A 68,494-nucleotide genomic window follows, 5' to 3' on the forward strand; every position below is an offset into this window, starting at 1 on the left:
TTTCTTGGAAGAACCATAATATTTTCTTGTGCCCGGACTTTGCGAGTTCGACAAGAGAGAAACGCGATCGGTTCAAGGAATGCAAGAAACTTACATCAGAAAAAGATCTCGTTTGCTCTAATGTTTCCTGCCAAACTGAGAATAGAAAAGAAGGTCGGTCGCTAAGTATTCACATGTCCAAATCTGGCAATGTCTTTTATAGAATCAATGTCTGAGTAAACCACTGGATGTTTCTCATGTGAGTGGGCCTGACTCGCTGTACTTACTCTGAGGAAGCTGGGTGACAAATTAGGTTTTCTGCGTTGGCTCCGCCGTGCGGCTGGAGCTTGTTTTGTGAATAACTTTCCTTAAAGAAACTTTTGCATTGAAGTTCCCTGACAGATTGAGAGTGGACACTATGGATGACCGCAAAATATCTACATGCTCACACAAAGGATGTCTTTTATAAAGCTGACGGATTGTGCAAGTCATGGTATATAAGCCGACAAGACACGATTCCTTGCTGCCCCCATTTCCCAGGCAGGCCTATTCGGCGACACCGTCGAGGACTTTGCCCAGTAGTTTTCGATGGTAGAGCAGTAGATCGATGCTAGCCGGCATATCCTGCCCTGGTGCAGCTCAAGATCCCGCACCCCATCTACTCATCGCCAATCTTGGACCTGTGAGTTCTGAACTAGGCTTTACACAGTTCGCGGCGGTAGACCTGGAGGATGCGTACTTCCACGTCTCGATCCTTCCTCGACACAGACCCTTGCTGCGGTTTGCGTCCGAGAGTCAGGCGTATCAGTACAAGTCCTCCCTTTTGGTCTGTCCCTGTCTTCTCGTGTCTTTACGAAGGTCGCAGAGGCTGCCCTTGTCCTGTTAAGGGAGGTGCGCATTCACGTTCTCTACTATCTTGACGACTGGCTAATCCTAGCTCATTCTCGAGACATGTTGTGCGCACACAGGGACCTGATGCTCTCACACCTCAGCCGACTAGGGCTTCGGGTCAACTAGGAAAAGAGCAAGCTCCTCCTGGTTCAGAGCATATCTTTTCTTGGTTTGGAGTTGGACTCAGTCTCCTTGACGGCACGCCTTACGAACGAGTGTGCCCAGTCGGTGCTGGCCTGTTTGAAGGCGTTCAAACAGAAAACGGCGATTCCACTGTAACTTTTTCAGAGGCACCTGGGGCATATGGCATCCTCGGCAGTGGCCACCCCGCTCGGGTTGATGCATATGAGGCTGCTTCAGCACTGGCTCCAGACTCGAGTCCCGAGATGGGCATGGCACCACAGGACACATCGCGTGGTCATCACGCTGGTCTGTCACCATCTTTTCAGCCCTTGGACCGACCTCTCGTTTCTACGGGCAGAACTGGTCTCCAGGCGCGTCGTGGTCATGACAGATGCCTCCAAAACGGGCTGGGGCGCTGTTTGCAACAGGCACGCAGCCGCCGGCCTCTGGACGGGTCTGCGACTGCATTGGCACATCAACTGCCTCGAGTTGTTGGCAATTCTACTCGCCCTGCAGAGGTTTCGGCTGTTGATCCAGGGCAAGCACGTGTTAGTTCAGACAGACAACACGACAATGGTAGCATATGTCAACCGCCAAGGCGGTTGACATATGCGGACACAACGTCTCGTTCCCTCCATCAGGGAATGGAGGTTACACCAGTAACCATGACGTTTTGCTTAGCTCACTGAATTTTTGAGGTAGAGTTCTCAAAATTTTATACAAAGTACTTACATTTGTTTACTAGAAATGTCACCAATTCAAACCTTTGTAAGAACATCACAGACCTCATGAGTTGATGTCAAATACATGGTGTTCTTTTGTTTCAACCTACCCCACTACCGGGGTAGGTTGTAACACATGCTGTGGTATGCAGGTATTTATCACTTTGTGGGGACCAAATGTCCCCGTAAGGATAGTGAAACACCAAAATGTTGACGTTGTGGGGACATTTTGTCGGTCCCCATGAAGGAAACAGCTTATAAATCCTACTAAACAATGTTTTTTTAAAAATGTAAAAATGCAGAATGTTTTCTGTGAGGGTTAGGTTTAGGGGTAGGGTTAAGGTTAAGGTTAGGGGATAGAATCTATAGTTTGTACAGTATAAATTATGTCTATGGAAAGTCCCCATAAAACATGGAAACCAGTGTGTGTAAGTTGTAACAATTAGACAAAAGAAGCAAAAACAGAGGCCACACCATGCAATGTTTCAAAACAGGTTTAATGAAATAAAATAACATTTCAGAACAATGTCTCTCTCTCTCTCTCTCTCTCTCTGTGACAGACCATAACTCAAATACACTTTTTGTTTGACTCAGGAATGTGTGTGTGTGTGTGTGTGTGTGTGTGTGTGTGTGTGTGTGTGTGTGTGTAAATTAGTCTATTAGAACAAACTTTCTTAATGGTGTGTATGCTTAATGAACCCTCTACTACAATGTACCTGTGTAAAGGTCTAATAAAAAAACAATGTCAATGTATGTGTGTGTCTATGTGTATATATTCTTAATTAGAGTCACAACAGATCTGAGTGACTTGCCCTTTTTTATGACCTCATCAGATGCTTTTTTTAAAACATTGGCAGGCACACTTCTCTCTGTCTTTCTTTTCCACTGCCTAGGTATTCTGTAAAATTATTAAAATCAAGAAAATGTTCTTAGTTGAAAGTATGGGGATGGTTGTAACACTTTGTAAAGGTGTGTTACATCCCACCCCACCCCTGTCAACCATTGTTTAGCTAACTGTATTAGCACAGTGGTTTAAAATTAGTAGGGGAAATGTATCACAATTTGCCAGAGAAACTACAATTTAATCTAATATAATCGTATGATTTTATCTGTAATAGTATTTGTTGTAAACAAAATATAGTCTTGGTCAAAAAAAAAATTTACTTTCTTACCTCAAAATCCGTTTAATAAAATCAGCATGCGCCTGTTTCCAGCCTTGAGCACCACTGCGTGGGATCAGAGAGGAAGTGGAAAAACACTGAAATGGTCATGTGACTCCTATCTTATCCCTGATTGGTGGAACTGGTGGTGTTACAACTCTCCCCATGTTACAACCATATCTGGTCTCTATGTCCAGACAAGCTTAAACATGCACGCTCCTCCGAAACTGGACCACGGATAGCTTGATGAGCGCCGATGCTGTTGCATGTGTTGAGTTGTTAAACTTACCGCTGAGTTTTGCTCAGAGAGCATTCAAATGCTTACTGTGATTTTATCAAAATCATTTGGAAGGTCAGATAAAAGTGATTGGCGGGCTGCATCAAATCAATGACTTACATTAAATAAAGACATTGCATCGTACCGAGAGACTCTGAGAAGTGGTGGTAAATCGTAGAGTAAATTATAGAAGTGCAAGTACCGCTGCGTACCGCCCCACTTCAAGCACTGACTAAAACTTGTAATCCACAAGATCACAAATTCCTTTTTTATTAGAGGGGCGAGCAGAACGGTGACTGTGACTCACCATCCCACTGACTAACAGCACTGTTACAACCCATCTAAAACCACCACCTCCTAGTTGCCCACAATAAAGCAGTGCTATTTTTAGAACGATACTGAACATACACAGTTATAAGCCTAATGTTAAACAGAACAGAATCTTGATTAAACAAATATTGGATTTTTACCTGATGCCTTGAATAAAACGTTGATAGACTAAAGGCTGAATACACACAGACTGACATAAAACACTGTATGAAAATTAAAGTTATCTAATAGGCTAACAGACACCTTATTAGCAAAACAGTTTTCCCAGGAGTTAATTTTAAAACATCAAATAAATTAGTAGTATGTCTACAGTGCATGCAAGTTAAGGGAATAATTTAAAACAGCTACATGCAAATATAAGGTAAATAGCCTAGTAATGTCTCATACTTTTTTATATGTAGGCCTAATTCCCAGTCTCATACATTCACCACTTTTTTATTTCAAATATTGGTATAGTTAACTATATAAATGTTGTATATATTTCCTCCAATGCAATAAAGGAACAATAAACGTTTAGGAATGGGAACGAAAAAGCCCTCCTCACAAATGCTAGTGAAGGGTGCCCCCTATTGCTGAATCTACAATTAAAATAGGCTTACCAGTATGTGAGCCCTAGGCAAACGGGCTCCAAAATGTCTATAACATTATTATGAGACCCTAAATGAGCGGTATCATAATTTTAGATGAAATTAAAATCCATTGAGCAGAACAACTATGCTTGAATACATAAAGTACAAATCAGTCTCAAAATGTCACTTTGCAAAATGTAATAAATAAATAAAACACGTCTGGTTGTGCGTAGACTAACTGTTTTCGATGGTGATGTTTTTCAATATGCTGTCGCCCGGAGCTGGAACTATCACAGTGGGCGTAAAAGCTGCCCAGATGATAATTCAATGCTGTGTCCATCCTCGTGCGCGTTGTGACGCTTAAAAGCGCATCATCACTCCGCCAGTCGCCAGTTCTCTCTCACACACTCTCTCTCTCATGCCAGCGCATTTCACTGACAGTGTCAGCTGAAGAGAGTGGAACTGGGACTGGACAGCTTCCGATCGCTTGAAAAACTTGTTGAAACTTAAATGGCATGTAAGACGTCGAAACTTGCTTTAATTTATTTGTCAATAAGAGTTTGGTGATTACTAGGCTTTTTAAATACTCCTTATGTCTCTCTGTGGAGATACCAGAGAACAAGGAGGTGTGCGCGTTCGTTTTTACCTGGGAACAGGTAGTACAGTAAGGAAACTGGGTACACTAAAGGTAAGAATAAAGTATGATATTGTATAAGGGGTTGCAAGGGCCACTCCGTTTGTTTTTTATTCGTTTATTTATTTAATAGTGTTAATGACATGGTTAGTGTTGGAAGCTGTTGTACCTTTTGACTTGAATGGAAATGAGCATCAAATGGACATTTAGCGCAATTTTACATTACGGAATGTGTGAGTGGACAGTGATAGTAACATGGATCTTCAGTAATCTGCCACAAAGCTGTACTTTAGGGAAATATTGTGTCTTTTCTTATGGCAAATTAGCAAATGTTTCTTCCCCATCTTCCCCTATAAATGTATGTTCACCTGCCCTTGTATTAAAGTAATGAATATGAGAGATTAATGATGATTTCCTTATTAATGGAAAAGGAAACTTAACTTCAGTCGCACACACCATATCAAACTAAGAGTACATGATGTGTTCTGTGAGTGCCAGTCAAGATCCAGGCTTTATCTCATAACTACGATCAGTTAACTGTTTGCATCACAAATGAACTCAGTAGCCAATATTATGATACAAACTACATTCAACCTCATCCAAAACATAGATTTAGTTGATGTGTTTGCATTCTTATCATTTTGAGTGATTGCACTTTATGATAAGAGGGCTAATAGTTAGCTGTAATGTGTCATTAATCAATCGTTAAAAATATGCACAATTAATTACACAACTGAAAGTCAGAGAGATAAGTACATAAAAGTAGATATTTGATTTGTGTCTGAGAGATTGGAAGAAAAAAGGGAAAGAAAAGGGGATGATATTGATTGAGGGGGGTGATAAAAGAGAACACTGAGATTAAAGCCCATCTCTCAACTCTATTCTCTTCTCCTCAGATCTAAAATGAATGAAACACTGGACGCAAACATTACCTTTGTGGATGATAATAACTGGACTTTTCCCAACGGCTCCAGTGAATTCTTCTTACCTCACAACATCACCTATGTTGGATATTATCTGCATCAGCCATCAGTAGCAGCAATCTTCATCATGTCATATCTGCTCATATTCTTGGTCTGCATGGTTGGAAATGGAGTGGTGTGCTTCATAGTCTTGCGGAGCAAAAACATGCGCACCGTCACCAACCTTTTCATTCTGAACCTTGCCATCAGTGACCTTCTTGTTGGAATTTTTTGCATGCCAACAACTCTTCTTGACAACATTATTACAGGTCAGTGCAATGCCAGGGACTGTATGTATAATTCTTGGCATTATCTGTGTCTTAATCACAGTTTGAATATGCACGCAGTTTTTTTGTTTTTTTTCTTCTTCACAGTTTGTATGCAAATTTCTTGCATGCTTGAACTGTAACATTTTGGGATCTCTTTAGGGCTATTGTGACCAGAAAATACATCTTATCTAGTAGCCTAAAGGCTTCATAATTCATTGAGTAAATATTCTGGTGTCAGTAGAGGTTGCTTTATCAGATTTTCAGATCTTAAAAAAAAAAAAAAAAGGTTTCTGGACCTGAATAGAATGAAACATACTGTGTTAAAAGCCAGTCCAGAGTTAACGTAAAAAGTTACTTAAAGGGTTAGTTGCCCAGAAATGAAAATTCTGTCATTATTTAGTCATTCTCATTTCATTCCAAACCCATATGACTTTCTTTCTTCTGTGGAACACAAAAGGAGACTGTAGGCAGAATGTTCATGACTGACAGTCTTAGTCGTCATTCACTTTCATTGCATCTTTTTTCATTCAGTGAAAGTAAATGGTGAATTAGGCTGTATGAACAACATTATGATGAGTAAATTATGACAAAATTTAAATTTTGGGGTGAACTGTCCCTTTAGGGAGAGCTGCTAGACTAGAAAGAAATCAAATAAAATGTTTTTGTGTGACATCAGTTATATGATAGGCTCTATATGTCCTAATGGTCTTATATTTTACTTGACTCATATTTAATGATATCCACAGGACAGAAACAATACACATGCTTTTGAGATAAATGAGAGATATAAAAGTGTGGCCTTCATATAGTTTGTTTATTCCAAACAAAGCATGGTATTGCTTTATTTTACATGTATATGAGCTATGATGAAACAGCCTAAAGAAAAAACTGGCATAGTGAGAAGTTTGAGTGGAAATCTAAAACAAAATGAGATGGCAGCTTGATGATGAGAATGCTGCGAGTAATGCAAGATATTTTTGTTTCCTGCATATGACTCAGTTTTCTGGTATGAAAGTGGTACACAGTGGTCCAGAAATGTTTGTGGATGCAACGCTAAAGTGGAATATTTTGACAGATGTATCATTAAGAAGCTATTTCAATGATTATTTCTAAAATGAGAAACTTTTGTCAGCTAAAATAAGTTGATTTTTGTTTATCTATTTGACTAAGACTTATATCAAATTATAAAATGGTCAAATGAAAAGGTATTTCCTGTAGGAATAAAAACAACAAAAGGTAAGGGTAATAAAAAGTGTAAAAGTAACTTTGACAAGTAATTATAAGGTTATTAGGTAAATAGAACCTCTTGAATAACACCACTTTATAACTGATAACCTACTGTATACTCCCCTCCTGTGATTAACTGTCAGTATAATTGTATTTGTGATATACTGTGTTTATAGACTCCAGATAATATAATAATGTTACGAAAAGGCTGATATCTATTAAGATGTGACCCCCAAATATATCATATTTTAATAAACAAAAATATTTTTTTTAGCAGAGATATTAGAGGAATGGTATCATAATACAAAAATCACTTCTTCTGGGTTTCTATACATTGTTTCATTACCACACAAATAGTTTTATTTACTGTGGGTTTTTTAGTCTGGAATCCTATTTGTCAACCATCTAAGTAACAGTCTTATTATGTCACACACTGACATAGAGTGTCACTTTGAAGAACTATAAACATCTATACATCTTTCTTATACATGTTTATTGAATATATCATTATAGGCCCAGCAATTTATGATAAACTGTCTGTACTTGTTCAGTCATGGTTGGAAAACAGAAATCAAATAACAACAGTTAGAAACCTTGGTAAACTCTCTTTTAAATTGTTCTAAATTACTCAGTTATGGAAGATGAAAGCTATTTATTTGTTACATATAAATGGCCATATATCATAACTGATATACTTATTCATACAAATTCAAGGAAGTACATTTTTATGTATTTTTTTATGTATTTATTTTTTATGTTACTGACTGAACCAGAAACTGGTAGAGAAGCAAATGGGTTTCTAAGAAAGCGTAGGCTTTCTAAGATTCACTTCTTGAGTGTTATAGAACATGTGTTTCCATAGAGACAAAAGCTGCTTTTTCACCATCAGGCTGAATGGTTCTGAGCCCATTTCAGAACGGTTCCAGTAGCATTTCCACTTGAGCACAGTTCGAAACTGCACGATTACAAACATTCTCGGCCCGGATTTCTTGGCATGGAGCTAACCGTGCTGGTGGAATGGCTTTAGTATGTGGCGATTCATGATTGTCATTTTTCCAATGCCAAGCTAACCATTTGTTTCTAGGTAGCTGGCAAAGTTCGCTATGGTGGGGTTAATACAATTTAATAAAAAATTGTGTATGTTTCGTGAATCTTTATGATTTTACAGTGATGGTTTAACTAGTAGGCTATAGTACATTATTGCACATTATTTATCCTACACGTCTTTTTTGTCATGGATGCAGATTATGCTAGCAAACCGATCAGCATGGAATGGCACGAAAGAACGGTTTCACAATGAGAACTGTTCGGTTTTAATGACCTGTAACAAGAAAGAACAATGGTTGCACTCAGTTGGGCATAGTGTAAATGTATGGCTGCCATCAGTGTCAGGTCTGAGTCTAGAATAAACCAGTCTATGCTGTGTAAAAATGGCACAATTGCAAAGAACTGTATGTAGAAATCTACTTCACTTTACTTTAGAGCTGTCTTCCCTGTCTTCATGCAACCCATTAGCAACATGCTCTATTGAGGTGAAAAACTAATTATAATCAGTCTTGTCATCTGTGAGGATAAGCAAATCAATAAAAGTTCAGCATTGTTTTCTTTAAAATATCTGCTCTGATGAGACAAATGATTTAAAAGCTCTGATTGATATATTGAAAAACTCAAGAAGCAGTCTGGTGTCTAAACATTGATGGCGTCTTCGTCTTTCTAAATATTGTCAAGAACATTTCTTCTTGAAAAGTCTTATCACATGGATACATTGTGGGTTGTGTTTTGCTGCTGTGCTAAAAATTGACATCAACTATCATTCAGTCAAGTTCAGAAATTTTCCAAACCTTTTGTACAATTTGCATAATGAAAAAAAATAAAAATAATTAATAATACTCCATTAATCAGAATGAATGACAGTGTACGAAAATAAAATTATTAAAAGCAGTGTATTGAATAGTATTTTAAATATAAAATATTATTAGCTTCTCCGTGCTGTATTGCAACTTTAGGAAATAATTACAGATTTATCTGTATCATTTGCATAAGGTGGTTATTTACATTGTACCTCTCTTTGATCATTAGATTAAACTTAGGTTGTTTTTATGATAAATATTTTAAAATATTTTATCTTAAAAACATATTTTGTAACATCTAGATCGATGCGACGTAAGGCAGCAAACGTAGTGCCTTCCTATTTTAAATCAGTATCACAAGGCTTTCATGAACATTTAAAAAATGAATTAGTATTTGTGGGGTGTAATTAATTAATTCCTGACTGTCCAACATGCTGTATTATTAATAAATGTTGATTTATTCAGAAGAAAAATAAAATATGTAGCAAGCACTGCACTTAACAACCAGCCAAAAAAGTGTGTTTGCATTACTGTAATTTAATTAACACCATTGTTATGCAGAATACTTTTTAAGAAATCTTTTAAGAAAACACTTGTTTTTGAAGTTCAAGGGTAAAAATCAGCATCTTGTTTTTAGTAAATCTGTGAGAAAGCACTCATTACAGAAGGTCAGTATACAAGCTCAGTTTCATATTAGTCATCCAAGGCCTGGAGGAGCACAAGCGTGTCTCTTGTTTCGCTAGTTCCTAAGAATCACTAAGACATAACACAAATGAATTCTGTTCATTCAGAATTCAGAAATTCTGTTCTGAACATAGTTCCCACCCCCACAGTAAAATACACAGAGAAATTGTTAAGCTGTCCCCTAAGCCAGTTCACCTCCTCCAGCCACACACAAAATACTGTAGGTGAGATCCCACCAAATGGTAACTGTGATAGAATCTGACCTACATGGTATATTCCCAAGGTGAATTGGATGGCATCCTGTTGCTCTGGCCCACATATACAGTATGTGTGTGGATTGCTTTTTAGACAGAGGTGGAAAGTAACGAATTACAACTACTCTAATTATAGTACTTTAGTACATTTTTCTACTTCATTAGTATAAACGAATCATAGTACATTTACTTGAGTTAATTAAAAATGAAGGATTCAACTTCACTATAGGCTATTTATTTTCCACAAGTTAAAAAAAAAAAAAAAAAAGACAACATCCCTGAATGTTCAGCAAGTTATAAGCACTAAATATGTTTCCTGAAACATGCTTCTGCCTGGTACAATGGAAGTAGCAGGACACAGCAGTGTGCTCCAGAGATAGGTTATTGCAAATCTCTTGCTTGAGTCCTCCAGGCTTCACTCATGTGGCTAAAGCGTTATGGAGGAAGTCACTGTCAAACATCTGAAATGGCTAGACAACCTCGACATTTTAAACAGCCCTGAAGAATTAAAGAGGAGACAACGCTGTACCATGCATCAACATGAAATACAAGGCTTTTCAAACTATGCATCATCACCGTTACTAAAATGTATCGTGTTTTTACTGTGGTAACCAGTTTTTGAAGTGGGCCGGTGCTCAGCTGGAACACCAGACCGACAATTATGCGCAATGCTTTTTTTGCAGTACCATGAATTATTCTTGCATAGGCTACCGACAGCTCTCAAAAACTACCGCAGGTACTCAAACTTATCACACTTCACAAGCCCTGTCAACTAGACAAGAACTGTAATCTTCTGCATATCTGACTGAACGGTTCATTTCCAGAGTAAGATTATGAAATATGATGGGACCGACTGACTGACTAATGGTATTAAACATGTTAAAACAGTGCAGTCTGACAAATGTGCGTATCTTGTCTACTTACAGCAATCAGTCTCAAATAAAGTTTTTAAATACCTTTAAAAAAATACGATATCATATGCCACAAACCTTTCAGGTTCTTTATCAAAGTCATGTTTTTTGGAGTTAAAATCAATTTCTGAATTTGCCAAAATGTGCTTCTTTTCATAGTCTGTATGTATTTTCTTTAAAAAATATAATGCATTCAATCTTAATCCATCTAGTCCCTCTCTTGAAATCACAACAGAAAAACAGTTTTAGTGTCAAACTAAGTAAATGCATTTACTACATAAAAAAACTTGTTTTTGATAATCTAATACATTTACATTGAATAATGTTAAATAATCTAACCCATTTTCTTTAGCAGTCCTAAATAGATGCAAAACTGAAATCTGCATATGATAAATACTTTAAATATCTTAACTGTCAAAAAAAAAAAAAAAATAAAAAAAAAAAAATAAAAAAAAATTTGACAGTAGGGTCTGCCCACCATGGTAATAAATACTGCAGCTTTTACAGCTCTTAAAAGTAAAACTCCACAAAACTATGCATGTTAGATGATGCTTTTTTCTTAAAGAGAAAGAAACCATATTAACAGTGTCCATAAAAGTTATCCAAAGAGTTTTAAGAGACACTGAATTTATCAAAAATACTTTTAAATCCAATATCATATTTACATATATAGGCTGCTAAACACCAGCGTTTAACGTTTTAGAACACAAAGGCATTTCTGTTTTTAAAAGAAATTGATGGTTCTGTTCACCAAGGATGCTGAAATTGATCAAGAATTACAGGAAAGACAATTATAATGTTATAAATGACTATTTCTGTTTAAATAAATGCTGTATTCTTCAAACCTTCTGTTTATCCAAGAATCCTTTACTTGCAGCAATGCAAGTGTTTTTTTTTATTCAAAACAGTAGTGCATGGAATAGCCTTCATAAATCATCTTCTTAAAGAACAATAGACTCATGAAATTCAGGAAAAATAAATGTCTTTTTGGCCATTTTTAACACCAGAGCGACTTGTAAGAAATGCAAGCGTGCAAAATCACCTGTCACTGCATGCCAATTTAGCACATTATATTGATTCCTTTAGGTTTAGGTGACAGTAGGCTATATTCTGAGTAGACTGGAGTAATGCATGCTGAAAATAGGCTTTGCCATCATGGGTAACAATGCAATTTTAAAAATAAATACAAATATAAAACATTTTTAACATTAATAATAGTTGGCAAAATTACTCATGTTTTTTGGCAGTATTTTTTAATGAATTGAATGCATCCTTGGTGAACAGCAGCATACATTTATTTCTAAAACAAAAATGTCTTTGTGTTCTAAAACTTGAATGGTAAAAAAATTATTATATATTTTTAATAAAAGTAATTTGTAAAGTAATTACTTGAGTGGTTTTTCAACAAACTTATTTACTCTTACTTGAGTACCGAGGTGAAGGCAGTTTCAGGTTGGATATTTGACAGATATTCGTGCTGTCAAACCTCAATAGCTTTCAAACCAGTTGAGACACAGACTCCAAATAAGTGTCACGATGTTGGAAAAATTGCACACAACATTGCATAGGTCTTATTTTCACGATTCGGACATTAATTCGCTTTCCAAAGCTAATAAACAGGTGAAAATGTGAGCAACATTCTGTATTCCTAGTTGAATTAGTTAGGGAACATAAACAAAGTACAAACTTTTTTACATTCGAATTTCAATAGCTCCTTGGTCATGTGACTTACTGACCTCAAACAAGGGTCAGAATGTTCATTGACTACCCTTCTATTTTTCACACCCTTTAGGTTTTCCATTTTCTTCTCAAATAATTATTTTTTTTTTTTTTAACATTCTAATTTCAATAGCTCCTTGGTAATGTGACCTACTGATGTCAACCAAGGTTCAAAATGTCCATTGTCTACCCTATATTGCATCCTCTTTAGCTTGTCCATTTTCATCTCACATGATTTTACATAAAAACATTTTTTAATTTAGAATTTCAATAGCTCTTTGGTCATGTGACCTACTGACCTCAAACAATGGTCACAATGTCCACTAACTACCATTCTATATTGCATATGCTTTAGTATGTCCATTTGTATTTCACATGATTTTTTATGAATGTTTTAAACTTTCTAATTTCAATACCTCCTTGGTCATGTGACCTACTGATGTCAACCAAGGTCCAAAATGTCCACTGACTACCCTTCTATACTGTACACCTTTTAGTTTGTCCATTTTCATCTCATATGATTTTTCATAAAATAAAATTATATTCAAATTTCAATAGCTCCTTTGTCATGTGATCTACAACCCTCAAACAAGGGTCAGAATATCCACTGACTACCCTTCTATATTGCACACACTTTAGTTTGTCCTTTTTCATCTCATATGATTTTACATAATTGTTTTAACATTTTAATTTCAATAGTTCCTTGGTCATGTGACCTATTGACCTCAAACAATGGTCACAATATCCACTGACTACCCTTCTATATTGTACACACTTTAGTTTGTCCATTTTCATCTCACATGATTTTACATATAAAAAATTAAAAAAAACTCTAATTTCTATAGCTCCTTGGACATGTGACCCACTGACTTCAAACAATGATCACAATGATCTATATTGCACATACTTTAATTTGTCAATTTTTATCTCACATTATTTGTTATGAATATTTTAAACTTTCTAATTTCAATACCTCCTTGGTCATGTGACCTACTGACCTCAAACGAGGGTCAGATTGTTCATTGGCTACACTTCTATATTGTACACCCCTTAGTTTGTCCATTTTCATCTCACATGATTTTATATGAATTTTTGTAACATTCTAAATTCAATAGCTCATTGGTCATGTGACCTACTGACCTCAAACAATGGTCACAATGTTCATTGACTACCCTTCTGTATTGCACATGCTTTAATTAGTCTCACATGATTTTTTATGAATATTTTAAAATTTCTAATTTCAATATCTCCTTGGTCATGTGACCTACTGATGTCAACTAAGGTTCAAAATGTCCACTGACTACCCTTCTATATTGCACACCCTTTAGTTTGTCCATTTTTATCTCACACAATTTTACATGATTTTTTATTTATTTAGAATTTTAATAGCTCCTTGGTCATGTGACCTACTGACCTCAAACAAGGGTCAGAATGTTCATTGACTACCCTTCTATATTGCACACCCTTTAGTTTGTCCAATTTCATCTAACACTATTTTACATGACATTTCGATGTTGGTCTTTGATTTGAATTTCAACAACTCTCTGGTCAAGTGAACTACAACCCTAAAACTGCTGTCAGAATATCCACTGACAGCTCCTCTGTATTGCACACCCTTTAGCTTTTCCATTTTCATCTCACTTGATTTCACATGAATTTTTTTTATTTAGAATTTCAATGGCTCCTTGGTCATGTGACCTACTAACCTCAAACAAGGGTCAGAATGTCCACTGTCAGTCTTTGGGCCACTTCCATGTTCTTTATCAGAGAGCAGTTTTGGCTTTGTTGAACTCTAAAATCATAGGTATGATCTGAACATATGGTTGTCCCACACAACTACATAAAAAACAAATAATGGTAACACTAAAGGGTGTGCAATATATAAGCGTAGTCAGTGGACAGTTGGAACCTTGATTGATGTCAGTAGGTCACATGACCAAGGAGCTATTGAAATTAGAATGTTTATAAATTTTATGTAAAATCACGTGAGATGAAAATGGACAAACTAAAGGGTGTGAGATATAGAAGGGTAGTCAGTGGACTTTTTGAACCTTGGTTGACATCAGTAGGTCACATGACCAAGGAGCTATTGAAATTAGAATGTTTATAAATTTCATGTAAAATCATGTGAGATGAAAATGGACAAACTAAAGGGTGTGAGATATAGAAGGGTAGTCAGTGGACTTTTTGAACCTTGGTTGACATCAGTAGGTCACATGACCAAGGAGCTATTGAAATTAGAATGTTTATAAATTTCATGTAAAATTACATGAGATAAAAATTGATCATCTAAAGCATGTGAAATATATAAGGGTAGTCAATGGACATTTTGAATCTTGGTTGACATCAGTTGGTCACATGACCAAGAAGCTATTGAAATTAGAATGTTTATAAATTTCATGTAAAATCATGTGAGATGAAAATGGACAAACTAAAGGGGTGCAATATAGAAGGGTAGTCAATGCGTGTTCTGACCCTCGTTTGAGGTCAGTAGGTCACATAACTAAGGAGCTACTGAAATGAGAAAGTTTATAAAATTCATGTAAACTCACGTGAGATGAAAATGGACAAACTAAAGGGTGTGAGATATAGAAGGGTAGTCAGTAGACTTTTTGAACCTTGGTTGACATCAGTAGGTCACATGACCAAGGAGCTATTGAAATTAGAATGTTTATAAATTTCATGTAAAATTACATGAGATAAAAATTGATCATCTAAAGCATGTGAAATATATAAGGGTAGTCAATGGACATTTTGAATCTTGGTTGACATCAGTTGGTCACATGACCAAGAAGCTATTGAAATTAGAATGTTTATAAATTTCATGTAAAATCATGTGAGATGAAAATGGACAGACTAAAGGGGTGCAATATAGAAGGGTAGTCAATGCGTGTTCTGACCCTTGTTTTAGGTCAGTAGGTCACATAACCAAGGAGCTATTGAAATTAGAAAGTTAAAAAATTCATATAAAATCATGTGAGATGAAAATTAACTTAACCTTACATTAGAAAAAATAACCTTGGTTTTACAGCAGTTAGCGCTTTGAGTGTAGTGTCTAGTGTGTAGTGCTATATAAATGTAACATTCATTCATTCATTCATTCAGTGGTTTCACACAGGAACAAGTGCGGTCGTCAGACCCCACCTCCGGATCAAACCCTTCTCTGCACTCATGACCAAATTACTGTGATGAAATCAACATTTATATTAATTTGTATCTATTATTTTAAGTAGTAATAAAGGAAATATTAAGAGTGGAAACAGGAAATCGGATGGGAAAAAGAGTGGGAGAAAATGTGTATTTGAACCACGGTCGCTATATTACTTAGTTTGTTGTATATTTCTATGGTTCCACCAGGCTATTAGGGTGCAAACAGCTGCCCTGTGTGGAGATGCTATTTACACCAAGCTGCAAATAGACACTCCGTTTATGGTTTCAAATACTCTTAGTTCACAAGTTCATTATTTCATACAGTGCTCTAGTGATATCTTTATCTTTATGGTGAAAAACAAAGAGAAATGCAGAAATGCCCAATTCAAAATAAACTGTATTGTCATAGTATAAGGTGGCATATTGTCAGCCTACAAAATTAAATTCACTGAACATGAACCAAAAGTATTACACCAACTGGCTCACCGAATGTGTGAAGTGTGTATGATGCATGCAGTGATTCATCATTTTGGGTGTCGTTTGTAAATGCTATGAAAGTTCAACAGTGCATACATAATGTGACACCCTTTCACAATCATTTTCTCAAGCGCCATTAATGTCATTTCATTAATGTGTACATGATCCCATCTGTCTGTATTGTTTATCCAAGATTATTCTTAGTGTGTGATCTGTGTCTTCTCCACAGGCTGGCCATTTGGAAGCATGGTGTGCAAAATGAGCGGTATGGTCCAGGGTATATCAGTCTCAGCCTCTGTTTTCACCTTGGTTGCCATAGCAGTTGACAGGTAATGCAATGGTAATATCACCTTGTCCCACGGCTCAAGGCATATAGTGATGAACTGTCAAAAGATTACACTACTTAGAATGACACTTGCTATTTCAATAATAAAGCATTTGGGCATTAATATTTTAAAGGCTATGGAAGAGGATTAGGGCCAAGTAAAAATAAAAGTTATAATATTTTGAGAATAAAGTCAAAATTACAAGATTAAAGTCATAATATTTTGAGAATAAAGTCAAAATTACGAGAATAAAATCATAGCATTATGAGATTAAAGTTGGAATATTTTGAGAATAAAGTAAAAATTACAAGAATAAATTATGAGATTAAAGTCTGAATATTTTGAGAATAAATCCAAAATTCACCGGTGCAAGAAATGGATGTGGATGATTTAGTTAAATCATACTTTAGTTTAGGATTTAGCAACAAAATAAATTTGTCATCTTTTGGCAAATCAGCACAAAGTTATCATTGGTATCAGGACACTGCAGTGTTTATAGCAAATTTAATTTATTCAGGAGAAAGAACAAGACAGGCGTTTGCGCAGTCTCACTTGCCATGGGTGAAGCTTGGGCTGGGTTTCCTGAAGCTCTAAGTTGAACGTTAGTAACACTTAAATTGTACTTACTACAGCACGTTTCCCAAAAGCATCATTATTTAAGTAGCACATAAAATGTTCGTAAATTAACTAGAGATATGAACCGCTCTTAAATCCATTAAGTGCAACTACATGTATTGTTCTCGCATCTTTCACAGTTTATCAAATACAAAGGGACATTTAATAAATTATATTAATATATTTTGATCATTGGAAAGCCATTGTACACGGGGGATAAAAAAGTGGATATCCTTTCAGAGGATAAAAAAGTGGTGAAAAAATTACATTAAAATCAATAGGCAGTTTCCGCAGTCTATGCATGCAACGTGATAGGTCTAAATTAGGTCTACTTTACATGACACATAATACAGTATAATGTTTAATTGGCCTTCTTTGATAAGCATAATTGTAATGGCAACAGAAAGATGTGTTTTTATTGAACAGATTTGCTTCGAAGACATATGTGAGTAATGTGACCCTGCAGTTTCAAACTTAAATTGGCCAAAATAAATAATTAAAATACAGTATGATTAACAAAGGAGATTAGAGTGAGAGTGTGCAATGAGTGATTCATTCTCTCTTTTGCTTCTCATCTTCTTCCTCCCTTCAATGGATGATTCAAATAGTCCTAGTCTTTTTACATGGCAGTCACAAATTGAATGCTGCATAATGGCAATAAGGCTACAAGTGCACAGTAGGGCTGGGCAATATGCAAGAAATATATTCATGATATTTAAAAAAATAATAATAATATTGCGATATCCGATTACATAAGTGTGTTTCTTCAAGCACGTGTCTTTGTGTCTATAGTTCAGCCTACTGATGTCCATCATTTTAACCCTGTTCTTTGTGCATCTGTTCAGGTCCCAGCCTAAGAAACAAAACTTTAGGCTACGTGAGAGCCCCTTATTATGCACATCGTGCACATTCATGTTACATGCATTTTTGCGTCACTTTCATTAATCTCTAAAATGAAGTTGAGAAATTAATTTGAAACCTCATCTTACTAAAGCCATCATTATTTCTGTAATTAAATCCTGTAATAGTTAATATATTTCAGCACCTCGACAAGGTTACAGACAACTTCCATGTTTGTCAGTATTTCCACGTTATTTTCATGGACATATTTTGTCCATCTCGCCTCCTCCTATCCCTGTTACCCCGTTACATTGCTCCCGGGTTTCGGCACCAATGTAACAGGGTAAAAGGGAAAGGAGGAGGCGAGAACCAGACGAAGCATCAAAGTAATATTTAATTAAACAAAAGCACACAAACATAAACACATACAGGGCAGCTGCCTGTAGCTCTCTTTCTCTAGAACTGCCACCTCCGGTGGCCTTTATCCCTCTCGTCGGCTTGATTAGCCTGATTATGGGCCAGGCGTGCGTCATCACGGCCCGGCCCCGCCCTCCTCCTTGCCACAGTAGCCTAAAGTTTTGTTTCTTTGGCTGGGACCTGAGATGCACAAAGAACAGGATTAAAATGATGTATATCAGTAGGCCACTGAACTATAGTCCTATCTAAATATTAACAGATAACTTAACCAGATGCAGATACAGTTCTAGGCACTGTCCACTTGTTGCCTTATTGCCATTATGCAGCATGCAATTTGTGACTGCCATATAAACAGACTAGGACTGAAGAAGAGAAGGAGGAAAAGAGAGAGAGTAAATCACTTATTGTACACTCTCACTCTAATCTCATTTGTTAACCATGTTTTAATTATTTATGTTGGCCTATTATTTAAGTTTTAAACTGCAGGATCACATTACTCACTAATATGTCTTCTAATCAAATCTGCATTAAACTGCATTATGTGTCATGTAAATTTAGATCTATCTTTAGACCTAATTTAGACCTATCACGTCGCATGCACAGACTGCGGAGACTGTCTATTTTTTCAACATTTTTAATACTGTGAAATGGCTTTCCAATGATCAAAATATGTTAATATAATTTATTAAATGTCCCTTTGTATCTGATAAACTGTGAAAGATGCGAGAAAAATACGTGTAGTTGCACTTAATGGATTTAAGAGTGGTTTATAGCTATTGTTAATTTACAAGTGTTTTTATGTGCTACTTAGATAAAGATGCTTTTGGGAAGCACACTGTAGAGATTTGAAGTACAATTTGAGTGCTACTAATTTTCAACTTAGAGCTTCGGAAAACCCAGCCCAAGTATCACCCACGCCCAGGGTTGGGGAGTAACAGAATACATGTAACGGGATTACGTATTTAAAATACAAAATATAAGTAACTGTATTCCAATACAGTTACAATTTTAATCATTGGTAATTAGAATACAGTTACATTCAAAAAGTATTTTGATTACTGAAGAGATTACTTTGCATTTTATTGTCATTTGTTTCATTTAATGTTTAGTCCTTTCAGATGGAAAACATTTATACATATAAATAATGCGATCAAAGTGCATTTGAACAGCGGTGAAACATCATGGTTACTTGCGTAACCTCCGTTATCTGATGGAGGGAATGAGACGTTGTGTCGATGTAGTGACACTAGGGGTCACTCTTGGGAGCCCGAGACACCTCTGGTCTTTGATAAAAGGTGGTATTTGCATGCCACTCCCCCGGACATACGGGTATAAAAGGAGCTGGTATGCAACCACTCATTCAGGTTTTATGCTGAGGAGCCGAGACAAGGTCCGCTTGCAGGTCTCCTGCTCTCTTGATGGAAGTGAGCGCAGTCAGGAGGGCAGTCTTCAAGGAGAGTGCCTTAAGCTCAGCTGACTGCAAAGGCTCAAAGGGGATCTCTGTAGACCCTGAAGAATTACAGAGAGTTCACATTAGGAAACGAGGCGTGGTCTGGAGGGGTTCAGCCTCTTGGCGCCTCTCAGGAACCTCATGATCAGGTCGTGCTTCCCTAAGGACTTACCGTCCACTGTGTTGTGGTGTGCTGCTATAGCAGCAACTTACACCTTCAAGGTGGAAGGGGACAGCCACCCTTCCAACCTCTCCTGCAGGAAAGAAAGCACCGATCTGACTGCACATCTCTGGGGGTCTTCCCGTCGGGAAGAACACCACTTAGCAAACAGATGCCACTTAAAGGCATACATGCACCTTGTAGAGGGGGCCTAGACTGAGTGATCATGTCTACCACCACGTCCCATCCAGGGGCTAGACATGGAGATTACAGAGGTATGGTTGTGGGTGCTAGATGGTGCCCCGTCCCTGAGAAAGAAGGTCCTTCCTCAGGGGAATTCGCCAGGGGGGGGCTGTCGCGAGGAGCGTGAGGTCCGAGAACCACGTCTGAGTGGGCCAGTAGAGTGCTACCAGGAAGACCTGCTCCTCATCCTCCCTGACCTTGCACAGAGTCTGTACAAGTAGGCTCACTGGGGGAAACGCATATTTGCGCAGGTCAGGGGGCCAGCTGTGTGCCAGCACGTCTATGCAGAGAGGTGCCTCAGTCAGGGCGTACCAGAGCGGGCAGTGGGAGGATTCTTGGGAGGCGAACAGGTCTACCTGTGCCGGTCCGAATCGACTCCAGATCAGCTGGACCACCTGAGGGTGGAGTCTCCACTCTCCCCTGAGGGTAACCTGCCGTGGCAGCACATCCGCTGCAGTGTTGAGGTCGCCCGGGATGTGAGTGGCTCACAGCGACTTGAGGTGCTGCTGACTCCAGAGGAGGAGATGGCAGGTGAGTTGTGACATACAACGAGAGCACAGACTACCTTGGTGGTTGACATATGCTATCGTTGCCATGTTGTCTGTCCGAACTAACACGTGCTTGCCCTAGATCAACAGCCGGAACCTCCGCAGGGCAAGCAGAATTGCCAGCTGTTGTGACCACGACGCGCCTGGAGACCTGCTCTAGGGGAACACCTGCCTTTAGAAACGTGAGGTCGGTCCAAGGGCTGAAGAGGCAGTGACAGACCGGCGTGATGACCACGCGATGTGTCCTGCGGCGCCATGCCCATCTCGGGACTTGAGTCTGAAGCTGGTGCTGAAGCGGCCTCATATGCATCAACCCGAGCGGGGTGGCCACCGCTGAGGATGCCATATGCCCCAGGAGCCTCTGAAAAAATTACAGCGGAACTGCTGTTTTCTGTTTGAACACCTTCAAACAGGTCAGCACCGACTGTGCGTGCTCGTTCCTGAGGCGCGTCATCAATGAGACTGAGTCCAACTCCAAACCGAGAAAAGAGATGCTCTGAACTGGGAGGAGCTTGCTCTTTTCCCAGTTGACCCGAAGCCCTAATCGGCTGAGTTGTGAGAACACCAAGTCCCTGTGTGCACACAACATGTCCCGAGAGTGAGCTAGGATTAGCCAATCATCGAGATAGTTGAGAATGCGAATGCCCACCTCCCTTAACAGGGCAAGAGCTGCCTCTGTGACCTTCGTGAAGACACGAGGAGACAAGGACAGGCCAAAAGGGAGGACCTTGTACTGATATGCCTGACCCTCGAATGCAAACCGGAGGATGGGTCTGTGTCGAGGTAGAATTGAGACGTGAAAGTACGCGTCCTTCAGGTCTACCACCGCGAACCAACCAGTCTGTGCAAAGCCCGGTTCAGTACTCGCAGGTCCAAGATTGGCCGCAACCCACCACCTTTTTTCGGTACGATGAAGTAGGGGCTGTTAAACCCCTTCTTCATCTCAGCCGGAGGGACAGGTTCTATCGCACCCTTCCGTAGGAGGGTGGCGATATCTGCGTGCAAGGTAGCAGCATTTTCATCCTTCACCAAGGTGAAGTGGATACCGCTGAACCTGGGCGGGCACCTGGCAAACTGAATCACGTAGCCGAGTCGAATGGTCCGGACCAGCCATCGCGATGGATTGGAAAGCGCAAGCCACGCATCCAAGTTCCGCGCGAGGGGGACCAAAGGGACCAAAGGGACAACCTCGTCGGACGTACCGGCAGGTGGGGCCGTGCTGAGTCTAGGGACATCGAAGCACTTACCTGGCTCCTTGTGACCACCCAGGAACAGCCTGTGACAGGGGAGGAAGAGGCCTGTCCTCGCAACCCGTGGAGACTGTCATATCGGGGGCAGATGTGTGCCACAGCTGGGCGTGCAGGGGCGGGGAGACTGCCGTTGGAGCGCCAATCCTGCAAAGGTAAAAAATTGGACGGTGGTCATGATGACGGCCATGCACACCGGATACGTGACCCAGGGAACAAGGAACAAGGGTTCCACTCTAGCCCGATGCTCGCGGCTGCCTGGGAAAGCATATCGCCATCTCCGCGTCAGCCTGTGACTGGGCGACCACACCCGAAGGGAGGAGCCCAGCTGAGGCTTCCGCATCTGACTGGACGAGCCCGCTCTCCGATGCTGCGCTTGAGAGCTCATCACTTTCGTGGGCTCCGAATAAGAGGTTGAACTCGCCATGACACGAGCCGGTGGACTCATCCAGAAGCCCGATCAGGGCAGACGAGCATGCTGGGGAATGGGAGGTCCGAGGGGGGATACCCGGCAGAGGTGGTCCCATTGAGGTCCCCAAATCGCCCCCAGTGCTAGTCGCGCTGGCCTCATACCCGTGGGTAGAAGGACCGAGGCGGGGAGCCTCTGGGGTGGCTTGCTTTCTTATGAAGGTAAGCCGCGACCGCATCGTTGCCATGGACATGTTCTCGCAATGAGTACATGACCCATCCACGAATGCTGTCTCCGCGTGAGCAGTGCCCAGATACGAAAGACAGTGATCGTGACCGTCAGAAGGCGAGAGATAACGAGCGCAACCAGGAATAACACACAAAGGAAAGGCATCTTTAAAAAGACGTTCCATGTGTGCCGCTCTTTTAGAGAAATATACTCTTTTAGAGAAATATACTCTTTAATTTCTGCCGAAGCGCCCAGGGGCTTTCTCTGCAGTGCACCAGTGCAGAGGAGGGAGAAGCCGCTGAAATGCGCAGTTAGATCCAGCAGAGGTGAATGAACAGTCGTGGGAATTCAGCTCAGTGAGCATGACCGTTCGGCTCCGAAGAGAAAATCTGAATGAGTGGTTGCATACCAACTCCTTTTATACCCGTATGTTGGGGGGAGTGGCATGCAAATACCACTCGCCAATTTTCATTGGCCGTTTATCAAAGACCAGAGGTGTCTCGGGCTCCCAAGAGTGACCCCTAGTGTCACTACATCGACACAACGTTGAGTGAGTGACAGATAGGGAACACTTTCTTATGATGTGTTACATTCATACGAGCAGACAGAGAAGTAAGTTTGAAGTAAGTTTGGAGCAGAAGAAATAGAAATAAACCTTGTGTAAATTGTCAGCTTTACGCTAAGCTAAAATGCTATTTCTAGCCATTTTACATGCACGTTACCAGGCACGATTATATTTTTTTATCAAGAAAATTCACGTTGGATCATAATTTCTTTTTTTCTAGTAAGACTTTTGATATCAGGGCAAAAATCATATTCTTGATAATCATTTTTGTATTGTTTTCCTGTAAAAATATCTAAAAATCCTCAAAACAAGATCAAATTGATTGATCTTGTTTTAGAAACAACAATGCATAAGATATTTAGGTTTTTCAGAGAATGTATTTTTAACATGTGTATTTTGTCTTACTGTACTGGCAGAGTTTTTATAGTCAAAACAATTGAAAAAATCTACCAGTGCTGAAGAAGTAATCCAAAATATTTAGAATACGTTACTGACCTTGAGTAATCTAATGGATATACATTACAAATTACATTTTACAGCATGTATTCTGTAATCTGTAGTGGAATACATTTCAAAAGTAACCCTCCCAACCCTGCCCATGCCAATCGGGACTGCGCGAACGTCTTTCTGGTTCTTACTCCTGAATAAATTCAATCCCTACATAACCACTGCAGTGTCAGAATACTAATAATAACTTCAAGCTGATATGCCAAAAGATGACAAAGGATTTCTTTGTTGCTAAATCCTAAACTAAAGTATGATTTAACTAAATCAACCACATCCATTTCTTGCATTGATGAAGCTGCTGGCTCAGCGCTATACTGTTGTGATAATGACGCTCTGTTCAGAGACGTAGCTAATGGGGTGAAAGGTGGTAACGATTCTAGGGGCCCACAGGTCCAGGGGGCCCCACAACAAATTTTAAACTGTATATTTTCATATGAAAGTGGCCCAGAGCAATATACATTCAGGGGTCCCAGAATTGCGTGCTACGGCCCTGGCTCTGTTTCACTTATTTTGGCTTTATTCTCAAAATTTTATGACTTTAATCTCGTAATTTTGACTTTATTTTCAAAATATTCTGACTTTAGTCTCGTAATGCTACGACTTAATTTTGACTTTATTCTCAAAATATGATGACTTTAATCTCGCAATTTTAACTTTATTCTCAAAATATTATTACCTTATTCTCAAAATCTTAGATTTGATTTATTTTTCCCGTGGCACTAAAACATTGTAAAAGGCATCTGTAATGTTTAAAACTAAAAATATTTGGCCTCATTTATGACACACAAGCAAGACAAATTTCTGTGCAAATCATTTTTAAATTCATTTTTGCCAAATTGCTGCATTCAGTTCAATGCAACAATTTATGCAAGAAAGGTTTTTTTTTTTTGGTCTGCTGGTGTTTCATGCATGAGTCCCATTAATTAAAAAATTCACTGACATGGAAGAAAGATTATTTATTAGTGATTATTAGTGAAAGACTGATGTACAGGTACCCGATATTTGGCCATTTTGAGATTATCAGCATTGGCTTGGCCAATTAACAGAAGTGTTAGCTTCCTCTAGTGTCAATTCCAAAATCTACTGACAGCCTTGTCAATAGATAATATACGATTTCTGTTTTAATTTTATTTTCTGTGAATTTTGAATAGATATTGTATAAAAAAATACAAATAAATACATAAAAAGGTGTTAATTTTAGTTATTTGGTCTCAGTTGCTATCATTGAATTGTTTTATGTATACAGTGTTATTTGTAATCTGTAAGTCACCCTGATCTCTAGATATCGGTCATTGAAAAACTCAAAACCACTATAGTTTCAGGAGATCGCCTGCCCATATAATCTTTCAGTTTAAAGGCTAAAAATAATTGGCTTGCTGTCCGCAAAAGAGGTGCTCGAGGATGAGACTCGACTCGAGCTCTAATTAACCCCCCAAGGGACTACTTAATATTTGTAGGAAACTATATATTGCAGGAACTCTTAAAAGATTGAGGAAGGAGATGGAGAGGTGGAGGCAGGGGCGTAGCAGTCATTTTAAAAGTGGGGGGACACAGCAGTCAGTAGGTGGCTTGCACAGACCCAACACTAACAGTGCAGTATTTATATATTACAGTATATATTAATATACAAGTATGATATGCTGTAAGTATTATATTAATATATAAGTATTATATTCTTGTAGTATTTTAAAGATTCAAGTATTGCAAATTATGTGCAAAGTTTTGCAAACTTAGCTGCAGAAATAAAGGGCATCTTGTGGCGCACTTGCTTCTGGTTCACACATGACAATAAAAGACTGAGCACAAGCTGGTCCTTGAATTAATAATTGAATCAAATATAATAATGCCAATTATGCATGTGCACAATTAAATTTTTTACTCTGTGCTTGTGCGTTGTGGGATTTAAATTTATTAAAGTGGCTTGAGTATTTTGACTACATTCACCAAACTTTTTTCAGATCCATTTAATGATTCGTTCAGTGGCCATTTCTGGTGATGCCACTTGGTGATGTCTGAATCAACGATTAAAAGACCTATAAAGAGACTTTAGTAGAGGTTTTATGCATTATAAGAACAAAGCAAATCTATAATTTCCCTACAGTTTGTGAGCTTTTCAATAACGTCCATACATTTTCATGTATAAAAAAGCATGTCTACATATCTACTGACTTCAGTAAAATGCATAACTGTTCTAAGAACACAGCAGGTCTATCTTTTTTCCTACAGTGTGCGGAATGCACACCAACATAGAGGTAAAAAAAACAGGAGCTGATATTAAAAATAGCTTTACATATTTAACATAGATCTAGAAATCTGCTTAAATTGGCAAAAAGAACCGATCAAACTATTACATCACAAACATAATGTAAAAATAATTACTTAATGAAGACTCAGGCACTGATACAAACTCCACTTATAATGTGTGCTTAAAAGAAGGATTGTCCTTTGTTTTTTGTTTTTCTGCAGTGCATTTCACGTAATGCTGCGAATCAAGTACGATATGCTGATAAGTAACTCTCGTTTGTGTGTTCCTCATCTCTAGATTATTTATTTAGATCAATGTCGATGCTGATAAAAAAATTTGATAAATGAGCATTGTTGAAAGCAACTGCGTTGAAAGAGCTGCATTGATTAGACCAGTGTTTCCCAACCTATTTTCTGCATGACACACTTTTTACAATTAAACAAATCCCATGGCACACCTCTATCCCAGTGTCCCACATAACCATCGTTGATAGTTTTCCTTTTCAAGAACTTCCATGTTTTCTGTCCACATTAGTTGCATATTTACTCGTAATGTTTGAAATTTGGCTATGCAAAAAATGCAAGTCACGTAGGTACGGTGTATAATGAGATCACAAGAGGCAAGAGTTCTAATTGGGTAATGAATAAAGCAACAAATTTGCATCTTTTCTTATTTTTAGATTTGTTCTTGCAAATTAATTCTTGCAATGCCACAGAAAATAATTTTTTTTATTTATCTATTTATTTACATGGCTCCAGACTAACATTTAAGAGTGGTAGCACCAGTGTTAAATTCTACAAATGGTCGCTTGAGTTGGTCGCACTGGTCCAACTGAAAGAAAATTTATTTTCTTTTATGGTTTTTCTTTTTATCAGGATCTTGATGATTAAAATACAATCATCTGAAGACAAACAAAGCCTTTTTCTACAATCAGAGGGCATTATAAAAGAATTTACACAGAAGGCAAGTTCCATTGTATCCATAGTTTTTACTGTGGCATTTGCAATAAGATCATAGTAACCAAAAGTAAAAAGTAAAACCATGATTAGCAGTAACTATAAAACAAATTATGACATTTTTCGTAAGAAAAACATATCCAGAAATTAAGCTGTATTCTCTCACTACTATATTGATATAATGATTTTTTTTAATATCTGTGATGTGTGGATTGAAACCTTACAATTTCTATCTGTTCATTGTGCAGATTTCTCCTTTATTCCTTTTCAATGCTGTTTAGAATGTTGGGGCCGTTTAATACAATTTTTAACTAGTTTAATCATCGACACATTATGGGCTTTCATAGAGGTTTTAAACAAATAATCAGTGCTGAATTTGTGACCCAGCCCTTGCTTCTCGCAGCTCTGTTTATGATGATCTGCGTGGCTGAGCGCTCGAGACCGGTCCACGTGATCTGTCCATTGAGCAGCGCTGACTGATCCGGGTAAAGCTGTTTCCTTTCGCATTTGGAACATTTGCCATTTGATATTTCGCATATGGAACAAAAAACGACAGAGCACAATCAGAGAGTCAACCAAATTTATAGTCGCACCAATGCGACCTCTTGCAAAGTTTAATCGCACTGTTAGGAAAAATGGTTGAAAAATTTGTCTCAGTCCTGAGCCCTGATTTATTTTGTGGAATCTGATAATTTTCCACTGCATACCTGACAATCTTTCATGGCACACTAGTGTGCCACGGCACAGTGGTTGGGAAACACTGGATTAGACTGACTGACTGACAGCCTATTACGTAAGGGATGTTTCGGCTCATGAAATTCACCTGTGATTGGCTGGATGGTTGCTCAATCAGCCCAAAGTAACAAAACGCAAAGAATACTGTATACAAATCCACCATTTGGATTTGGTATGGGTTTAGCTTGGAAAAGTGAGGGAACCAAATTACCTTTTTTAAAGAGTGTGGGGGACATGTCCCCTAAATCCCCACTGGCTGCTATGCCCTTGGGTGGAGGGATGCCAAAAAGACTGAGGTAAGCTCCTGTTTATATATCCTGTGGGTTGATTGACAGATTAGATGAGCAAGCTCCAATTCCGAACCTTTGTTTAATATCTTCATTAATATTTACTCTTTGTGTGATCAAAAAAGACTCACTTAAAAATGATAGGAAGAGATAATCAGTTGCATGTTGGCTGATAAATGTGATAAGTACCAACACCATGTGGTGCCAGGGCTGTTGGTGTGTATTTGTACTAGTAAATTCAGGCTCTGTTGTTGGCAGTCATGGTTGCTTTTGGAAGTTTTCTGTTCCTTTAGATTGGACAGTTGGACTTCCATGCCCACCTGATGTCATGGTTATATCACTATACCATGGCACATTTGGGGAAAGCAGTGAAATGAAGACAATCATTCTGGATGTTGTGTCTATTTGTGTGTGTGTGTGTGTGTGTGTGTGTATACATGTTAATACTACATTGTGGGGACCAAATGTCCTCACAAGTATAGTAAAACCTGAGATTACCTACCTTGTGGGGCCCAGCCAGCGGTCCCCACAAGGGAAATGGCTTATTAAACATACTAAACATCATGGTTATTGGTGTAACCTCCGTTCCCTGATGGAGGGAACGAGACATTGGTGTCGATGTAGTGACACTAGGGGTCACTCTTGGGAGCCCGAGACACCTCTGGTCTTTGATAAAAGGCCAATGAAAATTGGCGAGTGGTATTTGCATGCCACTCCCCCGAACATACGGGTATAAAAGGAGCTGGTATGCAACCACTCATTCAGGTTTTACGCTGAGGAGCCGATATAAGGTCCGGCCATTTCAGCGGGTAGTTCAGCGTTGTGGCAGGAGGGACCAACGTCTCGTTCCCTTCATCAGGGAACGGAGGTTACACCAGTAACCATGACGTTCCCTATCTGTCACTCACTCGACGTTGGTGTCGATGTAGTGACACTAGGGGTCCCTATACAAAACGCCACAAGGCTGAACTGTGTTACGTGAACTGGCGGTGTGTGGTGGGCAGACTTGCTGTGTGCCTCAAAGCCAGCACACCAGGTCGACACGTAACCTCCCCCAACACAGTTATGAGTGTCGAACGGCCCTTTTTGGGGACAAGTCGACTACCCAGAGATAGAGACAGGCTTAACCCAGTCGTGGCCTCTTTCCCCTTCTATTTTTCCACTCCCTAAAAAAGAAGGGGGATTATCTGACTGGGCCGCCAGGTCTAGTCGGGGGGTGTCCCTCCCAAGGGGAGGACACCCCCCTCTCTCTCTCGCCCCAAGAGAGGGGGGGATATTTAAGTGGAAGAATACATCACATGGTCTTTCCAACCATGTGGAGAGCCTTCAAGGTAGATCCTGCCCAATGGGGGAGGAGTTACTACAACATGGAGACTGGGGCAGAGGGGCTCTGCCCAAGGAAGACGCAGTTTGCCAGCAGGGAAACGAATTAGCGGAAGATATAGATCGCATGGGGTTAGCCTTACAGGGAACCGCCACATGCGGAACACTTACCCCAGAACCGGGCTCTTAGCGCGTGTACTGGGCCGGCAGCGAGTCTCTCCGAAAACTCGACTGCCACAGGGCTCGGAGGAAGTCAACCAGGGAACAACTTTTGTGAACACTACTGGGAATTAACAGCACACGTCTTCAGCTCAAAAGGAGGTGGAAGGCGCTATGTGCAAGCGATACACCCTGCCGGCTATCCCGGGCTTATCCGCTTGTGTTGCGTGCCACTACCTGGGACGAAACTGGTTCCACCCGGAGGTTGTAGAACCTTGCAAATGTGTTGGGTGTTGCCCAGCCTGCTGCTCTGCAAATGTCTGTTAGAGAGGCACCTCTGGACAGGACCCAAGAAGCCGCTACACCACGGGTAGAATGGGCTCTTAGCCCTACCGGGGGCGGCATGTTTTGGGCGAGATATGCCATAGTTATGGTGTCAATGAGCCAGTGGGCGATCCTCTGCTTGGAGACAGCGCTTCCTTTCCGCTGTGCACCAAAGCAGACAAAGAGCTGCTCAGAGACTCTGAAGTTCTGCGTGTGATCCAAATAGATGCGTAAAGCGCGCAACTGACACAGCAACGACAGGGCTGGGTCTGCCTCCTCCTGGGGCAGCGCTTGCAGGTTCACCACCTGGTCCCTAAAAGGAGTGGTGGGAACCTTGGGCACATAGCCCGGTCGGGGTCTCAGGATCACGTGAGAATAGCCCGGACCGAACTCCAGGCACGTTTCACTGACAGAGAACGCTTGCAGGTCACCTACCCTCTTGAAGGAAGTGAGCGCAGTCAGGAGGGCAGTCTTCAAGGAGAGTGCCTTAAGCTCGGCTAACTGCAAAGCTCAAAGGGGGATCTCTGTAGACCCTGAAAAACTACAGAGGTCCGATGAGGGAACGAGGCATGGCCTGGAGGGATTCAGCCTCCTGGCGCCTCTTAGGAACCTGATGATCAGATCATGCTTCCCTAAGGACTTACCGTCGACTGCGTCGTGGTGTGCTGCTATGGCAGCAACGTACACCTTCAAGGTGGAAGGGGACAGCCTCCCTTCCAACCTCTCTTGCAGGAAGGAAAGCACTGATCTGACTGTGCATCTCTGGGGGTCTTCTTGACGGGAAGAACACCACTTAGCGAACAGACACCACTTAAAGGCATACAGGCGCCTCGTAGAGGGAGCCCTAGCCTGAGTGAACGTGTCTACCATCGCAGGTGGGAGACAGCTTAAGTCTTCCGTGTCCCGTCCAGGGGGCAGACATGGAGATTCCAGAGGTCTGGGCGCGGGTGCTGGATGGTGCCCCTTCCCTGAGAAAGAAGGTCCTACCTCAGGGGAATTTGCCCGGGGGAGCTGTAGCGAGGAGCACGAGGTCCGAGCACCACGTCTGGGCGGGCCAGTAGGGTGCTTACCAGGACGACCTTCTCCTCGTCCTCTCTGACCTTGCACAGGGTCTGTGCAAGCAGGCTCACTGGGGGAGAATGCATATTTGCGAATGCCAGGGGACCAGCTGTGTGCCAGCGCGTCTATACCGAGGAAGGCCTCGGTCAGGGCGTACCAGAGCGGGCAGTGGGGAGGATTCTTGGGAGGTGAACAGGTGCACCTGTGCCTGTCGAATCGACTCCAAATCAGCTGGACCACCTGAAGGTGGAGTCTCCACTCTCCCTTGAGGGTAACCTGTTGTGACGGCACGTCTGCCGAAGTGTTGAGGTTGCCCGGGATGTGAGTGGCTTGCAGCGAGTTGAGATGCTGCTGACTCAATTGGAGGAGACAGCGGGCGAGTTGTGACATACAGTGGGAGCGCAGACCGCCTTGGCGGTTGACATATGCTACAGCTGCCATGCTGTCTGTCCGAACTAGCACGTGCTTGCCCTGGATCAATGGCCAGAACCTCCGCAGGGCGAGCAGAATTGCCAGTAACTCGAGGCAGTTGATGTGCCAACGCAGCCGCGGACCCGTCCAGAGGCCAGCGGCTGCATGCCCGTTGCCAACAGTGCCCCAGCTTGTTTTGGAGGCATCTGTCGTGACCATGACGCACCTGGAGACCAGTTCTAGGGGAACACCTGCTCGTAGAAACGAGAGGTCGGTCCAAGGGCTGAAAAGACGGTGACAGACCGACGTAATAGCCACGCGGTGTGTCCCGTGGTGCCATGCCCGTCTCGGGACTCGAGTCTGGAGCCAGTGCTGAAGCGGCCTCATATGCATCAACCCGAGCGGGGTGGCCACCGCCGAGGATGCCATATGCCCCAGGAGCCTCTGAAAAAGTTTCAGTGGAACCGCTGTTTTCTGTTTGAATGCCTTCAAACAGGCCAGCACCGACTGGGCATGCTCGTTCGTAAGGTGCGCCGTCAAGGAGACTGAGTCCAACTCCAAACTGAGAAAAGAGATGCTCTGAACCGGGAGGAGCTTGCTTTTTTCCCAGTTGACCCGAAGCCCTAGTCGGCTGAGGTGTGAGAGCACCAGGTCCCCGTGTGCGCATAGCACGTCTCGAGAGTGAGCTAAGATTAGCCAGTCGTCGAGATAGTTGAGAATGCGAATGCCCACCTCCCTTAATGGGGCAAGGGCAGCCTCTGCGATCTTCGTAAAGACATGAGGAGACAGGGACAGGCCAAAAGGGAGAACTTGTACTGATACGCCTGACCCTCGAATGTGAACCGCAGGAAGGGTCTGTGTCGAGGAAGGATTGAGATGTGAAAGTACGCTTCCTTCGGGTCTACCGCCGCGAACCAATCTTGATGCCGGACGCTCGCTAGAATGCGTCTTTGTGTCAGCATCTTGAACGGGAGTCTGTGTAAAGCCCGGTTCAGTACTCGCAGGTCCAAGATTGGCTGCAACCCACCGCCTTTTTTCGGTACAATGAAGTAGGGTCTGTAAAACCCTTTCTTCATCTCAGCTGGAGGAACAGGTTCTATCGCGTCCTTCCGTAGGAGAGTAGCGATCTCCGCACAAGATAGCAGCATTTTCATCTTTCACCAAGGTGAAGTGGACACCGCTGAACCTGGGTGGATGCCCGGCGAAGTGAATCGCGCAGCCGAGTCGGACGGTCCGGACCAGCCCTCGTGACGGACTGGAAGGCGCAAGCCATGCGTCCAAGTTCCGCGCAAGGGGGACCAAAGGGACAACGTCATCGGATGTACCGGCAGGTGGGGCCTCGCAGCTGGGCGGAGCTCGAGGTGCCACACCACGTCGTGGCCGTGCTGAGTCCGAGGACATCGAAGCACTTACCTGGCTCCTTGTGACCACCCCCGGAACAGCCTGGGACGGGGGAGGAAGAGGCCTGTCCTCGTGACCCGTGGAGACTGTCACAACGGGGGCGGATTTGTGCCACAGCTGGGCGCTCAGGGCGGGAGACTGCTGCTGGAGCGCCAACCTGACCTGCCAAATGGAGTGGTGGACGGTGGTCATGAGGCCAGCCGTACACACCGGATACGTGACCCAGGGAACAAGGAAACCACTCTTGCTGAGCTCGTGAGTACTGCAGCCACTTGGGCATGCAGCGCAATTAAATGCAAAAGGTAACAAGATGAAGATCTGCTTACCAGCTCCAGAGCAGCGGGTTTCATTGTCCCTGGGTCGCCCGTCTCAAGGGCACTTTCAAGCCTTTCACGGGTTCTGGGCGGCCGCGAGACGGGTGGCGTCTGCTTCCTGCGGTGGGCTCCACGCCGGGGCCAGGCCGAAGGGGCGGGCTGCGGCAGAGCCGGTGCAGTCACCGCAGGGGGACGCCCTTGGCGATGAGTAGATGGGGTGCGGGATCTTGAGCCGCGCTGGGGCAGGATATGCCGGCTAGCATCCATCTACTGCTCTACCATCAAGAACTGCTGGGCAAAGTCCTCGACGGTGTTGCCAAATAGGCCCGCCTGGGAAATGGGGGCTGCAAGGAATCGTGTCTTGTCAGCCTCACCCATCTCGACCAGGTTGATCCAAAGGTGGCGCTCCTGGACCACTAATGTGGCCATCGTCCGCCCGAGAGACTGCGCTGTGACCTCCGTCGCTCGGAGAGCGAGGTCGGTCGCCGAGCGCAGTTCCTGCATCAATCCCGGGGTGGAACTACCCTCGTGCAATTCCTTTAGCGCCTTGGCGGACTTGCAGGAGAGCCATGGCGTGCAGGGCGGAGGCGACTTGTCCAGCGGCACCGTAGGCCTTGGCCGTCAGAGACAACGTAAACCTACAGGCCTTGGACAGGGGCTTTGGGCACCCACGCCAGGTGGCGGCGCTCTGCGGGCATAGGTGCACCGCGAGCGTCTTTATCCACCGGGGGATTGCCGAATAACCCTTGGCCGCCCCACCATCGAGGGTAGTGAGAGCGGGGAAGCTGAAAAGATTGGGACTGGGCAGTAAAAAGTGCCTCCCGCGACCTTGTCAGCTCTTCGTGCACTTCCGGGAAGAAAGGAACGGGGCGGGGCGGGGCGTGGCTTGGCTTTGAGCGGCGCCGCGAGCCCAGGAACCAATCACCGAGCCGCGAGGGTTCAGGGAAGAGCGGTGAAATCCACTCTAACCGACGCTCGCAGCTGCCCGGGAAAGCATGTCGTCATCTCCGCGTCAGCCTGTGACTGGGCGATCGACCCCGAAGGGAGGAGCCCAGCTGAGGCTTCCGACTGGACGAGCCCATTCTCCGATGCTGCGCTCGAGAGCTCATCACTTTCGCGGGCTCCGAATAAGAGGTCGAACTCGCCGTGAGACGAGCCGGCGGACTCACCCGGAAACCCGATCGGGGCAGACGAGTGTGCTGGGGAATGGGAGGTCCGTGGGGGGATACCTGGCGGAGGCGGTCCCATTGGGGTCCCCAAATCACCCCCAGTGCTAGCCGCGCTGGCCTCAAACCCGTGGGTAAAAGGACAGAGGCGGGAGCCTCTGGGGTGGCTCACTTTCTTACGAAGGCGAGCCGCGACCGCAACGTTGCCATGGACATATTCTCGCAATGAGAACATGACCATCCACGAACGCTGTCTCCGCGTGAGCAGTGCCCAGATACGAAAGACAGTGATCATGACCGTTAGAAGGCGAGAGATAACGAGCACAACCAGGAATAACACACAATCGGAAAAGCATCTTTAAAAAGACGCGTCTTTAAAAAGACGTTCCGTGTGTGCGCTCTTTTAGAGAAATATATACTCTTTTAGAGGGGAAAAATGCTCTTTCAGAAAATATACTCTCTAGTTTTTCTGCCGAAGCACCCAGGGGCATTCTCTGCAGTGCACCAGTGCAGAGGAGGGAGAAGCCACTGAAATGCGCCGTCAGATCCAGCAGAGGTGAATGAACAGTAGTATTCAGCTCAGTGAGCATGACCGTTCGGCTCCGAAGAGAAAATCTGAATGAGTGGTTGCATACCAGCTCCTTTTATACCCGTATGTTCGGGGGAGTGGCATGCAAATACCACTCGCCAATTTTCATTGGCCAAGAGTGACCCCTAGTGTCACTACATCGACACCAACGTCGAGTGAGTGACAGATAGGGAAGTATGTTTTTTTGAAAATGTAAAAATGCAAAAAGGTTTCTGTGAGGGTTAGGTTTAGGGGTAGGGTTAGGGGCTAGAAATTATCGTTAGATCTGTATAAAATTCATAAAATGCATGGAAGTCTATGGAGAGACCCTACAATGATATAAAAACTAGTTTGTTTGTTTGTGTGTGTGTGCGTGCGCGCGCAAGTTATCACTGTAGTACATCTCTTTCTGCTTATTACTACCAGATGGTGAATCAGTGTGCTATACTGCCACTTACATTTTTACACATGGAATGACATTTGATTACGTGTTAAATATTCAACTGAGGTCATGTTTCTCTCTAAGCTGTCTGAATGTTCACACTGTGGTTCATTGTAAAGGTTCTTGTATCTTTTTGCATAAAATGAGTGCATAATGAGTATTTGTAATTTGTAATTGAACACCATGATTATCAATCAGTGCCATGCAGTCCATAAATGTGGTACCCCTTGTAGTTTGTGTTGTTTTATGATGTCTTAACAGTGGTGGTTTATAAGTGGGGTGTGTCCGTTGGATGTGTACCTTACTTGCAATATAATGATTAAAAGAAATATGAGAAACCAATCTGTATAATTTTGGTTTGCTACTGTATATTGCAATATGGATTAGTTTTTATATCAACCACCGTGGAATTAAGACTGCAGAAATTATTAAAGCTGCAATCTGCATTTCTCTTTCTTTGCATTGTATTATGGTCAATACAAGCGTTGCAATTCAATGAGAATTTGTACACTTAAAAATGGCTGATACCACATAAAGTGCACTATATTGGGAATGGGGAGTGATTTTCTTAATGTCACTTCTTAATGTTTCTTAATGTTCTTATTGTCACTAAATAGTGTGCTTGACACTTAAATTTTAATTTATTTTGGATGAAAGTACTGTTAATGTTTATAGGATCTGAAATTGTTTTAAACAGTGTGGGAACAGAATGTCTCAGTTCCTATAAACATCAGCAGGGAATAAGGGGCAAACCTTTTTTTTTCTTTTTTATATATTGTCACCTAACACACTGAAATTATCAACATATATTGTCACCAAACACACTGAAAACAGGGAGAAAAAATATTGACATAGTCTCAGTTCAATCTCAGTTCATTAGTATGCCATTTGACTGTATGGTAAGATAAAGAATAAAGCAATAAACTCTTTAAAAACACAACAACGCTCATTAAAAATCACTACAAAGGCAGCTGAAGTTACTACTGCTTTAGTTATACAGATGTTGCTTCTTATTTTATGCCATTGTTTTGCAATAGAGCTGTTCATTTTTTTCAGTTTCTGCCGGTTATCTTTTTCAGATTCAGATGTATCGTGTACCCCTTCAAGCAAAAACTGACGATATCTACAGCCACCCTCATTATAGTGATTATCTGGGTCCTGGCAGTGTCAATCATGTGTCCGTCCGGCGTCATGCTTCAAGTGACTAAAGAACAGACCATCCGTGTGTTCCTGGGAGATGGCAACAGAACAAGCCCTTTCTACTGGTGTAGGGAAAACTGGCCCAACCAGGAGATGAGGAAGATCTACACCACAGTTCTGTTTGCTAATATTTACCTGGCTCCACTTTCCCTCATAGTGATCATGTATGCAAGGATTGGGATCACTCTGTTTAAAACAGCTATGCCAACTGGGGCAAAACCTGGCCCTGATACCCGGCACTCTGTGTCAAAGAAAAAACAAAGAGTAATCAAAATGCTCATCATTGTGGCCTTGCTTTTCATCTTGTCCTGGTTGCCTCTATGGACGTTAATGATGCTAACAGACTATGTAAGACTTACTGAAAACCAGTACAGGCTTATTAACATCTACATCTACCCTTTCGCCCATTGGCTAGCCTTTTTCAATAGCAGCGTCAACCCAATAATTTACGGGTTCTTCAATGAGAACTTCCGCCGTGGATTTCAGGCCATCTTTAAGTTCGGGCTGTGCCCTGTTGGTGGTCAAAATCGAACCTATTCGCACAGGGTGCAGGGTAATTCTGTGCGGCCGGTGAACCTCCAACCCTCCACAGAGCCCATCTCTCTTAACAGCCTGGAGAACAACAGCTCAAGGAGGATGAATCACGTCAATGAGCAGGACTTAGTGATGGAAGACTTAGAGAAAGTATCAGAATGCAGTATGGAAGGGGCTTCTCTTTAAAGAGGATAATACAGCTAAATAGGCTCATTACATCGCAAATTACAGATATTATTGACCCAGGTTTTTTTTTTAAATGACATATCTGTGTTAATATTATTTAATTGTGTGTGTATATATATATATACATATATATTCGCTGCTAACATGAATGTTATTGTTGACGTTGTCAGATAAGGTTGGGCACATCAACTTTAGTGTTGAAAACTCTGCAATATGTAAAGATATTTAGTAAAAAAAAAAAAAAAGAAATGAATACATAAATTCTGCAACATTATTGTAAATAACAGGCAGAGCAGCCAGTAAAATAATGTACAGTATATACACAGAACCATTACATTCATCCATAACTATTGTACATTGATAACTGGGGTCTCATAGTACTGTTCCATTATTTATTTATTTATTTTAGGCACAGACACTTGGCTCACAAGACTAATTAAGTACTGTAATGATGTGGTTAAAAAATAAGGTATGTGGTAGTACTGAATATGGTATGAGAAGAAAATAACCCACTAAATGTTCACCATACCTAATCTTTGAAATATCCTTCTAAACACTTGAGTTAACTTCAGTATTGTAGGCAGATTAGGTTATTTTTGAGTCACTGGTCAAAAATGGAGTATAATTAAATGGAGTATAATTGTTTACTTACTATTCAAAAAATCAGGTAAAATTAGTTTTGATTCAAGACTTTATTTTTGCAGTGGCACATGGGTATTGATTAGTCTCGTCTAGACTTAGATGAAGTGTAATCGGATTGTTTGCCATCAGTCGAAATAACAGAACATAGAGTAATAGCTTTTCATTCCACCTCATACTACCCTTTCTGCCCTGTACTTCAGTGTTGGCTGGCGGAGCTGTTAGCTAAATTACTAAATGCGATGTCCCACTAGCCAACTCGAAACAACTCGATTTTGGTAGAGGATGTAATACCTACTGACCTATTGTGGAGTGACTTTAACTGTGAATGTTTATTTGTTCCCCCTTGACTTGCCGTTGAAAAATGTTTCTGTACAGCTTCAGAGAGAAAAGAAAAATGTATGTTTAACAATCTGTTTTGTCTCTGCTTTCTTATTTTATTAGTCATTTAAATGTAGGAGAACCCCAGAAAACCCCTTCGGTACACAGTCACCTTTGACAAAAACTATGTCAGTGATATGTGCCTTTGCATTTGCAGAGGGAAAAGTTTGGAGCAGGTTCGATCAGGACAATGGCTTGTCAGCTTTTCAGTGTGAGAAGAAGCTCATTGGTTACAGCCAATGATCATTTTAAACCTGGATGCTGTTGGAGGGTTGGTAGGGCCAAAGACTTTAGTCAGGTTTGGCACCATATTTACTTTTCCGTGATTAAAAAGAAGGCTGTGAGGTTTTACTCTTTTATATCTTTGTATTCCTTGTTTAGCTGATGAAACATTAAAATGTCATGGCAAAAAGCAATCCAGTCCAAAAAATTACTGCAGTTAACATGAGTTTTGATTGTAAAACATGATTTAGAACATTTAAAAGTATAAGTGATTGAACAGACTGCACATCTATCTCCTCACACCCTTGTTTTTAATCACAAAGAATTAAGTATGGTCTCTATCCTGACTAAGGTCTATTAACTCAGCTGGGAGTTGAGTCGCTGGGGCTGTTCATACCCACTCGCTGAAAGACATGACCGTGCACACCAACTGCGTCTGATTACCAGTGACTATAATGGAAATGAATCTTACGGCTGAAAAATCGTCTAGTGGGATGCTGGCATGAGAGGAAACTTTGGCTCTATCTGGGCAACTTCGAGTCTGGATTTAGCACTGTAATTTATTGACCTAAATCTGATTTGTACTTCAAACATGTTTTCTCCTCCCTTACAGGGTAGAGTTATTCTCTCTTGGCAACGGATTAAGTGCAGGCAATTAAGTAGAGGAAGAATGGTGTAAACAGCGAAACTCATCCCCTTAGAATCATATTTTTAAATGCTGTAACTACTGTATCCAGTTTATACTGTATGTCATCATATAATAAGACACATACAATGATTACAGTACATACAGTACAATGAAACAAATCATTTTAAAGAGATCATATCATGTATTTATATAGTTGAAGTCAGAAGTTTACATACACCTTAGCCAAATACATTTAAACTCAGTTTTTCACAATTCCTGACATTTAATCATAGAAAGCAGCCACTGTCTTAGGTCAGTTAAGATCACAACTTTATTTAAAGAATGTGAAATATCAGAATAATAGTAGAGAGAATTATTTATTTCAGCTTTTATTTCTTTCATCACATTCCCAGTGGGTCAGAAGTTTACATACACTTTGTTAGCATTTGGAAGCATTGCCTCAGTTCTGCCCACACATTTTCTATCGGATTGAGGTCAGGGCTTTGTGATGGCCACTCCAATACCTTGACTTTGTTGTCTTTGGAGGTATGCTTGGGGTCATTGTCCATTTGGAAGACCCATTTGTGACCAAGCTTTAACTTCCTGGCTGATGTCTTGAGATGTTGCTTCAATATATACACATCATTTTCCTTCCTCATAATGCCATCTATTTTGTGAAGTGCCCCAGTCCCTCCTGCAGCAAAGCATCCCCACAACATGATTCTGCCACCCCCAAGACCACTTTATCCTCTCTTTCCTAACATTGGGATCCTTCCAGCCTGATCTCATAAATATTGCGTGACTATGGCAACATTTTTGCAAAATTATATTATGTGGTTTATCATTACACATATCGCAGCAGTTCAGATGTGAAATGTCCACTGTGTGGTTGTGTTAATGTCTGTCTGACAGCAGAAAGTTCCGGAAGTACGGAATAAGGTGGGACTGGGAAAGCAGTTTAGAGATTATTTTCCTTGAATGTATGGCCTAAATTAATTGTGGATGTCAGCAGAAAATTTATTTTCTTCTCTCTCTCAAAAAGATTTCAAATGTCCATTTCCCTGACCATTTACATTCATAAAACGTGACATTTTGTTGAATTATTTACCTGTGGAAACTTATTTGAACCTATTAAGAAATTCAATTATACCAACATACACAGGATTTGTTGGCGAGCAATTCTGGAGTCTGTTGTCCACAGTAGATTAAATCTAACAGCATTCAGAACTGGTTTTGGTGATTATCAAACAGATGGGAGATGAGTGTGTTAAATCTGCCTTCTTGACTGCATATAGTACATAAAACTATGTAATCTCAACATGATTAAAGCAGCAACAAGGCTGGCAATGCTCTGCTGTACAGTGCGATGAAAAACATTGCGAGATAAAGGTGACTCTAATTAGAGACAAGGTGACTAATTTATGGACTCCTCAGTTCTATCCCACATTATTATATAAATTGCAAGGACAATTTGTATTGAACATTATGATGAACAGAGTGCTTACTGTGAAATTGTTAATTTATGTATTTATAAGCAAAACCAATGCTATAAACTTTGTCATAAGCTAAGTAATTTGTCAATAACTTTGTGAATCTTGTTATAATAGTGTTGGCTACATGCTCATGGTGATAAAAATTGTACATTGTTTCACAAGTGATTGTGACATGATTTTATACACTTTGTAAGTAGACACTGAACTTGATTTATTTATTTATTTATTCATGGAGTAAAGCAATATGTGTTTAGGGCTGCCTTTTTTTTCTTTGAACCAACATTGAGTTGAATGGGATTGACAAACAAAAGGCCTTGTTTTGTTTTTCATTGTCCTTCAGAGTGCCGTTTATATTTGAGAGATACCATAATGCTTCGATGTAAATGAATAAAAAGCAGTTTAACTCAATTGCTTTTTTGATTTGGCTTCAAAAGGTTCTCCCTGGTATGTCATGTAAAATCAGTGGTGGATTTAGGCATGGGCGACATGGGCACGAGGCACCCACACAGAGACCCCCGCCCCCCAGGTCAACAACTTTTGGGGGCGTTGAAGCGGGTTTCGCCCGCTACTGTGTAAAATAGTGGAATTTCTTTTATGCTTTTTGACTTTGGGTTGTTGGCATGAAACCTCAAATATCACTCAATTTGTCACTTATTCCTTTTTCTAAATAGAAAAATTAAAGAGGCAATGCATTCTTTATGGACCCAAGATTCCTGCCACAGTAGTCTAAGAACTTTCGCATGTCTTGAAATATACACTGTTACAATGACATTCAAGTCATCAAACTGCCATGTGATTCATCATGGATCTATTCACATCGAACTTTTGACAAATCTTTTCTGCTGTAACCAATGAGGGAGCAGAAATATGCTCTTAGTAATGTAACCAGGCATTTTCTATCCTAAAGCCTGGCGCCAGCAGTGCCTCTGATGATGTTAGAAATAGAGACAATTCTGGAAATGATTCGACCTGCTGTGCTTTCAGTCCTCGCTGAATGCATAGCATTGTTGCAAACCTAGTGACATACTAAAGTATAGTGTTCAAAGTAGCGAACCAATGCCACAGCAAGACAAAAACTGTCAAAAATGTAAAATCAGAAAGTACCGGGAGGAGGCTGTGTGGAAAACAATTGTCATCATGCATTTGAATTAACTGATGGGGAATTTGAGAAATGGCTCATCATATTCTTGTTATTTAATGTGATGTGTAAGTGATGTAGATGTGCTTTGGTCACAACTCTAAGTGCCATTGAGGCAATCCAGTCACTGACCTTTATTGCATGTGCAAACATTTTCATCATGTGCTAAAAAGTATTAAAACATGAGGACATTGTTGAAACAATTGTCAATTATTAATAACTTTTATTGTGGCAAAGTTAAAATTGAGGAAACTGAATAAAAATGACTGTGCATTTATTGTTATGCTTGTTTCCAGTTATCATTGTCATTTGTCTTTGCAGAATGGAGTCCAAGGCTTGTGAGTTTCAGAATGATGTAATACAAATATCATGTGCTCAGGGTAATAAATCAATGTGAAAGGGCTTGAATATAAGTTTATTCTTCATTTGATTTGTGTGTTGGTAAATTAGGTAATTGAATAGGCAAAAAAATAAATAAAATAGAAAATGCTGTAAATCAACATAAAGGAACTGCTACTGTGGTCTAGTAACAAGGTCTTCAGGTGTTTGCAGGAAGGATGCTAATGTGTGATATGGATTTGAATCCCTGAGCAAATCTTCCTGAGCAAACAGCAGTATGTTTAGTAAAAGTATGTTTAAGAAATCAAGCAGGCCATTCCTAAAATGCAGGGTTGTTTCTAGGCATAGGCGAACTAGATGGTCACTTAGGGCGCAACCTGCTGGGATGAGGCCCCCGATGGGGACGCCAATAGGGATCTCGCCTAGGATGCCAGAATGGTCTGCTGAAGAGGACAACCTTTTGATACGTTAGCCTTTTTTTAGCCAACAATTTTACAAGAATGAGTCTAAAAGAAACCGGTCTAAATTATTTGATCACAAATCTGACTGAATTCAGTGATCAATGATTCAGTGACCAGTTACATTGGTTAAAGGTTCATGAAACACTAAACTACATTTTCTGAGATGTTAACAAATATGGATGTGTTACACATGATAGAAGACGATGTTGGGATCCATTAATTTTAATAGTAGAAGAAAAATAGTTAGTTTAGGAATTTTATGTGTTATTTTCGTCTTCCGGGTTTAAAATCAACTTTGCGTCAACGTCACAGGATGTGACATTTTCATGCACTACAGTGCATTATCACATCATCAGACTTTTATAATTATTCAAGAGACTTTGTGGACTTATCCTATAAGAAGGCTTAAACTCTCAAGCGATTCAGAAAATGAGTTGATACCGGGCTGCAAGTATTCAAGACTACATGCCCTCCTGCAATGCTGACAGAGGGACATGCTTTCAGTCAATGGTGAAACCTTCTAAATATTCACACAACATGCAATTATTACTCGAGAATTTCGAGATATGTGGTGAGGCTGACTGAGGCTCATTTTAGGCACGGTTTGACACGATTAGTTTCAGAAACAAACGCTATCCATCCAACCTTAATGTGAGTGTGTTAACCGATCTAAGCACTTTTATTTGTGAATCAACATCGTGGAATGACTCTCAAAAGGTATTAAAATTGCAAAGGCATATTCACATATATTTTCAATACACAGTGCAACGGCTTGCCATTTATTTGCGAATTAATGGACATACAAAATGACCAGTGTTTCTGTGTTATGCATTGTGAGCTTTCAAATCATTGTGTAATAGATTTATGCATTTCTTACAAGCAATAGTAAGAATATTTGATGCTGTTAACTGCACTAGTGAAATAAAGCTGAATGGATCAGTTGTGTTCTCTCCACCCTTCACTCTGCTGCTGACCATGGCTACTTTCCCTGGCATTTTTCAAAACTGGTAAGAATGGAACTGTGCTGAAACAGGGGGGTTCATGACCATTTACAGTAACAGCCCACTACAAGGAAAGATTATCTGTGAATAACCACTTACATTTTGGTGTGTTCCTCACACAAAGCTATTGCATGACTTCAGAAGACTTGGGGTATAGCACAGGAGTCTTAACAGCTCAAGTCCTCATTTACTTTTATTTCAAGGAAAAGAGTGACCAGAATATTCCTTTAAAAAAATCACCTTTTATGTTCTATGGGGAAAAGAAAACCATGCAGGGTTGGAACGACATGAGCGTGATGAAATGATGACAGAATGTTCATTTTTGGCTGAATTACTTCTATAATGATTTTGCTACCTGTGCTGTTACTTGACAAAAAAAAAAAAAAAAAAAGTCCTTTGCGACCAACACAGTATAATATAATTCAGAACTGATATTTATTTTAAACAGCGTCTGAAAATGTTTGGTCAGAGAGCACTCACCTGGAAGCCTGGAGTGTGCACGTATTTCATCTTTGAAGTTCCCTCTCCGTATTCTAAAGCCAGCATGAATAGGCTTATCTCCTGCTTTTGTCCCTCTTACTTGCAGAGCCTCAAACCTGTTATGGTTCTGCGCATGGCCATTTAGACAACAAAGGAACCACAGCGCAGAAATCTGGCCCCAGACTTGGACCAGTTGTTCTGCTGAAAACTGGCAAAGTGAACGGCCATGACATCAGTCAAACATTTCCTCTGCAGTCTGCTCTATTGATATCTCATGGGAACATTACAAACCTGTTAGAGTAAATTGGCTGCAGAATTAGAATATAGAATCATTTTGTGCATAACTGATCAGAATTCTCACTCACATGCACATAAGAGTAAATAAAAGAATAATAAGATATCATATATTCAATGCTTTTATTCAGAGAATGAGCAATAATATTTTACAAGGCGCAACCACAAGCCCATTGTTATAGTTCAGTTCAAATTGCTCAGTTCTGGAAAGTCACTACACTGGAATAAATAAATAAATAAAACAACTAAAAATGTGCTTCATGTGATAACTAAATTAAATGTTTTTATTCAAGTCAAATGATGGAAATTAATTTGTGAAATCTGCTTAAACTTACATTGTAGCCCGAATATGAACACCATACTGTACTGAAAGCAACATTACACAGAGGTTATATTAAATACTTAAATATCAAATAACTTTTGCCTCAGGCTGGGTGGCATGTTACCCCAAGGGTTAGGTAAAAGACCCTTCTAGCTGTCCGTATATCTACTTGGTTTTTAAAAGAAACTACTTTCATCATTTTTCATACTCAAATTATGTTGCTATATCAATTAAAAGAACCAAGAACTTTGTGATTGTTATATACATTGGGAACAGAAAAATATATAATATTTTTTTCTTTAAGGAAGCCTTAGACCCATTTTAACACACATTTATGCATCAGACATACTATAGATTGAAGAACTCAAATGCCACCGGCACCAGGCAACTGTTTGAATAAACGGTAACACTTTACAATCAGGTTATTTTTGTTAAAATTAGTTAATGCATTAGGTATCATGAACAAACAATGAACAAGACGTTTTTTTTACAGCATTTATTAATCTTTGTTAATGTTATTTAACAAAAATACAATTGGTCATTGTTAGTTTGTTAGTTCATAGTGCATTAAGTAATGTAAACAAACACATTTGATAAGTGTATTACTTGAAAAAATTTATTACTTGAAATTAACATAAACTAAGATTAATAAATTATACAAAATTATTGTTCATTGTTAGTTCATGTTAACTAATGTTGTTAACTACTGTTAACAAATGGAACCTTATTATTGTAAAGTGTTACCGAATAAACATCTGAAGTTCATTATATGATTCAGAGTAAATTAATTATCTCATTCAAAACTGCTTTGCAATTCACTCTTAATAGAATGTACAGGTCAGAAGAGGGGGAGAGATCTCTTCTTATCATCCCACACAAATGATGAAGATATGGCCCTAGAAACTGTTCAGTGCCCTATGGTCTTAACATTGCTTTAATACATTGCAATTACTGTAAATGTTTGAATGTAATTTTAATCAATATTAAAAGTTATATACAAAGAACATAAAACTTATCGCATTAAAAAAAATTCATGATATCGATGATAAGCTTTTGAGTAATTTTCGATATTTAGCCAATTTTCTACATCTAGACGATCAGGTGCGTGTCGCTAAAAACACAAGCAGTTCGGCTATGTCAGACTGTATGAAGTTGCTAACGTTAGCTGCCTTGCTAACAAAAGGCTTCGCTTATTACCGCAAGGCATCATGACAACAGAGGCACCCTCTCATCGTCTCTAAATATTAAAATATATAATTATATATAATGTAAATATATTCAAACAAATACTGGACTGCTGTCATTATGCTTCAAAATGAACAGATGATCTTTTAACATTCACATCCAATTGCACTTGATAAAATCTGTAAAAAAAAAAAAAAAAAAAATATATATATATATATATATATATATATATATATATATATATATATATATATATATATATATATATTGGTAGAAGATCCATCAGACCCCACTGCTTTAGCTGTCTTTGGGCCCCCAGTGCAGTTTTGTAGAGACTATTTTGACTGTTTAGGACTGATTTTTTTTTCTTCTTTTCTTCTGCCAACTTGGAAGTAAAATAAAAATTGCAAATGTGAATGTGATAATATCGATATCCTGATAAATATCAATATTGAACGATATGAAAAAGAATATTGTAATAATATCGCCCAGCCCATATCGCCCAGCCCAGCCAGCCCTGCATTCGTATCTGCTAAATTGCCCGGAGGGGAGCTGAAGTCATGCCTGTCTTCAAAAGAATTCTAGTTAAGCTCACTGAATGGTGGGTATATTTACGTCACTCTGCTGTTGTTCCAGGAGGAAAATAATGGCTGTCTGCCCCATGTGCTCACTGAAATTATCGCTCTAGGACAGCCTATGCCATTTCTTCTTTCCCAATCTAAGAAAGTGATGGGGGTTTGGAGAGATTAACAAAATTGCATGTCAAATATAATGCTCTGTTTTCCATGACATTTTATTAATGAGAATAAGACCCGGATGGAACAGAAGTTTAGTCTAGACTCAGGGCTACCCTCTAAACCTTTCACAGAAATGGAGAGATTTCTCTTCTTGCAAGAAGAATTTGTTTGCCATTTTCATTCATAGAATGTAACTGGCAACCCTCCTGATTTGAAGCAATATATAGAGGCTAAAGGAGTTTTTGACAGCAGATAACAGTGTTTTTAGATTAAAGCTATTAGACGTTCTGCCACAAATATGAGAAATTCATGGCCACAGCTAAGGTGGAAGGAAACGATAGGTTACCTATTCTGTAACCCCAGTTCTCTGAAACATAGTGTGGAGAGATCCACCTATGGGAAGGGCATACGCACCTGACCTCTGCAGAAGCATCCAATTGCACCAAGTCTGGCTTGACAGACAGGAGCACGTGTCCAATTTTGCCATAAGGCCCCACCCTTACCTGAGGGCATAAAAGGACCTGTACGCGCTACTTTCCTCAGTGAGCTTATTCACTTCTCGTGAAGCAAGCGGGGCATGCTTAGTGGATCTCTCCACCCGATGTTTCAGAGAACTGGGGTTACAGAATAGGTAACCTATCGTTCTCTTTCATCATCTTGTGTTCGAGGTCCACCAATGGGAAGATATGGACAACTCCCTGATTGCCCTATACACTCACAGGGAGATGCTGTGAGCCAAAAGGATAATCTCCTAATCAGGTGGTGCCTGAAACATCCTATATAATATTAGCAGGCTCTATAACCCATACACATAACAAAGAAGGGAGAAGAGGCCGTGCATTGTGCTTGGTGTGAAACCTATGGGGTACACAGTGTGAGGGAGAATGGGTTATAGGTGAACACATTATGAAGAACCCACACCCAAAACCGCATGTGCTACTGGGTTTCTGGTGACATCTAGTCGGTAGTACCTGACAAAAGTTTGTGGGGAATCCCAATATGCAGCTGAACAAATGTCTTGCAGAGAGACTCCCTGAAACAGGGCCCAGGAAGCAGCCATGCATCTCGTGAAGTGGGCCCTAAGGGTGGCTTGAACCCCTTAGACCTATATGCCATAGATATCACTTCCACAAGCCAATGGGAAAGACGTTGTTTTGATATAGGTTTACCCTTATGGGGGGAAGCCCATGAAACAAAGAGCTGGTCGCTCTTTCTTATAGTCTCAGTCCTATGCAAATACATGTGGAGTGCACACACTGGACACAAAGCATTCAGCCTCTCATGTTCCAGAGAGGTGAAAGGAGGTGGGTGAAAAGCGCTGAGCTCTAACATATCCCCTGTGAATTTCGGGTAGCACTTAGGCATAAAGGCTGGATTGGGTCTAAGAGAAACCTTCTCCATACCTGGGGGAAAATCTTGTACAAGAAGAATTAACAGATAGGGCATGCAGATCACTGACATGCCTGGTTGATGCCAGCGCAAGGAGTATAGCTGTTTGTAAGACACCAACTTTAAAGAAATATTCTCCAAGGGCTCTAAAGGCTGATGTGACACCATAAAGAGGTCCCACTCAGGAACAAGCTTTCTAGTAACGGGCACAGAAATGTGAGCACCCTTCATGTATCTACGAATGAGAAGGTGCTGCCCCACTGCTGCGTCATTGAAGCCAATATGGCAAGCAGAAATGGCTGCCAGGTAAACCTTGATGGTAGAAAAGGATTTACCTTTGTCCAAAAGGTTTTGTAGAAAGCATAGTGTCAGTGACTGAACACTTTTATTAGTGTTTTAGATGTGTATTACACCATTTCTCAAATACCTGCCACTCACAGTCATACAAAGGCCTCGTGGAAGGGGCCCTGGCATTTTGTATGGTGGCGACCACCTCAGGGGGAAGGCACAATGTGTTCAGGTTGGACCTCTCATGGGCCAGGCCCATAGCACCACCCTGTTTGGTGAGAGTGTTATATTTCCCCATTCGCCTGAGACAAGAGGTCAGAGAGCAATGGGAGCCGGCACGGCTGAGCATAAAGAAGAGGAATTATTTTTGCCAGCCACGGTGCTTTGGACCATCTGGGCACAATGAGAATTAGTGTCAGGCTCTGCTCTCTCACTCTGGCTAGATTGAGAAAAAATCAAGCTGAGTGGGGGAAAGGCATAGAGTAGCACGCTGGACAATGGGAGTGCCAGTGCGTCTACACCGAAGGGAGCATCCTTGTCCTTTAGCGAGAAGAACGTAGGACAATGGGCATTTCACGCGAGGCGAAGAGATCAACAGAAGCCCAATCAAACCACTCCCATAACATGCACACTACTTGAGGGTGGAGTCACCAGTCTCCATAGAGAGGGTTCCCCCTCGAACAGGGGAGCCGCGTCTGAGTGAAAAACACCCGGGACGTGAGTTGCACGTAATGACAGTAATTGCTGACTGCTCCATACCAACATTTTGTGTGCTAGGCAGTGAAGCTGAGGGGAGCACATCCCTCCTTGGTAATTGATGTGTGCTACAGCTGTAGTATTGTCGCAGTGCACTAGGACATGATGCCCCTGAAGGCGGGGAAGAAAATGTCTTAGAGCCTTCCATACAGTCAGGAGCTCTAGATAATTTTTGTGAGCTGAGCGTAGTTCGGTCGGCTACATCCCATTTACTGTCCTGTCCTCCTGGGTGGCACCCCACCCGGTCAGGGAAGCGTCTGTAGATAAAATTTTTGCGTAATATAACCACCCCTAGAGGCATCCCATGTACATTGATACATCATGATGGCGCCGCGGATGGCCGCCTCGGTGTGGAGCGCTCCTATTTTTTTGTTGTTTTTGTTTGTTTGTCCTGTGTTTAGTAATATTTTTCCAGTCAGTTTTACCAGAGACGAACTGCTGAACATTCGACAGTATATACCAGTCAATCTTTTCCCAGATTTTGAATATTCAGACATTTTGTTGGACATTTTAGTCGGAGGCACGGCTGTGTTGTTTAAACACGCTATGAGATGCAGGCGAGGGAGATGAGCAGGTGCGCTGGTCAAGCTCCATCAGCGTGGCTTTCGAACAGCACTGCCGAGCGTTCATCTTGCAAATCTCCGCTTTCTCCCTAACAAAACGGACGAACTACATCTCCTCACCCACACAAACAAGGACTTTTCAACCTCTGCTGCCTTGTGCTTCACAGAAACCTGGCTGAGTGAAGCCATTCCGGACAGTGCGTTTCATCTGCCGGGCTTTCAGCTGTTCAGAGCTGATCGCATCGCGGAGTTAACGGGGAAAACGAGAGGCGGTGGAACATGCTTTTACATCAGTGAAAGTTGGTGTACAGATGTAACAACGTTAAAGAAGATGTGCTGTCCTAATTTGGAAACGCTCTTTATTAACTATAAGCCTTTCTACTCGCCACGGGAGTTTTCCTCGTTTATTCTGGTGAGTGTGTACTTCGCGCCAACGCGTGTTTGAATGCCGCGCTGCAACAACTGGCTGATCAAATCACAGACACAGAACAACAATACCCAGACTCAGTTATTATTATTCTTGGGGATTTTAACAAAGCAAATCTCACACGTGAACTGCCCAAATACAAACAGCACATTACATGCCCAACCAGAGACAGAAATATACTGGATCACTGCTACACAACAATAAAGGATGCATATCGCTCTGTTCTCAGAGCAGCTTTGTGACTATCTGATCACTGTCTGGTTCATCTTCTTCCAACCTACAGACAGAAATTAAAATCTGCTAAGCTTGTAGTAAGGACTGTAAAAAGATGGACCAATGAAGTAGAGCTAGAACTACAAGCCTGCTTTGACTGCACTGATTGGAGTGTTTTTGAAGCTGCAGACACCAATCTGGATGAGCTCACAGATACTGTAACATCATATTTCAGTTTCTGTGAGGATATGTGCATTCCTACTAGGACTTATTTAACATTTAACAACGACAAACCATGGTTTACAGCAGAACTCAGGCAGCTTTGTCAGGCCAAAGAGGATGCTTACAGAGTTGAGGATAAAGTCTTGTACAATCAGGCCAGGAACACACTGAATAAGGGAATCAGAGTGGCTAACAGAAGATACTCTGAGAAGCTGAAAAACAAGTTTTCAGCCAACGACCCTGCATCAGTGTGGAGTGGCATGAAATAACTTACAAATTACAGGATTCCTGCCCCCAACCCTGTGGTGGACCAACAACTGGCTAACAACCTGAATGTGTTCTAGTGTAGATTTGAAAGGCCCAATCTCACACCCCACACCCACTCTGATCTTCACTTCACACAAACACCAACACCTCCTGCAACCCCCCTCCTCCCCCTCCTGCTATTCAACCTGCACTTAAGATCTGTGAAGATGATGTGTGCCGCGTCTTTCAAAAACAGCTGATGGCGTTTCACCTGCATGTCTTAGATCCTGTGCTAACCAGCTGGCCCCCATCTTCACACAGATCTTCAATAGATCACCGGAGCAGTGTGAAGTCCCATGCTGCTTCAAACGTTCCACTATCATCCCCATCCCAAAGAAACCAAAAATCACAGGACTTAATGACTACAGACCTGTCGCCCTGACGTCTGTGGTCATGAAGTCATTTGAGAGACTGGTGTTGGCCCACCTGAAGGACATCACTGGACCCTTTCTAGATCCCCTTCAATTTGCTTATCAAGCAAACAGGTCTGTGGATGATGCAGTCAACATGGGATTGCATCATATCCTGCAACATCTGGGCAGACCAGGGACATATGCAAGGATCCTTTTTGTGGACTTCATTTCGGCTTTCAACACCATCATCCCAGCTATTCTTCGGACTAAATTACACCAACTTTATGTTCCCATGTCTATCTGTCAGTGGATTACCAGCTTTATGACAGACCAGCAGCAGCTTGTGAGACAGGGGAAATTCACTTCCAGCACCTGTACAATCAGCACTGGTGCCCCCCAGGGATGTGTGCTCTCCCCACTACTCTTCTCCCTCTACACCAACGACTGCATCACCAAGGACCCCTCTGTCAAGCTCCTGAAGTTTGCAGATGACACCACTGTCATCGGCCTCATCTGAGATGACGATGAGTCTGCATACAGAAGGGAGGTTAAACAGTTGGCTGTCTGGTGCAGTCAAAACAACCTTGAGCTGAACATGCTCAAAACAGTGGAGATGATTGTGGACTTTAGGAGGAACCCCCAACACTGTCCCCCCACACCATTCTAAACAGCACTGTAGCAGCAGTGGAGTCATTCAGGTTCCTGGGTACTACCATCTCACAGGACCTGAAGTGGGAGACCCACATTGACTCCACTGCGAAAAAGGCCCAGCAGAGGTAGTACTTCATTCGCCAGTTGAGGAAGTTTAACTTGCCACAGGCACTGCTGATACAGTTCTACTCAGCAGTCATTGAGTCTGTCCTCTGCACTTCTATAACTGTTTGGTTTGGTTCAGCTACGAAATCGGATATCAGAAGACTACAAAGGACAGTTCGGACTGCTGGGAGGATTATTGGTTGCCCCCTGCCCTCCCTTCAAGAACTATATACTTCCAGAGTGAGGAAAAAGGCTGGATAAATCACTCTGGACCCCACTCACCCTCCCCACTACCTTTTTGAACTGTTGCCTTCTGGCCGACGTTTCAGAGCTCTGAGCACCAGAACCGTCAGGCACAGGAACAGTTTTTTCCCCCAGGCTATCCATCTCATGAACAGTTAAAACTGCCCCTTTGAGCAATAATTAATGTGCAATACACAGCTTAGTCTTTTCATATTATCCAACACACCCTACCTCTTCTGCCATTACATTCCCTTGAACTGTATATAACCGATTTGTATTTAGATTTGCACTACGTATGTGTATGTGTGTGTGTGTGTGTATGCATGTATGTATATGTCTGTATATATATTCATATATATGTATATGTGTATATATGTTTATATGTATGTATATGTGTGTGTGTGTGTGTGTGTGTGTGTGTGGATGTGTGTGTATATATATATGTATATGTGTATGTATGTGTGTGTGTATGTATATGTGTGTGTGTGTGTGTGTATATATATATATATATATATATATATATATATATATATATATATATATTTATATATATGTGTGTGTGTGTCTATTGTGTATTCTATATATACTTTTTTCTTTTCAATATTTATCTATTTTTTATTCAATTTTAATTATTTTTAAAAAGTCTTGTTGCTGTTTTTGTATTGTTGTGTACTGGAAGCTCCTGTCACCAAGACAAATTCCTTGTATGTGTAAGCATACTTGGCAATAAAACTCATTCTGATTCTTCTGATTCTGATAAAATTCTGTGCTCGTGCAGTGGCACAGTGCTTATGTGCAAGTGCGGGTCACTGTAACATTGCAACAGAGATCGCGCAGGGGGGCTGAGATGAAGAGACAAAATGTAATTAAATTAGAATGAATTAAAACACTCATCCTCAAAAGCCCCAAGGGCTTTTATAACCTGGATTGCTGATGTCATAAGGCCCTGTAGTCTAAGGCAAATGCGATACTGCACGCTTGCTCCATCTTTGAACTTTGAGAGACAATTCATTAGAGATAGAATGCGCTCTTCTGACAGATGAGCGTGTATCGTAATGGAATTCAGCTCCAGTCCCAGAAAATTTACATTCTGGGATGGAGTGAAAGATGAGATTTATTCTGAAACCCAGAGATGCGAGGTGCGAGAGCACTGTGTGTCTTGCACTACTTTCTCCCTTGAATTGGCTATGATTAACCAATCGTCTGTATATGTCAGGATTTTCAGCCCTGCTAGGCATAACGGTGCTAATCCTGCTTCCACACACAGACAAAAAAGCACTCCAGCACAGCGTCATCTTCATCCCTAGAGCCGGGAGGCTCAAACGAAGAAACAACAGTGTGGGAAGTTTCTTTGAGTAAAGAAGCCACAGTTTGGTTGGCCCAACTGAGAGAAGGCAAAGTCTGGGAGGTCCCCAGAGTTGCAGCATTGTCACCACTTCCCCCATCTGAGTCGTCATGCTTCAGTTCGCTGCCTTGGGTAGCAGCTACTTTGAGCCTTCAGCGCAGGAGTTTCCTTGGCAAGGACATACAATGACTACAATTTTCAGGGAAGGAGAGTTTCCTCTGCATGTTTGAATCCCATGCACACTATGCAGAAAGGATGGGAATCTCTTGCTGCGATAAGTGATCCCCAGGAGGCAGGACATGCTCATGACTGCTGGTTACCAGTGCTCACAGGTGATGTGGGTTTGGGATGAGCCATGCTACAGAAAAACTCTGAGTAGTAACCCAACGAAATCACAGGCGGTTAGCCCGAGATGCAGGGAAAATGGCAACAAGGAAAGGCGGACAGCCATAAAGAAACACGAAGGCCAGCGAGCGTGGGTGGCTTGCAGGCTGAATAAAACTGCAAATTGACCAGAGCTCCTTTGGCAGTCACACCTGGCGAAGGCTGATCCAAAGATGTGTCCTTATACAGACTGTTGAGTGAGAGCCAAATGTGAAAAAAAGTTGAGCTGTGAGTATTCCACATAGAGGTCACTAGAAGCGAATGTCAACTGAGGAAAGTAGCGCCTACAGGTCCTTGCCTCAGGTAATGGCGGGGCCTTAAGGCAACATTGGACACACACTCCTGTCTGTCGAGCCAGACTTGGTGCAGTTAGATGCTTCTGCAGAGGTTAGGTGCATATGCCTTTCCCATAGGTGGATCTCGAACACGAGATGATGAAAGAGAATAGCACAGTACATTCAGATAATATTATTTGCTATGTCTCAACTAAACAAAATAAAAGTTTTTCTAAATTATCATTTTAATTTGAACAATCCATAAATAAATCCTACTCAAAAACTTAAAGAATGCCTTGTTCCAAAACCTAGCTGCCTCACTATATACTGCCTACATAGGCAGCCTTCTAAGGTAGCATCATATTTTAAATGGGACCTAATAAATGACTAATTCGGAACACTCTAAGTAGGCAGCAACTCTGCTTGCCATACAAATAGCACTCAAAACAGGTAACTTGATTCACAATTGATTCCTCTAGACTAGAGTTTGATGTTAGCATGTTGCTAAGCTAATGATGCAAAACTCAAACAATATGATTAATACAAAAACAATGTGTTAAAAATGAACACAATTAATCTGCCCCTTGACCACATGTACATTTCTTAATAAGGAATTTTTCTATCAACGGAGCAATTCAAGTATGAAGTACCATGTTTTTGTGCATGTTTTTGTGAGTCACAGTCAGCTGGGGGCAGTAAGCGCTACTCCAGCTTTAGAGGCAGCGTGCAGCTGTACGGGCACCAAACTGACAACTGTTCAAAAACAACTGGACGGAACAGAGTGCAGTGGTCTCGAGAAGTGTTTTATAAACTTTTAAATGACATTTAACTTCACACAGCATAACAAAAATGTGGCTTATGTTCAATGATATGGAAATAGACCAAACAATTTATTGACTTCCAAATCCACTGTCTAGTCAATGCTTTATCCATCTTCCACAATAATTTAATCTCTTTGAATTATATAAATTATTATATTATATAGAGTATATACCTTTTATAAGAATTTTAATTATTGTATTTTGAATTATCTTATTGGGGGGAAGGGGCGGGTGTTGCAATTTCTGCAAATGTTGATATATGTGATTAATTGAGATTCATTAAATTAATTAATCAGCATATCAAATCATTAATTTCATAAATGTTTTTAGCGATTGATAGCCCTAATAAAAATACACAGCTCACACAAATATTGGGTAACATATTATATTACAGTATTATAATGGAAATTTTGTCTGCCATGTTGGATTTATTTTTAACTTAATTTCAGTTAATTGCAACATACAGGTATAATGCCTTCGCCTTTCCACAAAGGATTCATACAAACCTGCCATAGAATTTAGCTAAAACGAGGTATGTACATTTTGGAACATTATTATTATTATTTAAAGCTGAAATGTTTCAACTAATCTGTATTGAGGATTATTATGTCCAGTTGACCTAGTAACAAAACTATTGCCAGTGAAACAAACCAAAATCCTCCTTTCTTTTGAAAGACATGCTCTTCTCCAAATGTATCTCATGTTGTTACAAGTAATATGTGTGTAATCTATCACATCAATACACATCGCCACTGTTTGAAATAAGGTACCATAACCCTCTAGCCTCTAGCCAAGGTGGTAGCAGTCTGGCCTTGTGCTCAAGGACTACAGTACCTTAGACAAGTGGGGTAAGTGATTGAAGCTCTTTCATATTGTGGGTAGGGTTCTTAGGTGGCACAGTGGGAAAACACATTAGAACTCTCATTAAAATTCAAGACCAACCTCAAAGAGTAATTTCTAGACAAAGAACTGACCTTGTTTCCAGATTGCGGGCCAGTGTGTGCACTACTTTCTCCCTTGAATTGGCCATGATTAACCAATCATCTATATGTGTCAGGATTTGAAGCCCCGCTAGGCATAACGGTGCTAATCCTCCTTCCACACACAGACAAAATAAGCACGGGCTCAGGGCAAGACCGAACGGCACCACTGTGAATTCATAACAAATGCCGTGAAAGGCAAAATGAAGCAGTTTTCGGTGTGGGGGATAAATGCTGGCGTGGAAGAAAGCATCTTTCAGATCGACTGATGTGAACCAATCCTTCTGATGTATTGAACAAGAGAGAGTGTTGTATGTTAACATCTTGAAATGTTATTTTCTCAAATGTCTGTTTAACACTCTGAGATCCAAAATAGGGCGCAGTGAAAAATGCTTCTTTGGAACTAGAAAATAACGGGAATAAATCCCCTGTTGACATTGTTCTGGGGAATTCCTCATGTCACAAACCCTTTCAAAATCAGTAGTCGTGCAACCCTTAATGGGAACTAGGAAATATTCACGTTCATAAAAAAAAAACAATGGTGAGCGTGATTCAGTGGTTGCATTTTTGCTCCAAAATAAACTATTTGCTCCACTGATGGTTAGGTTTAAGGTTGGGGTTTGGGTAGCTTTATTAGGATATGCATTGCTGTCAACTGTATAATTTACAACTAAAAATACAACTTGCTTTTGGTGCCACTCTGTGCACATTTCACCCGAAAATTAAGGTCACCTGTGCCCATAGGAGCCACTATGGAGCAGTGATTCTAATTTTGGTAAGCACAGACCGATTTCAGCAGTAGAACTTTTGACCTACTGTCTCCGAATTCACAGTGTGATCAGTCTGGCAGTTGAATGCCATATCACTTGTTGTTTCTTAGCATAATAGTGCTAGATGATCTTAGTCTCTGTTCTGCAATTAGTCTACGACTCAATTAATCTACGGCACCAAGATCCATTGTATATCAAATTAGTGAAAAGACTGTGAACTTACTGCAGAAGAAACAGTTCTACAATAGATGATGTACTGTATCATGGATGTAATTAGTGATGATACTTTATAACGAAAAGGCTAGTCTTAATCAAAATACACAAGAGCTTGAGGATTTAGATTTTTAAACAGTCCTTAAGAGTCTTTCACCTTCAGTGTTTGAGACTCATGTGAAGTTACAAAAATACAAAGGTTTGCAGTAGGAAAACTTTGTACAAGTATTTGGGCTTATCTCTCTGCTCCAGACACTCTACTCAGCATTCTCTCACCTTTGCTGAGGATGAGCCTCTATTGAATGGGGTGCAGCTGAGAGCACAACAGCTTTCTATAAAGGCCATGGTCAATAGGGAAACTGGGATGCAATAAAAATGCACATCAACCCTTGGAGAAGAAGGGGGTAGATTTGCATTCATCTGCAGATGTGCTGTGCTAATGCTGTGTAATGGAACAGAATGTTGCATTTACGTTCCAGGTACTGTACTTAACCTTAAGCTAATATGCCCATGAGGGACAATTTGTTATGCAAGAGATGACTAAATCATTATGAATAGGCTAGTGTTAACCTACGTATTGTTTAACAATCCTTTCTACACACTTGGTTACTGTGAAACTTGAGATAGACCAAGGAAATTATAGCTTTTAAATCTGATTGCCATTTACAAGAATAAGAATTATTGACAGCAGACTTTTACAACAAAACTTTTCCCAGTGTACCTTGCAGTATGTGTCAGAGAAGCCCACCATGGCATCTGTCAGTTGCAACTTAAATTCAAGTTCATCTTAAATTATTTGACAAGCTTTTTACACACCATTCGCTTTCACACTGTTAACACCCATCATTATAGAGATAATAAAAATGTTGGCATAGTTTTGTGAGACAAGTGCTTTGCAGAAATCAGCATTCCAATGCAAGAGTTGTTTATTGACAGTAATTTCACTGACAGTGATCGGATCAGCAGCCTTTGTGCAGGACAATGAAAACTATGGACCATGGCTATAGACTAAAACCATTTCTAGCATGGTATTATATAACCGTATTTGTCAGTTTGCTTGCAGATAAAGCATCAGTATCCAGCACTGAGCAGGATATTGGATTCAGGACTAAAGATAAAACACAGTGTTAGGTTTTCATTTTACTTTGCCAGTTTTGCCCTATCTGAGCTCTGATATATTCTCAGGCAGTAAGGTTAATAATGTCTTATATACAGTTATATGGAGCATTTTTATATTAAAAATAATATTTAAAATAACTATTTCTAATATTTATAAGCATAATAATATATTGCTGTATGTACAAACAGTAAAGAAAAATTATATATATATATATATATATATATATATATATATATATATATATATATATATATATATATAATTGACAGCAGTACTGAGTTAATACTTGGCTGGCTTCCTCTGATCACAATTTGAGCTGTCTCAATCAGTGTCTTGCTGGAAGATCAATCATTTCAAAACTCTAAGTCTACTCTTTTTGCAGCATGTTTTCCTGCAGGATTTTTCTATATTTAGTTCCATCTATTTTCAAACTTAGTTTCGAGATGTATTTCACAAGTTATGAATTTGGAAATATACTTAGACATGATGACTATTATTTGTAAACATTTAGTGCATTTAAAAAACAAAAAACAAACAAACAACTGTTTTGAAATGTCAGTTCTTGCAATAACACTACATTATGCATACACTCAAACCAATGGTATTATGAGAAGACATAAAGCGTTTTGTTTCCTATTATTTATTTCAGACATCAAACATAAAAACATCAATAAACAGACATGAACTGTAATAAAGAGTGATAATACAATTGGAAATGGAAGACTTTGCGATGGCCAAATTCAAATCAGTGACGTGAACAGCAATAATGTGGGGTCAGACTCTGACTTTGTATGTTTATATGTGTGTGTACAGTATGTGTGTGCTGCACTGTAACTGATTTCTTTCTTTTTTTTTTTTTGACAAAAAAGTGTGAAGGTGTGTATGTATGTGTGTGTGTGTGTGTGTGTGCAGGTTTGGGTGGTTTATGAGGAAATATTTTAGGTTACAAACTGTTAATAAAAGGGTATTATGCTATAAATGTGGTTTATGAGTACATTTCTAGTGTCCCCATTATTCAAATAGCTTAGAAAACATACAAAACTAAGTTTTTTTGAAAATATAAAAATTGAGAAAGTTTTTTGTGAGGGTTAGGTTTAGGGGTAGGGCTAGGGTTAGGGGTTAGAATCTATAGTTTGTACAGTATAAAAATCATTATGTCTATGGAGAGTCCTCATAAGGATAGCCGCACCAACATGTGTGTGTGTGTGTGTGTGTGTGTGTGTGCATGCACGATTGTTTATTGCATTATTGATGTGCTAGAGTCTCACCCCATCAATTTTGTGTGGGTGTGTTCCACATTGTGGCTGATTGATTGATTTTATTTGATAAATAATTTTTTTTTTACTTGTTATAGTCTCACCCATTCATTTCTTATGGGGGTCAGATTTGACCACGTAAAATAAGATTATAAACCCCGCAGATTTGACCCCATAAAATTAAGATAATATTTTTTTTTTTTTTTTTTTTTTTTTTTTTTTTTTTTTGCAACCGCTTAGACTGATCAAATCAAGGTTTTTTTTTTTGTGTGTATTTAGAAGGCAAGTGGAGAAAAAGTCACCAAGCCTTGCACAGCTCCGATGAAGGAAACCATTTTTTTAAGAAGTCAAAAGGGTCAAAAATGACCCCAACAGTAACGGAGGGTTAAATGTTAAGACAAAGAGAGAGACGCAAATAATTACATGTCAAAGGACTAATCATCTTATACCAAGCTAGCCCATTGGCTTAACATGTCACATGTGAGTGAGCCAATTGGCTTAGATAAGTTCACAAAGAGTTGAATGGCTGAGCTTTGGTCATTTAATTACATCTGTTCAAACTAACATTTATGGATGTACAATATGCAAGTACTTTATTTATGTATGTTTGCTTTGTATAAATGTGTTTATATGCTAGCTCGGAATGTGCCTCCCAAGATTTACTTTGAGTTTTGTCTTGCCAATGTCACTGCTGGCTTGCTCACTGGAAGGATTGGAAGGCACTTTTCTTTGTAAAGCTGCTTTGGAAAACATATTGTGAAAAGCAAGGACTAATAACAGTTTGAGAAATGGAAATAAAAACTGAGGCCTGTACCATGAAGCCGGTTTCGGTGGCTAGCCAGGTAAGTTTTAGTTTAGCTTGCCTCAACCCCAGGTTTTAGGTACCATGAAAGTTGGTCGGCTTTTACCGGTGTTCATCGCAATAGCAATTTACGCTACACGGCTAATCTGCTTCATAGCAGGTTTCGTTCTGGATTACAGATTGCTAACAGATGCTGAACCAATCAGCTGTAAGTAAAATTACATCTCTGACGCAATCAAGTCACTCCCCCGTGTCTCTTAAAGCACACTTTACAAATAACATCTTAAAAATCCACAAAATCGACTCTTCATGATAAATTATTTATTTGAGAATCTAAATTTAGATTTTCAGCAGACAGAGTGTTGTATTTTATTTAAAAATGTAATTGCTTTTCATTTACCCTCTTTAGCCATAGCAAAAAATATATTTGAAAATAAAAACATAATATATTAAGCTATCTATAAAACAGCCAGTAAGATGGGTTAATATGATACCTGCAAAAAATAATCGATTTTAAAATATTAAAAGCTCAAGATTGATGGAAAGGGGTGAATGCCACCCAAACATCTTATTTCTTTCATGGACTCAAGATGAACATACAGTATTTTAATTGAAGTTATAATACTATAAGCAATAAGCAATATAAGCGGTACACAAAATATGTCTTTTATAAACAGAACAAATACGTCTTATTGCATACAGTATTCCAAGTGCTCACTTTTTAATTAATCAACAGCCTTTTTTATGCTTTTTATTTCTGCATTTTGTTTTACTAAAGACAATGTACAAATTGTACATCAAGAAAGATAAATAAAAAAAAACACGATGTCATTTTGAATAACCATATCAAATAACCATTCACAACATATTTAATAAATAACATGAGTAATTCATTCATTTACATGTTATATTTTATTTTAAATAAAGTGGAAAGAAAGTTAAGGCATCACCTCCTTTTTTTAAATTTTTGTATTTTTTTATATTAAATGAGATAGGATATCATACCTCGTATTTTAACTAATTTTGTTCAAAAATCAAGAATCGAAAGGAAACAATCTATCTAAATTAATTTATAATATATTTAAGAAAATCCCATTTATGTTCACATTCCAGATGTTTATTATTAATTATAAACGTTATTTGGTACAAATTTCCAAAATAATTTCTCTCCATCTTTGAAATTTTGGGGGTTCTAGTTTAAGCCAATTTTTGTAATCTGTTTCAAAGCTGCTATTCTGATTCCCCTAAATATATTTTTTATGTTTTATTTCTTAAGGACAATGGCATTTTACCCAAAATAAGGTTTTCTGGATATATTTCTATTGTGCAGTTAAATATTAAATGAACCTGTCTAATCACTTAATTCTAATAAGTTGTCAGTTCAGAGAACTCACATAGAATTTGACTGTAATGAGCCTTTTGTTCTCCACAATTTCTCCAACAATCCCTTTTTACCATGCTATTGTATTTACTTTGAATAACAGGTGTTCCCTATCTGTCACTCACTCGACGTTGGTGTCGATGTAGTGACACTAGGGGTCACTCTTGGGAGCCCGAGACACCTCTGGTCTTTGATAAAAGGCCAATGAAACTTGGCGAGTGGTATTTGCATGCCACTCCCCCGAAAATACGGGTATAAAAGGAGCTGGTATGCAACCACTCATTCAGATTTTCTCTTCGGAGCCGAACGGTCATGCTCACTGAGCTGAATACTACTGTTAATTCACCTCAGCTGGATCTGACGGCGCATTTCAGCGGCTTCTCCCTCCTCTGCACTGGTGCACTGCAGAGAATGCCCCTGGGCACTTCGGCAGAAAAACTAGAGAGTATATTTTCTGAAAGAACATTTTTCCCCTCTAAAAGAGTATATATTTCTCTAAAAGAGCGCACACACGGAACGTCTTTTTAAAGACGCGTCTTTTTAAAGATGCTTTTCCGATTGTGTGTTATTCCTGGTTGTGCTCGTTATCTCTCACCTTCTAACGGTCACGATCACTGTCTTTCGTGTCTGGGCACTGCTCACGCGGAGACAGCATTCGTGGATGGTCATGTTCTCATTGCGAGAATATGTCCATGGCAACGTTGCGGTCGCGGCTCGCCTTCGTAAGAAAGCGAGCCACCCCAGAGGCTCCCGCCTCGGTCCTTTTACCCACGGGTTTGAGGCCAGCGCGGCTAGCACTGGGGGCGATTTGGGGACTCCAATGGGACCGCCTCCGCCAGGTATCCCCCCGCGGACCTCCCATTCCCCAGCACGCTCGTCTGCCCCGATCGGGCTTCCGGGTGAGTCCGCTGGCTCATCTCACGGCGAGTTCGACCTCTTATTCGGAGCCCGCGAAAGTGATGAGCTCTCGAGCGCAGCATCGGAGAGCGGGCTCGTCCAGTCGGAAGCCTCAGCTGGGCTCCTCCCTTCGGGGTCGATCACCCAGTCACAGGCTGACGCAGAGATGACGACATGCGAGCGTCGGTTAGAGTGGATTCACCGCTCTTCCCTGAACCCTCGCGGCTCGGTGATTGGTTCCTGGGCTCGCAGCACCGCTCAAAGCCACGCCCTGCCCCGTTCCTTTCTTCCCGGAAGTGCATGAAGAGCTGACAAGGCCGCGGGAGGCACTTTTTACTGCCCGGTCCCGATCTTTTCAGCTTCCCCGCTCTCACTACCCTCGATGGTGGGGCGGCCAAGGGTTATTCGGCAATCTCCCGGTGGATAAAGGTGCTCGCGGTGCACCTATTCCTGCAGAGCGCCGCCACCTGGTGCAGGTGCCCAAAGCCCCCATCCAAGGCCTGTAGGTTTATGTCATCTCTGACGGCCAAGGCCTACGGTACCGCTGGACGAGCCGCCTCTGCCCTGCACGCCATGGCTCTCCTGCAAGTCCGCCAAGGCGCTAAAGGAACTGCACGAGGGTAGTTCCGCCCCGGAATTGATGCAGGAACTGCGCTTGGTGACCGACCTCGCTCTCCAAGTGACGGAGGTCACGGCGCGGTCTCTCAGGCGGACGATGGCCACACTAGTGGTCCAGGAGCGCCACCTTTGGCTCAACCTGGTCGAGATGGGTGAGGCCGACAAGACACGATTCCTTGCTGCCCCCATTTCCCAGGCGGGCCTATTCGGCGACACCGTCGAGGACTTTGCCCAGCAGTTTTCGATGGTAGAGCAGTAGATGGATGCTAGCCGGCATATTCTGCCCCGGCGCGGCTCAAGATCCCACACCCTGTCTACTCATCGCCAAGGGCGTCCCCCTGCGGTGACTGCACCGGCTCCGCCGCAGCCCGCCCCTTCGGCCTGGCCCCGGCGTGGAGCCCACCGCAGGAAGCAGACGCCACATGTCTCGCGGCCGCCCAGAACCTGTGAAAGGCTTCAAAGCGCCCTTGAGACGGGCAACCCAGGGACAACGAAACCCGCTGCTCTGGAGCTGGTAAGCAGATCTTCATCTTTTTGTTACCTTTTGCATTTAATTGCGCTGCATGCCCAAGTGGCTGCAGTACTCAAGAGCTCAGCAAGAGTGGTTTCCTTGTTCCCTGGGTCACGTATCCGGTGTGTACGGCTGGCATCACGACCACCGTCCACCACTCCATTTGGCAGGTCTCCCGCCCTGAGCGCCCAGCTGTGGCACAAATCCGCCCCCGATGTGACAGTCTCCACGGGTCACGAGGACAGGCCTCTTCCTCCCCCGTCCCAGGCTGTTCCGGGGGTGGTCACAAGGAGCCAGGTAAGTGCTTCGATGTCCTCGGACTCAGCACGGCCACGACGTAGAGTGGCACCTCGAGCTCCGCCCCGCCGCGAGGCCCCACCTGCCGGTACATCCGATGACGTTGTCCCTTTGGTCCCCCTTGCGTGGAACTTGGACACATGGCTTGCGCCTTCCAGTCTGTCACGAGGGCTGGTCCGGACCGTCCGACTCGGCTGCACGATTCACTTCGCCGGGCATCCGCCCAGGTTCAGTGGTGTCCACTTCACCTTGGTGAAAGACGAAAACGCTGCTACCTTGCGTGGAGATCACTACCCTCCTACGGAAGGACGCAATAGAACCTGTCCCTCCAGCCAAGATGAAGAAAGGGTTTTACAGCCCCTACTTCATTGTACCGAAAAAAGGCGGTGGGTTGCGGCCAATCTTGGACCTGCGAGTACTGAACCGGCTTTACACAGACTCCCGTTCAAGATGCTGACACAAAGACGCATTCTAGCGAGTGTCCGGCATCAAGATTGGTTCGCGGCGGTAGACCCGAAGGATGCGTACTTTCATGTCTCGATCCTTCCTCGACACAGACCCTTCCTGCAGTTCACGTTCGAGGGTCAGGCGTATCAGTACAAAGTCCTCCCTTTCGGCCTGTCCCTGTCTCCTCACGTCTTTACGAAGATCGCAGAGGCTGCCCTTGCCCTGTTAAGGGAGGTGGGCATTCGCATTCTCAACTATCTCGATGACTGGCTAATCTTAGCTCACTCTTGAGACGTGTTATGCGCACACAGGGACCTGGTGCTCTCACACCTCAGCCGACTAGGGCTTCGGGTCAACTGGGAAAAGAGCAAGCTCCTCCCGGTTGAGAGCATCTCTTTTCTCGGTTTGGAGTTGGACTCAGTCTCCTTGATGGCGCACCTTACAAACGATCGTGCCCAGTCGGTGCTGGCCTGTTTGAAGGCGTTCAAACAGAAAACAGTGGTTCTACTGAAACTTTTTCAGAGGCTCCTGGGGCATATGGCATCCTCGGTGGTGGCCACCCCGCTCTCGTTGATGCATATGAGGCCGCTTCAGCACTGGCTCCAGACTCGAGTCCCGAGACGGGCATGGTGCCACGGGACACCGCATGGCCATTACGTCGGTCTGTCACCGTCTTTTCAGCCCTTGGACCGACCTCTCATTTCTGTGAGCAGATGTTCCCCTAGAACTGGTCTCCATGCGCGTCGTGGTCATGACAGACGCCTCCAAAATGGGCTGGGGCGCTGTTTGCAACGGGCACACAGCCGCCGGCCTCTGGACGGGTCCGCGGCTGCGTTGGCACATCAACTGCCTCGAGTTACTGGCAATTCTGCTCACCCTGCGGAGGTTCCAGCTGTTGATCCAGGGCAAGCACGTGCTAGTTCGGACGGACAGCACGGCAGCGGTAGCATATGTCAACCGCTAAGGCGGTCTGCGCTCCCGCTGTATGTCACAACTCACCCGCCGTCTCCTCCAACGGAGTCAGCAGCACCTCAAGTCGCTGCGAGCCACTCACATCCCGGGCAACCTCAACACTACGGCGGACGCGCCGTCACAACAGGTTACCCTCAAGGGGGAGTGGAGACTCCACCTTCAGGTGGTCCAGCTGATTTGGAGTCGATTCGACAGGCACAGGTGCACCTGTTCGCCTCCCAAGAATCCTCCCCACTGCCCGCTCTGGTACGCCCTGACTGAGGCCTTCCTCGGCATAGAAGCGCTGGCACACAGCTGGTCCCCTGGCATTCGCATATATGCATTTTCCCCCAGTGAGCCTGCTTGCACAGACCCTGTGCAAGGTCAGGGAGGATGAGGAGAAGGTCGTCCTGGTAAGCACCCTACTGGCCCGCCCAGACGTGGTGCTCGGACCTCACGCTCCTTGCGACAGCTCCCCCCGGGCAAATTCCCCTGAGGAAGGACCTTCTTTCTCAGGGAAGGGGCACCATCCGGCACCCGCACCCAGACCTCTGGAATCTCCATGTCTGCCCCATGGACGGGATGCAGAAGACCTAAGCTGTCTCCCACCTGCGATGGTAGACACGTTCACTCAGGCTAGAGCTCCCTCTATGAGGCGCCTGTATGCCTTTAAGTGGCGTCTGTTCGCCAAGTGGTGTTCTTCCCATCGGGAAGACCCCCAGAGATGCGTAGTCAGATCAGTGATTTCCTTCCTGCAAGAGAGGTTGGAAGGGAGGCTGTCCCCTTCCACCTTGAAGGTGTACATTGCTGCCATAGCAGCAGACCACGACACAGTCGACGGTAAGTCCTTAGGGAAGCATGATCTGATCATCAGGTTCCTAAGAGGCACCAGGAGGCTGAATCCCTCCAGGCCGCGCCTGGTTCCCTCATCGGACCTCTGTAGTTCTTCAGGGTCTACAGAGAGCCCCCTTTGAGCTTTGCAGTCAGCCGAGCTTAAGGCACTCTCCTTGAAGACTGCCCTCCTGACTGCGTTCACTTCCATCAAGAGGGTAGGTGACCTGCAAGCGTTCTCTGTCAGCGAAACGTGCCTGGAGTTCGGTCCGGGCTATTCTCACGTGATCCTGAGACCCCGACCGGGCTATGTGCCCAAGGTTCCCACCACTCCTTTTAGGGACCAGGTGGTGAACCTGCAAGTGCTGCCCCAGGAGGAGGCAGACCCAGCCCTGTAGTTGCTGTGTCCGGTGCGCGCTTTACGCATCTATTTGGATTGCACGCAGAGCTTTAGAATCTCTGAGCAGCTCTTTGTCTGCTTTGGTGCACAGCGGAAAGAAAGCGCTGTCTCCAAGCGGAGGATCGCCCACTGGCTCATTGATGCCATAACTATGGCATATCTCACCCAAAACATGCCGCCCCCGGTAGGGCTACGAGCCCATTCTACCCGTGGTGTAGTGGCTTCTTGGGTCCTGGCCAGAGGTGCCTCTCTAACAGACATTTGCAGAGCAGCGGGCTGGGCAACACCCAACACCTTTGCAAGGTTCTACAACCTCCGGGTGGAACCGGTTTCGTCCCAGGTAGTGGCACGCAACACAAGCAGATAAGCCCGGGATAGCTGGCCGGGTGTATCGCTTGCACATAGCGCCTTTCACCTCCTTTTGAGCTGAAGACGTGCGCTGTTAATTCCCAGTAGTGTTCACAAAAGTTGTTCCCTGGTTGACTTCCTCCGAGCCCTGTGGCAGACGAGTTTTCGGAGAGACTCGCTGCCGGCCCAGTACACGCGCTAACTAAGAGCCCGGTTCTGGGGTAGGTGCTCCGCATGTGGTGGTTTCCTGTAAGGCTAACCCCATGCAATCTATATCTTCCGCTAATTCATTTCCCTGCTGGCAAACTGCGTCTTCCTTGGGCAGAGCCCCTCTGCCCCAGTCTCCATGTTGTAGTAACTCCTCCCCCATTGGGCAGGATCTACCTTGAAGGCTCTCCACATGGTTGGAAAGACCAGTGATGTATTCTTCCACTTAAATATCCCCCCCTCTCTTGGGGCGAGGTGTGGTCTCCGCGGTGTCCTCCCCTTGGGAGGGACACCCCCCGACTAGACCTGGCGGCCCATTCGGATAATCCCCCTTCTTTTTTAGGGAGTGGAAAAAGAGAAGGGGAAAGAGGCCACGACTGGGTTAAGCCTGTCTCTATCTCTGGGTAGTCGACTTGTCCCCAAAAAGGGCCGTTCGACACTCATAACTGTGTTGGGGGAGGTTACGTGTCAACCTGGTGTGCTGGCTATGAGGCACACAGCAAGTCTGCCCACCACACACCGCCAGTTCACGTAACACAGTTCAGCCTTGTGGCGTTTTGTATAGGGACCCCTAGTGTCACTACATCGACACCAACGTCGAGTGAGTGACAGATAGGGAACGTCATGGTTACTGGTGTAACCTCCGTTCCCTGATGGAGGGAACGAGACGTTGGTCCCTCCTGCCACAACGCTGAACTACCCGCTGAAATTGCCGGACCTTATATCGGATCCTCAGCGTAAAACCAGAATGAGTGGTTGCATACCAGCTCCTTTTATACCCGTATGTTCGGGGGAGTGGCATGCAAATACCACTCGCCAATTTTCATTGGCCTTTTATCAAAGACCAGAGGTGTCTCGGGCTCCCAAGAGTGACCCCTAGTGTCACTACATCGATACCAACGTCTCGTTCCCTCCATCAGGGAACGGAGGTTACACCAGTAACCATGACGTTATAAAAAAAAAAAAAAAAATTTGTATCTTCCAAGCATATTCCCTCCAAACACTGGATTGAGTAGGATGGAATGTATTATATGATATTTCTTTCCAGTCTTGCTGACTAATTTAAAAAAAAAAATTTATTCATCCTCCCACCTACATATAATTTTATTCTGAGTGTCCTGTATATCTCTTTCAAGTGCACTCTTTAAAATTCCTAACATTTTTATTGGATTAGTTTATATAACTAATGTATTGTATCAATTATATCATTTATTAATGGATGCATTTCCTTTCTTTTACATTAACTTCTGTTAATAAATATCTTCTTACATGCAAATAATTAAATAAATGTGAATTTGGAAGCTCATACTTTTTTGCTAGGTTTGAAAAGGTGTCCATTCCTTTATCAGTGAACAGTTGCTGATATATTTTCAGACCTCTATCTGCCTAGAACTTAAATATATTATCTAATCTATTTGGCATGAAATCAGGATCTTTAGCAATTTCTTGTAAATTCTTTCTTAATTGTACTATTTTTCTTCTTTTCTAACCAACTTCTAAAAGTACTGTTAATACAAATATTAGCTATTGATTTAAATTTGTTGCTTTGTTTGGATAGGAACAGGGATATACATATTTATTTTTTTCCTTTTTCACTCAATTTGGAATGCCCAGTTCCCAGTGCATTTTTAAGTCTTTGTGGTCACGTAGTGATTTGCTTCAATCCGGGTGGCGGAGGATGAATCCCAGTTGCCTCTGCGTCTGAGACCATCAACCCACGCATCTTATCACATGGCTTGTTGAGCGCACTG

At 41.8% G+C, this 68,494-nt stretch overlaps 1 protein-coding gene across 1 annotated transcript; it reads left to right on the forward strand.

The window, feature by feature from the left end:
* The first annotated feature begins 5,582 nt into the window (after positions 1-5,582).
* Positions 5,583-37,053, forward strand: LOC127434583 (neuropeptide FF receptor 2-like). Its single transcript, XM_051687416.1, has 3 exons — positions 5,583-5,916; positions 16,418-16,517; positions 36,213-37,053. The coding sequence occupies exons 1-3, from the start codon at positions 5,589-5,591 to the stop codon at positions 37,051-37,053; spliced, it is 1,269 nt and encodes a 422-aa protein (XP_051543376.1). The 5' UTR covers positions 5,583-5,588.
* Positions 37,054-68,494: the final 31,441 nt, after the last annotated feature.

This window comes from Myxocyprinus asiaticus, chromosome 4, assembly GCF_019703515.2.
Source record: "Myxocyprinus asiaticus isolate MX2 ecotype Aquarium Trade chromosome 4, UBuf_Myxa_2, whole genome shotgun sequence".
In the NCBI taxonomy this organism is placed as follows: domain Eukaryota; kingdom Metazoa; phylum Chordata; class Actinopteri; order Cypriniformes; family Catostomidae; genus Myxocyprinus; species Myxocyprinus asiaticus.

Bases quoted from the DNA above. Each gene is read 5' to 3' on its own strand.
- LOC127434583 (XM_051687416.1), top strand. From the start codon at position 5,589: ATGAATGAAACACTGGACGCAAACATTACCTTTGTGGATGATAATAAC. The intron at 5,917-16,417 runs GTCAGTGCAATG...TCTTCTCCACAG, and splicing joins TCTTGACAACATTATTACAG to GCTGGCCATTTGGAAGCATG. The intron at 16,518-36,212 runs GTAATGCAATGG...TATCTTTTTCAG, and splicing joins GTTGCCATAGCAGTTGACAG to ATTCAGATGTATCGTGTACC.